The 71,575-nt window shown below is 45.7% G+C and overlaps 3 protein-coding genes and 1 pseudogene across 10 annotated transcripts; 1 reads left to right on the forward strand and 3 right to left on the reverse strand.

Moving 5' to 3' along the window:
* Positions 1 to 9,141: 9,141 nt before the first annotated feature.
* On the reverse strand, positions 9,142 to 11,556 carry LOC125513060 (annotated as a pseudogene).
* Positions 11,557 to 16,893: 5,337 nt separating this feature from the next.
* LOC125517054 lies at positions 16,894 to 18,696 on the reverse strand. Its single transcript, XM_048682273.1, has 3 exons — positions 18,661 to 18,696; positions 17,638 to 18,579; positions 16,894 to 17,531 (listed from the first exon to the last, which is right to left on the reverse strand). The coding sequence occupies exons 1-3, from the start codon at positions 18,694 to 18,696 to the stop codon at positions 17,013 to 17,015; spliced, it is 1,497 nt and encodes a 498-aa protein (XP_048538230.1). The 3' UTR covers positions 16,894 to 17,012.
* A 10,220-nt stretch (positions 18,697 to 28,916) lies between these two features.
* Positions 28,917 to 50,724, reverse strand: LOC125515501. 6 transcript variants are annotated; one of them, XM_048680991.1, is made up of 7 exons: positions 50,213 to 50,724; positions 48,630 to 48,946; positions 41,822 to 41,944; positions 38,175 to 38,230; positions 31,013 to 31,201; positions 29,886 to 30,929; positions 28,917 to 29,752 (listed from the first exon to the last, which is right to left on the reverse strand). In XM_048680991.1, exons 5-7 carry the CDS (start codon positions 31,046 to 31,048, stop codon positions 29,240 to 29,242), a joined length of 1,593 nt encoding a protein of 530 aa, XP_048536948.1. In that variant the 5' UTR covers positions 31,049 to 31,201; positions 38,175 to 38,230; positions 41,822 to 41,944; positions 48,630 to 48,946; positions 50,213 to 50,724; the 3' UTR covers positions 28,917 to 29,239. The 6 variants fall into 6 exon arrangements, with proteins under 6 accessions (XP_048536948.1, XP_048536946.1, XP_048536949.1 ...); XM_048680989.1 differs by having other exon boundaries at positions 48,536 to 48,946; XM_048680992.1 differs by lacking the exon at positions 48,630 to 48,946 and having other exon boundaries at positions 38,223 to 38,230.
* LOC125515502 lies at positions 34,358 to 36,673 on the forward strand. 3 transcript variants are annotated; one of them, XM_048680996.1, is made up of 3 exons: positions 34,358 to 35,233; positions 35,459 to 35,865; positions 36,010 to 36,673. In XM_048680996.1, the coding sequence occupies exons 1-3, from the start codon at positions 34,879 to 34,881 to the stop codon at positions 36,520 to 36,522; spliced, it is 1,275 nt and encodes a 424-aa protein (XP_048536953.1). In that variant the 5' UTR covers positions 34,358 to 34,878; the 3' UTR covers positions 36,523 to 36,673. The 3 variants fall into 3 exon arrangements, with proteins under 3 accessions (XP_048536953.1, XP_048536951.1, XP_048536952.1); XM_048680995.1 differs by having other exon boundaries at positions 34,360 to 34,864; positions 34,963 to 35,865; XM_048680994.1 differs by having other exon boundaries at positions 34,359 to 35,865.
* Positions 50,725 to 71,575: the final 20,851 nt, after the last annotated feature.

A 71,575-nucleotide genomic window follows, 5' to 3' on the forward strand; every position in this document is an offset into this window, starting at 1 on the left:
TGCACGTGCGCGGCGCGGGCGTGCGTGTGCGCGGCCGGTGGTGGTGAACACGAGCGCCCAGCGAGCTCTCAACGCGGTGGTGCGGCAAACTTTGGAGACGGAGAAACGGAAAGGAGGAGCAGGGGGATCGAGGGGGAGCCTCACATCGAGCCGCAGGGGAGGTCCGTGAGCTCGGGGGAGGCTGTGGCGGGTCGGAGAGGCGGTCGACGAGGTGTGGGTCGTCGGTGATGAGGCCGTCGGTCAGGGGCGATGACGGGCGGAGCAGATGGGCAGGCGCGGACATCAGGGGACGGAGGGAGGCCGGATCCGCGACGGGGCCTCCGGGGATCCATCCATCTCTGGCGAGGAGGCGGCTTGGCATGGCACGAACGCGGAAAACTAGGCGGCTGCGGCCATGGCAGGAGCTTCTGTGAGGCGGCGATGCGAGGACGGCGGTAGGCGGCGGCTCCAGGCGGCGTCGGGGCGGCGGGGATCGTTGTGGATGCAGCCGGATCCGTCCGGGAACGGGAAGGGGCGACGGAGGCTGGCCGGACCTGGTCACTGGGACGGAGGAGGTCGGGGATTTCGCCTCCCACTATAGGTGGCGGCGCACGGGAGGACGAGAGGGAGTGGGGGGGGATTCAGGAGCGAGGGTGGCTGCGGGCTAGGTTATGGGGGGAGTTGAGCTGGGCCTGGCGACGGGGTGGGCCGGCCAGTTCAGTGGCCAGCTGGGCCGAGGCGGCCCAGGGGAGTTTGTCCTTTTTCTTTTATATTTTCAGTCTACTAGTTTCTTTATTGCTTTACACTTTACTCCTATACTAATTTAAATTATCTGGCTATGAAATTTGGTCCAAAATTAATAGGCAAAGATTTAAGCTAGCGCACAGAGTTTCAGTTTATTTTGAAAAGTTTGCATATTTATTTATACCGAAAAGTTCCATTTAATTGTTGTTGGGCTAGTTTTAAGTGGCTTGGGGGCATTTAAGTTTTTGAAAAATGTTGATCCTCACATGAAAATTGGTTAGTGAATATTTGCAAACCATCGAACATTTTTATTTGACAATTCAAAGAAATAAGAATTTGACTTTATTTTAAAATTGAATTTGAATTCAGTTTGGATCAAAGTGAAGTTTTAGGAAATTAATTGCGATGACATGGCACATTAGGGTCAGGTTACTGTAGCTTAATTATCGGGGTGTTACAAATCTCCTCCACTACAAGAAATCTCGTCCCGAGATTTAAGAGGTAGAGTTAAGGGGAAAGAATTGGTTACGAAATTCTAACGGACCTTCTCGGTCTTGGTTGCTCTTCTCGAAGAGGTCAATCCACTATTTGGATGTCTTCATTAATCTGCTCCAGGTCATCATGATGAAGTCGGCGTCCTTTCTTCGGGAACTCCATCGTACTTACGAAAGAATACGGGGTGGGTATTCCGGGAGAACGAAACTCTACAAGGTTGCTTATCTAGTAGGTAACTCCAGGGATGTGGTAGAAAGTATCTCTCGAATTGAAACTCGAGAAAATCATCGAGAGAGATAAAAGAAGGCGTGAGAAGTTTTAAGCGGGTGGGTAATCATTTAACGCCCAACCGAGAGTGTGAATGGGGTTCAGAGCAACCGGGAATAAGCATTGTGTCTGATACCATTATTGATGATCTTTCGGGAGGTGGCTCGCGAATTATATAGGAGGCCGCACGCGAGGAATAACTTTGGAAACCGGGGGTGTACAGGAGAGTCAGGTTTCAATCCTGTGGAACTGTGGGTTATGGGCTCACCATGTGGGTTAAAAGTAGGAAAAGCGATGACGTCTTGCACAATCATGCAAGCAAGGCATGTCAGAGGATAGCCTATCAGTTATGTCGGCAACAATGTCGGTACCAAGGGCGAGGGACGAAGAGAACCATTTTCCTGCTCGTTGAACGAGGCGGGCCAATAGGCAAGGTTCTCGTCCATCAGTGGCTACCAAAATGTCATCAACAATAGTAACAGGGTCTTGCTGACAGTATTGTACACCGAGGTGTTTACATAAGCAGGGAATATTACTGCTTATATCATACAGATCACAATAAGGGTTAAAAAAACCCATGGGAGGGGAAAATGGTTATTAGTTTTAATCAGAACAACGGAAAGGGAATTGTGTTTAAACACATATTTCATGGGTATATCCTTCCCAAGGACAAGCAGATGATATCCATGACAGGATAGAAGGTAGAAAACCATTTAGGTAAGGGGAGAGAAATTTCATGACATTACCCATACAATGGTGTTTGGGTAATTGAGCAGGAAACATTTAGCACTAGGCTTCAAATGTTCTTGTTGAAAATCGTAGTACCACAGACAATCTTCGAGATATCATTGACAGGATACACAAGTTTTACAAATTACTCATGGAAGAATGACTAACCTTGCTAGAAAGGAAACTTTAACAATAGGCCCTCCGGGCAGGTGTGCTAGGATGAAATCACCTTATCGGTTCGTGTAAAGACCAATGTTATAACTCTTGGAAATATGTCCCAACCATCACATCTGACCGAGATTCAGATCTGATTGGTGTCAAACTACCTCAGACTCAGGATGCGTGAGAAGAAAAGGTGCAACACAATTTGACGAGATGACATTGTGAGATTCTCAGAAATGATCTATGGAAGCGAGCTCTGAAACAAGAGTTCATCAGTAAACCAAGGAGAGGATGAGGAGGTGGCTGATAGGCTCAGCAACAAATCATCGAGATTTCCAAAGGATTGATTTCCACAATTATGTGAACAATGAAATATCATTTGTCGGATCAAATGATATAATGATGTATGCTCGAGGGAAACATACACAACTGAACAATGATAGGAGGGTGCACCCAGGAATCTGGACTAGGTAGCACGATCAATGTTCGAATGATGATTCAATAAGCAATAGACTTAGAATGAAACTGTAGACCAATAACTTCAAAGCAATAGTGTTGCTAGAAGTTTAGAATTTACACATCACAGACCATTTGTCGGTATTCCGATTAGAAACAACACGGAGACCAAGAAATGATCGCAAAAGGCGGGAGATATTACTATATCAAGAATTCTCAAGAGGTGGTAAAATTACCACGACATTCTTGACATAAAAGGTGGTAACATTCCAAGGTAAAGAAGAACCAATGCTGGATAGCAAGGATCTCAAGGTATAACACAAAACACGAATAAGTTTGTGTTGAACGGAAGGCAATAAAGTGGTCGGTGATAACACAAACCATTGAGGGGCGAGGATGCTATTTCTCATCAAGAATTCGATATATATCTTGGAAGAGCTCAGGATGTTGCTGATGACCACGACACATTTGTCGAGAGATTTCATGAAGTTGTAATCGGTCGGCGATGACATCAAGCCAATGATGATGCAGCGAAAGTTAAATAATACTTGAAGAAGAACTCATAAGAAATTATGCAGTTCCGTGATAATCTCGAGATACCAGAGGGGGTAATACTCGATGACAGATCAAAGTAGAGGTTGGACTGGGGTATTGCTCTACAGAAGACAAGCGCTTAAACTTGCACGCGAAATGGTATTTAAAGGAGAACATGGTCGGAACCACGATTGCAAAAGGCCAGACCCCGGATATAAGATGAACCTATACCAAAGGAATAATTTAATTTAAGAGAAGCTTTAATGATAAGATCTACATCGTGTCCATGGGCATGAACACAAAGTTCAAGGTCGACTCCCACTTCTCCCATGCATAACCTTTCATTCACTTCTCACTTTCGAAGAAGTTGTAGTGTTGAAATTTTATCTGGTAAAATACCAGAAGTGTATGACTCGTGAAAACTTTCGAGTTCACACAGTTTAGAGAAGGCATATGTTCAACCCATAGGGGCTTCTTAGAAACATATACCACAAGTTTCAAGAGTAAATATCACAAGCTCAAAAGTAGAGCAAGGTTGAGAAAGTAGATGATACATTTTACCAAAGGCATTATGTATCCGAGGGTAGGATCACAAGGTTATTGAATATGAAGGACGCTGTCAGATAAAATTCATTAAAGGATCTGCCGGTCCATAACAGAGCTGACGTGAGCATCGGCACACAACCAGAGGAAGTAACAATGCAAAGGCATTGGATTATGGAAACAACTGACTAATCCAGAGCCCAAATGCAAAGGAATTATGATTTTCAAATCAAGGGATCAGAAGCAATGTTCTGATTAGGAATGGATAAGTTGAATAGCCTTAGGGGTACAATCGACGGCAATTGGATTTGTTGAGAACCAGCTCATGTTTAAAATGACGTCTGAGCCAGAAAGATAATTTAAAAGGATCAACTGATGATTGCGTGCATTCGCACTCATGTTGAATCAAAGGGATCAAAATGACGGTGCCTAAGGATACTAACGAATATTGCCAGACATATGGAAAGCATCCATCATGCAAGCAGACAAGTATTGCAGAGCAATAAGCTACTAAGGATTTTTGGAGGATCGAATAGTATTTCGATGACCATTGTGAAACACATGAACAACTAGGGGATGAGCGGATACTCGATAAGTGCGAGAATTATCCGTAGGGGTATTCAGGTGACAAAGAACAGCAAGGCAGTAAGCTCAAAGGATTACCGAAACAACGACGAGTATTTCGGGGTATCTTGTAATAATAAGACCAACTGGGAATAAAAGTAAGAACGACATGTGTAAGTATTTATCCATAGGGATTTTTCGGTGGTAGGGAATTGCAAAAGCAACGGGCACAAGGTATCAAGAAAATATCGGAGAGTATTGTCAGAATCTTCTGTTGAAGCAGTCGACCATCCGTAATGAAAGGGTTCTCTGGCAGGAAGTGGTAACGAGAACCTAGAGTTAGATTTTAGCAAAATCATTTAACCCGAATAGAAGAGAGATCAGAGTCCCAGAGTATAGATCGAGGAATAAAAGATCCTAATAACACCCGAAGGCGACGTGGGCCCAAGGGCCGCACAGCCAAGTTAGTAACACAATTTTCATCGACTAGACTCAACTTCGGCCAAGAAGTGTGGAAGGGGGATTCCTACAGGCAGTCGGCTCTGATACCAACTTGTGACGCCCCCGATTTAATCGTAAACTAATCATACACGCAAACGTGTACGATCAAGATCAGGGACTCACGGGAAGATATCACAACACAACTCTACAAATAAAATAAGTCATACAAGCATCATATTACAAGCCAGGGGCCTCGAGGGCTCGAATACAAGAGCTCGATCATAGACGAGTCAGCGGAAGCAACAATATCTGAGTACAGACATAAGTTAAACACGTTGCCATAAGATGGCTAGCACAAACTGGGATACAGATCGAAAGAGGCGCAGGCCTCCTGCCTGGGATCCTCCTAAACTACTCCTGGTCGCCGCCAGCGGGCAGCACGTAGTAGTAGGCACCTCCGGTGTAGTAGGAGTCGTCGTCGACGGTGGCGTCTGGATCCTGGGCTCAAACATCTGGTTGCGACAACCAGGTAGAAGGGATAGGTGGAAAAGAAGGAGAAAGCAACCGTGAGTACTCATCCAAAGTACTCGCAAGCAAGGAGCTACACTACATATGTATGCATTGGTATCAAATGGAATAAGGGTATCATATGAGGACTGAACTGCAGAATGCCGGAATAAGAGGGGGATAGCTAGTCTTGTCGAAGACTACGCTTCTGGCAGCCTCCGTCTTGCAGCATGTAGAAGAGAGTAGACTGAAGTCCTCCAAGTAGCATCGCATAGCATAACCCTAACCGATGATCATCCCCTCGTCGCCCTATGAGAGAGCGATCACCGGTTGTATCTGGCACTTGGAATGGTGTGTTTTATTAAGTATCTGGTTCTAGTTGTCATAAGGTCAAGGTACAACTCCAAGTCATCCTGTTACCGAAGATCATGGCTATTCGAATAGATTAACTTCCCTGCAGGGGTGCACCACATAACCCAACACGCTCGATCCCATTTGGCCGGACACACTTTCCTGGGTCATGCCCGGCCTCGGAAGATCAACACGTCGCAGCCCTACCTAGGCACAACAGAGAGGTCAGCACGCCGGTCTAAATCCTATGGCGCAGGGGTCTGGGCCCATCGCCCATTGCACACCTGCACGTTGCGTACGCGGCCGGTGAGCAGACCTAGCAACCTCCATTACAAAGGAAGTTGCGTTACGCGGTCCAACCCGGCGCGCGCCACTCAGTCGCTGACGTCACGAAGGCTTCGGCTGATACCACGACGTCGAGTGCCCATAACTGTCCCCGCGTAGATGGTTAGTGCGTATAGGCCAGTAGCCAGACTCAGATCAAATACCAAGATAACGTTAAACGTGTTAAGTATCCGCGAACGCCGACCAGGGCCAGGCCCACCTCTCTCCTAGGTGGTCTCAACCTGCCCTGTCGCTCCGCCACAAAGTAACAGTCGGGGGCCGTCGGGAACCCAGGCCCACGTCTACCGGGATGGAGCCACCTGCCCCATCAGCCCCCATCTCCGAACAGCATCACAGGTAATGTAACAGTGCAATGTATATAGTAAATGCCTGTGATCACCTCCCGAAGTGATCACGGCCCAGTAGTATAGCATGGCAGACGGACAAGAGTGTAGGGCCACTGATGGAACACTAGCATCCTATACTAAGCAGTAGGATAGCAGGTAATGGTAACAACAGTAGTAGCAAGGACAGGCTATGCATCAGGATAGGAATAACGGAAAGCAGTAACATGCTACACTACTCTAATGCAAGCAGTATAGAGAAGAGTAGGCGATATCTGGTGATCAAAGGGGGGGCTTGCCTGGATGCTCTGGCAAGGAGGGGTCATCTTCGATGTAGTCGAACACACGGACATCGACAGCGGTCTTGGAGTCTACCGGAAAGGAGTAACGAAGGGGGAACACAATAAATAACAGAGCAATCAAATGCAACACAAAGCAAGACGCGGCAATACGTTGTGCTAGGGGTGACCTAACGTAGGGATAGGCGATACCGGCGAAGGGGGGAAACATCCGGGAAAGTATTCCCATTGTTTCGCGTTTTCGGGCAGATGAACCGGAGAGGGAAAGTTGCGTGTTCGCTATGCTAGGGACGTGTGACGGACGAACGGATTGCGTATCCGAATTCGTCTCGTCATTCTGAGCAACTTTCATATACAAAGTTTTTTTATCCGAGATACTATTTATTTTATATTAATTTTCAAAGTTTTAAACATTTTTTCTAAATTATTCTAATTTTTTTAAAACAAATATTGTAAATGCAAATGCTAGGTATACCCAGGAAGGTACCCAGCAGAACAGCAAAGAGGCTGACTACTGGGGCCCTGGTCAACTGTCCAGTCCATGTTTGACTGGACCATTGACTGGTCAAATGGTGAATAGTGTATATGGGGCCCGCATGTCATTCTCTGGTAATTTTAACACCTGTTTAGCATTTAGAATTTAGTAGTGGGCCCCATCTGTCATTGTCTAATTGATTTTAGTTACTTAGTTAACTTACAGATGGATCCACGTGTCATACATTGTAATTACATTAACTTGTTTAAATGGATTAATTAGCCTAGGGGGCCTACCAGTCAGCGTCTCAAGGGCTAATCAACAGAGCCATTTAGTCCCCAATAGTCAGGGACGCGACAACTGGCCGGGGTTAACCGACGGCGACCTTTCGAGTAGCGGAGACACGCCGGAGGTCCACGGGAGCGACGGACGAGGGCAACAGAAGATACCCCACCGTCACACGCATCTAGGGGGCTTCGCAGCAGGCATTGGAGTTGCCGGAATCGTTGGGAACGACGAGTTCCGCGGTGGTGGAGCCACGGCCTACTCCGGGGTGGTGCACGTGCGCGGCGCAGGTGTGCGTGTGCGCGGCCGGTGGTGGTGAACACGAGCGCCCAACGAGCTCTCAACGCGGTGGTGCGGCAAACTTTGGAGACGGAGAAACGGAAAGGAGGAGCAGGGGGATCGAGGGGGAGCCTCACATCGAGCCGCAGGGGAGGTCCGTGAGCTCGGGGGAGGCTGTGGCGGGTCGGAGAGGCGGTCGACGAGGTGCGGGTCGTCGGTGATGAGGCCGTCGGTCAGGGGCGACGACGGGCGGAGCAGATGGGCAGGCGCGGACATCAGGGGACGGAGGGAGGACGGATCCACGATGGGGCCTCCGGGGATCCATCCATCTCTGGCGAGGAGGCGGCTTGGCGTGGCACGAACGCGGAAAACTAGGCGGCTGCGGCCATGGCAAGAGCTTCTGTGAGGCGGCGACGCGAGGACGGCGGTAGGCGGCGGTTCCAGGCGGCATCGGGGCGGCGGGGATCGGTGTGGATGCAGCCGGATCCGTCCGGGAACGGGAAGGGGCGACGGAGGCTAGCCGGACCTGGTCACTGGGACGGAGGAGGTCGGGAATTTCGCCTCCCACTGTAGGTGGCGGCGCACGGGAGGACGAGAGGGAGTGGGGGGGATTCAGGAGCGAGGGTGGCTGCGGGCTAGGTTATGGGGGGAGTTGAGCTGGGCCTGGCGACGGGGTGGGCCGGCCAGTTCAGTGGCCAGCTGGGCCGAGGCGGCCCTGGGGAGTTTGTCCTTTTTCTTTTATATTTTCAGTCTGCTAGTTTCTTTATTGCTTTACACTTTACTCCTATACTAATTTAAATTATCTGGCTATGAAATTTGGTCCAAAATTAATAGGCAAAGATTTAAGCTAGCGCACAGAGTTTCAATTTATTTTGAAAAGTTTGCATATTTATTTATACCGAAAAGTTCCATTTAATTGTTGTTGGGCTAGTTTTAAATGGCTTGGGGGCATTTTAAGTTTTTGAAAAATGTTGATCCTCACATGAAAATTGGTTAGTGAATATTCGCAAACCATCGAACATTTTTATTTGACAATTCAAAGAAATAAGAATTTGACTTTATTTTAAAATTGAATTTGAATTCAGTTTGGATCAAAGTGAAGTTTTAGGAAATTAATTGCGATGACATGGCACATTAGGGTCAGGTTACTGTAGCTTAATTATCGGGGTGTTACAACCTTGTTGAATTTATAGCTAAGCGACGACGTCTCCTTGAATGTCCATTCCTGAAGCATGTGCTTGCACCTCACACACACAGGACTCTTGTATAGTCTTATGTTCTCCAGATTCACAGCTGCTTCCACGACATCTCTGGCAAATCGCACGAGTTTGTCTGCTGCATGAAACCTTCCATAGATACTGAAGCTTGCAGTGCAAGAGCATTATTATTTTCAGAAGACTTGCCCCAAACTCGGAAAGTGAATCCGGACATGCGAGGGTATCTCCTTGCTAAATTCGTAGCTAAGCCAAGACGTCTCCTCAAATGTCCACTCCTTAAGCATGTGCTTGCACCTAACACACACTGGACTCTTGTATAGTCTTATATTCTCCAGATTCACAGCTGCTTCCACGACATCTCTGGCAAATCGCACTAGTTTGTCTGCTGCATGAAACCTCCCATAGATACCGAGCTCTGCCAGGTTGTGGTGCTTGAAATCAGATGCAGATGGTTCCCACTCTAGTCCCTTGTCCTTCTCCTTGCAAACCACAGGCAACTCCCTCCGCTTCCCTGTTACCATTTCACATTGATGATTCCGCACCTGCATTCGGTCAGGTAATTATTTTTCCTAACTGGTCACACAAAGTTTGAACATCGAAAATGAGAACTGAATAATCGGTACAAGAGTTCACCAAGATGTGTAGTTCCTTAAGGTTGGGTGCGCCATGGAGTAAGAACATTGTCCAAGTCAGATCACACTCTTCAGCAATGTTAATCCAATTCACAATCCTGAGTTTGTGGAACACCGGTAACAATTGTCTACGACCTTCCGGTTTGACCCAAATCTGCAAAAGATGTAGTAATGTAGGATCATGTTAACCAAAAAATAATGATTACAACCTCCCCACGACATGGCCAGCAAAACATATACACGTCGCTGACAACATTGAGGACCTTCACTAACCTTTTCGCTTTGGAAGTCCAAAGACAGCTTGCTTATGGCAGAGTTACCAAGCAACTCACTTAACTTGAGCATCTTGTGCCAAGTGAAAGCAACATTAATGATGGACACAGTCTGGAGCAGTGGGACATAGCCAAGACAGAAGGGGTCGTCCCGAGATCTAAACACATTAAATTTCAGCTTCGTGAGCTTTGGTGCCCACTTGAGATCAACCCTCTCAAGACGGCCACAGACAATCACTAGTTCACTGAAAATCTTGGGGAAGCAGAATTCTCTAGCGTGAGGCGTGCAAGACCACCAAATGCGTTTGGACACGAACCAAAGAATGACATGAACTGCTTTCCATATGTGAGCAGCTCATTCTTGGTACACTTTTTATGCACCTTCGTCAAGATTGTAAACTCAGCTGAATCAACCTTTTGTGTTGCTATGGTGTTGGCAACAGTCTGGCCAATTAAAATGGACTCATCTCCCAAGTAGAATTGCATGCGCAACAGGTGAATGGGGTACAGACTCTTGGTACACTTTTTATGCACCTTCGTCAAGATTGTAAACTCAGCTGAATCAACCTTTTGTGTTGCTATGGTGTTGGCAACAGTCTGGCCAATTAAAATGGACTCATCTCCCAAGTAGAATTGCATGCGCAACAGGTGAATGGGGTACAGACTTCCAGCTCTCCTTTCCAGTATGCTCCTGGTTGCTTCCAGCACGGTGGTGTTGGCCCGAACTATATCATCTGGGGTTAACTTGCTCCAGTCTTCGTGCTTCGGCTCAAAAGAACCAGCCAATATAACAACTTTCGAGAGTATAGCAGGGATCTGCTTCCAACGTCTGGAGAGGACGGTGGTTCGTGCGACGTCAACGATACCAAGTCGCTCGACAATGTTGAGCAGAACGTCATCAGGCAACTTGCTGAGCCGATCATCTTGACTGTCCTCCTACATTTGATAAGGAAACAAATCAGAGTTGATTTCTTATTAGCATTATCATCATAGATGCCTGCGAAGCACAGATACGGACAAATCTGCCATTTCCAGGTACATAAGGCCGCTTATAGAGAGGATGATCCAGCTAGAGCTCAAAGGGTGACAACACCAACAACCATACACTAATTGGTAAGTATAACAATTCGTATAGCAGTTTCGATATTATATAATTTGTATATTTCCCACATAAAAATGCAATATTGATTATATATTCCCACCAAAACTAAAAGAAATACCACGAGTTCTGAACTTCTGCTTATGGTTCCTACTTACTATTATTCACCACCATGTAGTTTTCTTTGGCGGGTGATGTTGTAAGAGGACCTAGGTAAGGAAAGAGGATCAGGAGGAGGAACTAACCACCATGTTCGCCATCACCGGAGAGGTTTTGCGATGTCTCGGGACTTGCTGGCCTCCGGCGAATTCTAGTGACTGCCAGGGAGACCACCGCTTGGCAGGGGCAGAGCTAGCAATTGACAACAGGATGGTCCGCCTCAAAAGAATTGACAACAAATATGACATGTAAAGATTGTAACTAATTGCAAATTACCACATAGAAATAGATTAATATGGTCTTACAAACACACTAATCAGAGGTTGGGGAACTGGAAAATGGTACCTCAAATCAGGCTGAGACGAGTGCCGGAGTGAAGACCGGGCGGTGGGCGGCTGCGGCCGGGGCAGGGCAATAGGGTTGCGGCCACGGGCGGTGGCGCGGCTGGCTCCGAGCGCCGGGCAGGCCGCGGGCGCGACGGAGAGGCAGGTGCGGAGGAGCCTCCTGGTAGGATGGGCGGCCGGCGACGGGCAAGGGCGGCGAGGCAAGCAGAGGCGGGGACGGGGCGGCCGCCGGCTGGGCGTGGGTGGGGCAGGGGCGTGGGTTGTTTTGGGTCAAATGTTAGGGCATCTCCAGCCGTTGGCCCCCCAGGACGCATAAAAATCGCCCCTGGGGGCGAGCCGGCGATACAATCGGCGCTGGGGGCGGTTTTGCGCCCAGTCGTCGCCCCCAGCTCGCCCCCAGGCGCCGAAATTGGCCCACTTTGCAGCCCAATTTCGGCGAATAAAGGGCCCATATGGGCGAGAATAGGCCCATATTCGGCGTGGTTTCGCCGTGTCTCGGCGTTCAATTATCAACACAATTATTTCTTATCACATATTTCATCACAGAAAAATCAAATACTTCAACAAAATAGTACAACAACAAATAGTTCAATACAAATTATATAGTTCAACAAATAAAAACTCGTATTTCATCACACGGCGTCCCCCTTGAGCCTCCATAGGTGCTCAATCAGATCTTTCTGCAGTTGATGATGCACCTGTGGGTCTCGGATCTCCTGACGCATACTGAGATAGGCAGTCCAAGTTGCCGGTAGCTGGTGATCAACTTCGGCTAGAGGACCCTGCCTGTAGTATGGTTCAGTGTCAAACACTGGGTCTTCTTGCTCGCTCTCGATGATCATGTTGTGCAAGATGACACAGCAAGTCATAATCTCCCACATTTGATCTTTGGACCAGGTCTGAGCGGGGTACCGAACAACAGCAAATCGAGATTGGAGCACACCAAATGCCCGCTCGACATCCTTCCTGCAAGCCTCCTGAAGCTTCGCAAACCAGGCGTTCTTGCCTCCTGCCACAGGGTTTGAGATCGTCTTCACAAATGTCGACCATCTCGGATAGATGCCGTCAGCTAGATAGTACCCCTTGTTGTATTGGTGCCCATTGATCTCGAAGTTCACCGGAGGAGAATGGCCCTCAACGAGCTTGGCAAAAACAGGAGAGCACTGCAGCACGTTGATGTCATTGTGAGTTCCTGGCATACCAAAGAAGGAGTGCCAAATCCAGAGGTCCTGTGTGGCTACCGCCTCAAGCACCACACTGCACTTTGGCGCCTTTGTACATCCCCTGCCAACCAAATGGGCAATTCTTCCATTTCCAATGCATGCAGTCGATGCTTCCAAGCATCCCAGGAAATCCTCTTGCTGCATTCTGGGCTAGGATCCGAGCAGTGTCTTCCGCATTGGGTGTTCTCAAGTATTGTGGCCCAAACACTGCCACCACTGCCCGACAGAACTTGTAGAAACACTCTATGCTGGTGGACTCGGCCATGCGCCCATAGTCGTCGAGTGAATCACTGGGAGCTCCATATGCAAGCATCCTCATCGCTGTCGTGCACTTCTGGATGGAGGTGAATCCAAGAGCGCCAGTGCAATCCATCTTGCACTTGAAGTAGTTGTCGAACTCCCGGATGGAATTCACAATCCTGAGGAAGAGCTTTCGGCTCATCCGATAACGGCGCCGAAATGTTCTCTCGCCATGAAGTGGAGCATCGGCGAAGTAGTCGGAGTAGAGCATGCAGTAGCCTTGGAGACGATGCCGGTTCTTTGCTTTCATCCGCCCCGGCGCCGAGCCACCTCGCCGCGGCTTTTCATTGCTCGCCAGCAGCTGGGCGAGGGCGGCGAGCACCATGAGATGCTCTTCTTCCTGGACGTCGGCCGCGGCTTCCTCCTCCAGCAGCGCGGCGAGCTCTTCCTCCTCATCCGAGTCCATCGCCGAGGCAGGCAAAACGCCGAACACCTTGCGCTCGGTGGCGTGTACCCGCTGCTAAACCGCGGCTCCGTGGCCGGAAACGGTGGCCGGAAACGCCCAGCTTCTGTGGGAGGGGCTGCCACGGCCAAGCGCTGCTATTTTCCAGCGGGGAATGGCTATCTAGCAGAGTAGGGCGGCGGCCGTCGCCGGGATATAGCTAGTGGTGGCCGAGGGCGCGGGGTGTGAGGCGAGTGGGGGAAGAAAATCTTGACTTTGCCCTGTCGGTGTGGGCCAGGCGTGCTTTTCCTAGCGCCAGGAGCGCCCAACTGCTCCCCAGCGCGCCGGGTTCGGCCTGTGACCGCCGGGCGGAAAAAAGGTCCGAATCGGCGATTTTCGGCGTCCTGGAGGCGCGACTGGGCCGTTTTTTCTGCGCCGGCGCCGAAAAAGTGGCCTGGGGGGCCCTGTTGGGGGCGCGGCTGGAGATGCCCTTACTGGGCCAAGATTTCTTTCTCCAGTCCATCGTATAGGCAGGAAAGTCGAAAGTCTTCTGATTTTTTTGTGATAAACATTGCTGAAAGTTTTAGCTTCCTACAAATTTTCCTGATGAAATAACATTGGTGGAGGTCTGGACAAAAAGATCAAAATTTATGCTCCAAAATGCTTCCAACAATAGTTTTCTCAGATATCGGTTTTTTCCAGACCTACATGAATGCCATGTCATCACAAAATTTGCAGCAAGCTAAAACTCATCAATGTTTATAAAAAAAACAGATTTTTTACTAATTTTTTGGATTTTATTGTTCATCAAGGAGCATGTGAAGCTGGGATTCAAATACTCCGCGTCCAAGAAAGTACCACTTTTTCCCCCTCAAATCCATATAGATGGATCAAATTCCCCCCAAAGTCTAAAACCGGTTAATCACCCCCAAACTCTGTAATACCAGATCAATAAAGCCTCTCGAGTGGTTTTGGGAAGGATTACAGGCCGGGTTGTCTATAGGTTGTTGACTTGTCATTTCACTTGTTCCCGGCACCATGTTCTTGATGAGCGAGCATCTCGTCGGTAAGTAATGGCTCTGACCATTCATCCATTGATGAGGTTGTTGGCGCTAGTGCTGCGGGGATTGTAGCCACGTGTGGTCCCCATGCAAAAAAGAAGTCGAGATCGCCGGCGAGGCAGCGTATAATTTTTTAAAACTTGAACAATTTTTTCAAACGTAAACAGCTTTTGAAATTGAGAACATTTTTTGAAATGTGAAAAGATATAAAGCATGAACTTTCTTAAAAAAATATGAAAAAAGTAATTGAATTGAGCACATTTTTTGAAAATTTTGAACAGTTTCTGGAAGTTCTTCTTTTTTTAAAAAAAAGAAAACAGTCTTTGAAATTCCAAAAAATTAACTTTTTTAAGAATGTGAACAAAACTTTGAAGCTTTTGAAAAAACAAACATCTTCTTAAATTTTGAACAATTTTTTTTGAAACATACATGATATTTTTTGCATGTTTTATAAAAGAAAAAAAGTAAAAAGAGAAAACTTGGGGAAAAGGCCCATCAAGAAAACAACAGGAAAAAAACAAAGAAGTTAAAAAAAATGAACCAGAACCTTCAGGAAGGTTCCCAAAGCCAGAACCTTCAAGAATTGGGATCTCTTGCACGTACCCTAGCTATTGAGCCGGCCCATATGGCTGTCACTCGCTCGCTCGCATGTGCAAAGCAGCGGCATTTTATCGGGGAGCTCCCAAGTGACACCTTAAGCGCCACTTGGATGAATGGGTGCCCACGCGACATGGAACAAATAAAAATTATAGGTATGTTTAAGAAGTATAATGCCCCCTCCCCTACCGCCATTGCCGAGGGATGTTGTGCCCCATCCTCCGTTGCCTCCAGGTGCTGCCGCTGCCATGGGAGAGAGGCGAAGAATCCTACAAATTTCTTTTCTTTTTTGAACTGTATCCTACAAATTTCTTGTCTGGAGATTCGAGCTAATGTAAATTTTTATATGAACATCATGAAAAGAAACGCTGAGAAAACTTATTATTGGATTCAGTCCTACAAATCAAACAATGAAAAATGAGACAGGATTTTCAGCACCCGGGTGCCCCTACACCCTCTATAAACAGTAAATTCAGAATAAATTTAAGAAAAATAAAAAAATCTGAAACTTTGGGACATCGAACATCATGAAACTTTTGATGATCTTGCAAAGTTTTAGCTAACATTCGAAGAGCACTCAAATAAAAAACAAAATCATTGTTCAAAGCTTATGTATATTTTTGAGCAGTGATTTTGTTTTTTTGTGAGGGCTCCACGAAGGTTATTTGTTGCTGAAACTTTGCAGGAACACCAAACCTTTGATAATCTTTGATTCCTGAAAGTTTCAGATTTTTTCGATTTGTTTTCATTTTTTTATGAATTTATTGTTCATGAGGGTGTAGGGGCACCCGGGAGCTGTTAGGCATTTCTCATGAAAAATCTACATGGAAAAATTCCTAAATAATCTAATCATGCAACTGCCTATGGAAATTCTTTGAATAAAAGGAAATGTCCTGTAATTCTGTGTTTTTCCTGCATAGCATCCAAATCCTTATTCTTGTAGGAACATGCCATGACTTTTCAGTCAAACATTTTCTACTCCAACGTTTTTGGAATCATGCGTTCCAAAGGGGCCCCTTAGCTTTTACCATTTCCAACAAGTAAGAAAAAAACATTCTACTTCTTGAAGAATGAATAGTAACACACTAATGTCTCATCCAAAATCAGGTCAGTCATTTTGTTGTTGATGCAAACAACAAAACCATAGCAATCATCGGAGGATATGAAAAATCCAATTAACCAACTGGAATCATGCTAGCTGTAGCTATAGCTGGCCAAATACACAAGCACTCAACTTTCTCTTGTGCCAGTTCAAAAAAAAAACACAAGAACTTCTTTCAGGCACAAATAGCCAACGTGCAAAGTCCCTAACCCGACATCACGTCAGATAAATCCTGTGTTCAAAACCCAAGTGCAGAGGTCGTTGATGAACTGATCGATCGTTCCAAATCTTCAGCAAAGTTGCAGAGCTGCTCCCGAATGCGTCGCGCTGGAGCTGGCCGCTGGGGACGGACAGGAACACTGCCGTTTCTTACGTGCATTTTCTTCTTGCAGCAAAGCTGTTGTCAGCAAAGTTTGTACTCCCTCCGTAAAGAAATAGAAGAGCGTTTAAATCACTATTTTAGTGATCTAAACACTCTTATATTTGTTTGAAATAGAAGAGCGTTTAGACCACTATTTTAGTAATCTAAACACTCTTATATTTTGTTTACAGAGGGAGTATTTCAGTGTCCATGAAAAATTAAGAGTGCCGTGGCTCTCATAAATACAAGATTGAAAAAAATAACAGATCATCATTCGAACTGAATATTGACTGTATTCAACATAAGCACGTTACTGCACGACCACAACATAGACGTGCTTATTTTATCCAATTCATTTGTCGAAAATAGCTAAATGAGTTGTTCCAACAAATTGGTAGACGAGATACATTTCTGCAGAATATGCAATAGCGCCGACGTAGTGGCTACTACTGGGGTCTTTGAAATAGAGGTTCATCTTCATCAACTCAACCTAATGAGCGGAAGTGAATAACAGGAGAAGCCGTAGCCGAAGCGGCTGTCATCTTCTCCCTCAACAAATCAAGCTCCTCGCTTGTCCGTGGATAACTCGAAGGACGAAGCGCCACCTGAGGAAACTTTTCGAAACACAATGGGCACACCTTCCTGGAGTGCAGGGATACCTCCCTGATGTTCACAGCAGCTTGAATGACGCGTCTAATGTATCCGATGAAATTGTCATCGGACTGGAAGCCGTAGATAGTCAGCCTTGCCAGATTCTTCTGCTTAAAATGAGGATCAGATGGTTCCCACTTTACATCAGTTTTTTTGGAGACGCTCTTTTGTGACTCGATCCGGCACTTATGGTCCCATACTGTGATGCAAAGCTCCTCTAGGTATGGTGCCGCTCCAAGAAGGAACAGTGTCCAGGAGATATCACATTCTTCGCGAAGATGATCCAGATTCACAAACCGTAGTTTGGCAAGCACAGGAGCAAGCACTTTGGGGCATTCTGGTTGAATCCAAATCTGTGAGAGATAAAACAAATTAGAAGTAATAATGCATGCAAGTTGTGCATAAATTGTGCATCATACAGTTAATGAGAATGGGATAGAAATGGTTACAGTGAGTTACCTTTTCACTTCGAAACTCCAGATACAAATCGCTTACAGTGGGGGCATTAGCAAGCAGCTTGCTTAAGTTGAGCGTCTTGCCTGATAAGTATGGACAAGCAAGACTGAGCTTCGAAAGCTGAGGGACAAAACCAAGAACCAAGGGATTATCATCATACTGCCAATCCCTATAGGACATCCGCTGGAGCTTTGGTAGACAGGCAAGCTCCACTGTTTCAAATTTCCCAAAGATGATAACAAGCTCAACTAGTTGAGCGTGTTCTACATGGAGCACCGAACGGACCCCCTCGTCACACTCGAAGAAAGACAAGAACTCCAACCGCTTGCAATGGCTAAGGATGTTGGATATATCTGATTTACCAAACCTCATATTCCGTAGATGCAGCCGCGTGAGACCAGCAAATGCATCCGGACAATCACGAACAAAATCATTGAATTTCTTAGCATAGAGCAGGCGATGGGCATCAGTGCAATGGCTGAAATCCTTCTGTGTCATGATCTCAAACTCAGCTGCATCCAATTTCTGGGTCACCATGGCGAGGCCGACAGATTTGCCGATGGAGAGACAGCGAGAGGGAACCAAGAAAAATTTGAGCTTCAGCTTGTGAACAGTGATGTGTGGAGACCTCGTACTAAGGATCTTGTCCGTCACTTCAGCCACAACACCATCCATTTCAAACAAATCACGAGGGCTGAGATCAATTACGATCTGCGAGAGCATAGTGGGCAGCTCCTGCAGTCGCTTCGAAAGGATGCAGGTTCTTATGGCATCAAGCGTACCCACCCTCTCGAGGATGTTGAGCAGCAAATCATTGGGCAGCTCGCTTAGCCTGTCCTCCGCATTACTCTTCCACTGTGTTTTCACCGTCCCAAGGACTTTGACCACAACATCACTTGGCAGCTCGCTTAGCCTTTCCTCTCCATAACAAGCTGCTATCTCCGACTGCGTTAAGGGGACGGATTAGTCATTGGTGATAGATCGATAATTTGTAAGAACAAATAAAGCAACAAAAAAACGACTTACATCACGGCTGCGGCGGCGACCTCTATTGAACTTCATGGCGATCCGATCTCAAAAGGAACAAAGCAGACAACTTGCGTCGACAAACAAAACGCCAGCAATTATTCTTGAAACGATCCTCCTTCGGTGTACGACAATCGTCGAAAATCAGGCTGAGCGCTTATAGTATAGCCTGCTCCGAACCGGATCCAATCTGGCGGACAATTAGTAATTCAGACTTCTCGATTTACTATGGTTTCACAAGAGGCGGGCATATTAAAACAGCACCTTTTTCTAATACAAACCGAAATTGATCCTTTCCTTCTTCGAATCATATTACAGAACGAGATTGCCACATGTGTTTCCTTATTACTTCTTCGAATGAATCCGACCTTGTTTTGTTTGCTTTCATAAGTGCACTAGCTAGCACTTCTTTAGCGACTAATCAAACCCCGGCATCTCTAGCCGATCCCTCGCGCTGGTGTATGCGCGCTGGTGCAGTGTGTATGCTTGCCGTGCGTCAATAAGAGCATCTCCAATAAGTGCCAGTGCCGCCGGCGTGTGTGCTTGCCTGCGTCAGTAATTGCCAGTGCGTGCGTGCCGCCGGGTGCCCGCGTAATCGTCAGAGAGGTCATACCTGCTTGTGCTCGGGGCGGTGGACGCTGGGGACGGGGGCGCGCTTGGAGAGGAACCACGGGAGCGACGAACGTCACGAACGGCGGCGACGGAAGGGCGCGTCCGCCGTCGGTGCCGGGAGCGAGCCGTCCAGCTTAGGGCGCGGCGAGGAGGACGACGGCGTCAGGCGGTGGCGAGAGCGGCGACGCGGCGCGGCACAAACCCTTAGCGGCGTCCGGGGAATTTGGGGAACAGAGATTTTCTTCTTTTTTTTTAGGACCGAGCGGAAACGGGCTCGACTCGGCTCGGTCGCAAAACGGGCCCAAATTTGCTGCTCGGCTCGGCCTATTTCCTTCTCAGGCCGAGCTGGAGTGAGTTTCGGGCTGAGCCGAAAAGCTCAGCTGGCGCCGCGACTATGGGGCTGTTTGGATCACACTTTGCAACATACTCCTATTTTTTTGTTAAGCTTGTCTAAGATTAATTTTATAAAAATGAGAGCCATAAATTGGCAAGTCTCAGGCAATCTTATCACACTTTTTATGTGTATCTACCACAACTTTTTTGGAATCATGGGCTTTTACCATTTTCAATGAGAGAAAAATATTCTACTTGAAAAAAATCAGTAACACAATGATATGCTCATCCAAAATCAGATCAGGCTTTTTTTTTGCTTTTGTTGATGCAAACACATAACCATAGCAATCATCGGAGGATATGAAAAATAATCTAATTAACCAACTGGAACCCGCCACCAAAAGCACTCACTCATCTACTAAAAACTCTAAGCTCCTTGGGAAAGAAGCCATGTGGTTGATTGAGGCTGTGATGGGCCCATGAGGTCACCCTGTCAGACATTATCTTATACTCCTAAGGCCTTGTTCGGTTCCACAGGGTTCCAAGGGGTTTGGAGCAGATTGGCAGGGATTAAATCCCTAGCAAATCAAAATCCACATCAAACCCCTCCAATCCTCTCCAATCCCCTTGTGGTGGGGATTAACCGAACAAGGCCTAAGGCCTCGTTTGACAGGGGAGGTTTTGCAGCCCCGGAGTGGAGGTGGATTTGAGAGGATTTGGTTAATCCCTCTCTTTCACCCAATCCTCTCAATTCCCCACTAATCCATCTCCCCTCATAAACCCCTCTATTTGGTTAAACCTCCTACAACAGCAGCAGCAAAGCAAGCGTCCAGTTCCATGGGTGCCTTGGAGGGTTTTCTGTATCACATGGATTGAGGGGGATTCGTGGGGAACGGAAAGGATTGGCCTTCTCAATCCCTACGTGTCAAATGGGCTGACAGGGATTTCTGGGGATTTTGAACCCTGCGAGGATATTCCCCTCCAAACCTCCCCAAACCTCCTCCACCAAACAAGGCCTAAAGGGGGGGGGGGGTTTGTACATCGTTCGTAGCTCCCCAATCCAATTGATCGATGCAACACCCCGCCCGATTTTTCTCAGCCCAACACCACCTCCTGTCCACCGGTTTTTTAAAACATTAACCACAAATACCAACCGGTTTTCTTCTGGTTTTTGAAGTCTCGCTTACCCAAATCATAATGATCCCTCCAAGTCTCAATACTTTCCTTGCAAAAGTTACAGTGAATCATAACTTTCCTCACATAACACAAATCACGGGAGAATCTTAACAAACTACAACACAAATCAGTGGATAATCGAAACTTTCCTAACGCGGGCGAATCTTAACAAATTACGATACAAATCATTTGCATCGTAACAAAATTAAAACTTCCCTTTGCATCCTAACATGATCCAAACATTCGTTTTCATCGTAACATAATCAAAACTTTCCTTAACTTCCCTTTGCATCCTAACATAATCGGAACTTTCCTAGGCGAGGGCGAGCCCTGGTTCGCTGCGGTTAGAACTGGTTGTCTCGCGTTGCTCTCCTAAGCTCAAGGTGCCACCAGAGGAGGTGCTACGACTAAAGCTACTTCCAAACCTTCAAAACGGCTTCGGCTATTGTCGTTCGACCGCCTTTATCATATGCATAGCCATCTTCCTCAAAGGCCAGCTTGTCCATAGCCATGGTCCTGTCAATTTCAACATATTCAAACCTTCAGATGTATGAACTTATGAACATGGGAGGGAGACATGGAGAGAGTATTGATTCGACTAAAGTGCACTAGAACTTTTGGCATGATTATCTCGGTGCGGAAAACCTAATTCTGTTGGAAACATGCCCTAGAGGCAATAATGTTGTATTATTATATTCCTATTTTCATGATTACGAGTATATTTCATGCTATAATTGATATGATACTGGAATATGCGATAATTTCGTCCTAAACTGTGTATAATCTAATCATGCAATTGCCTATGGAAATTGTTTGAATAAATGAAGATATCCTATAATTCGGCTTTTTTCCAAGCGTGGCACCCAAATCCTATAAATTGTGAATAGTTTGGATGAGTCCCTCCGCGGACATGATGCCCGAGGTACTCATCCAAAGTTATTCACAAATTAATCCTTATTTGTCCGGTTAGGAGGAGAGAGGGGAGAGGGGACCATGGATGTGCGGAGAGAGAAAAGAGAGAAGGATGCCCGTACTCCGGTAAAGCTCCCCCAAGTTTATCTTGGTTTTGAAGGAAATATGCCCTAGAGGCAATAATAAAGTCGTTATTTATATTTCCTTATATCATGTTAAATGTTTATTATTCATGCTAGAATTGTATTAACCGAAAACTTGATACATGTGTGAATATATAGACAAAACAGAGTGTCCCTAGTATGCCTCTACTTGACTAGCTTGTTAACCAAAGATGGTTAAGTTTCCTAGCCATAGACATGTGTCGTCATTTGATGAACGGGATCACATCATTAGAGAATGATGTGATGGACAAGACCCATCCGTTAGCTTAGCATAATGATCGTTTAGTTTATTGCTATTGCTTTCTTCATGACTTGTACATGTTCCTCTGACTATAAGATTATGCAACTCCGAATACCGGAGGAACACTTAGTGTGCTATCAAAGGTCACAACGTAACTGGGTGATTGCAAAGATGCTCTACAGGTGTCTCCGATGATGTTTGTTGAGTTGGCATAGATCGAGATTAGGATTTTCCACTCCGTGTATCGGAGAGGTATCTCTGGGCCCTCTCGGTAATGATCATCACTATAAGCCTTGCAAGCAATGTGACTAATGAGTTAGTTGCGGGATGATGCATTACGGAATGAGTAAATAGAATTTCCGGTAACGATATTGAACTAGGTATGATGATACCGACAATCGAATCTCGGGAAACTAACACACCGATGACAAAGGGAACAACGTATGTTGTTATGTGGTTTGACCGATAAAGATCTTCGTAGAATATGTAGGAACCAATATGAGCATCCAGGTTCCGCTATTGGTTATTGACCAGAGATGTGTCTCGGTCATGTCTACATAGTTCTTGAACCCGTAGGGTCCGCACGCTTAACGTTCGATGATGATTTGTATTATCAGTTATGTGATTTGATGACCTAAGTTTGTTCGGAGTCTCGGATGAGATCACGGACATGACGAGGAGTCTCGAAATGGTCGAGAGGTAAAGATTCATATATTGGAAGGTTGCATTCGGACATCGGAATGGTTCCGAGTGATTCGGGCATTTTTCAGGAGGGATACCGGAACCCCCTGGGGAAAGATATGGACCTTATTGTAACGCCCTCGATGCGGCTATATCTCCCACGTGTCGAGGCATGACTTAGAGGCATAACCGCATTAAAAGCAATGTCGCAAGTCAGGAAATCATCACACATCCCATGTACATAAATAATATAAAGGGGAGGTACATAGTTGGCTTACACTCGCCACGTCACATCAGAGTACATAAATAACATCCATCATACAAATCACTCATGGCCCGACTACGGTGCCAAAATAGAAAAGACCCCCAACATGCGACAAGGCCCTGAATCGATAACCCCAACTAGGCACCACTACTGATCATCCGGAAAAGACACGTAGTATCGCTGAGAGTCCTCGTCGAACTCCCACTTGAGCTCGTAATCGTCAACCGGAGCGGAATCACCTGGACCTGCATCTGGAGTTGTAGTATCGGTGAGCCACAGGGACTCAGCAATCTCACACCCACGCGATCAAGACTATTTAAGCTTATAGGACAGGATAAGGCAAATATATGTGGAGCTGCAGCAAGCGACTAGCATATATGGTGGCTAACTTATTCGCAAAGGAGGGCGAGAAGAGGAGGCAAAGCGCGAGCGAGAAACTAGAAGGAACAACCTGCGCAAGCATTACTCCAACACCGTGTCCACTTCCCGGACTTCGCCGAGAAGAGGCCATCACTCAGTTGATTCATTTTAATTAATTAAGGTTCAAGTTATCTACAACCGGACATTAACAAATTCCCATCTGCCCATAACCGCGGGCACGGCTTTCGAAAGTTCAATCCCTGCAGGGGGGTCCCAACTTAGCCCATGACAAGCTCTCACGGTCAACGAAGGAATAGACCTCCACCCGAGACATACCGATCAGACTCGGTAACCCGGTACAACAAGACAGTTCGACAGGTTAAAACAAGACCAGCAACACCGCCCGAATGTGCCGACAAATCCCGATAGGAGCTGCACATATCTCTTTCTCAGGGCACACTCAGATTGTCTTAGGTACGGGTAGGCCAGCCCAGAGTTGCCCCTGGTGGCCACCGGTAGCTGACAGGTGGACCAACACTCAGAGGAGCACTGGCCCGGGGGGGTTAAAATAAGATGACCCTTGAGTCTGCAGAACCCAAAGGAAAGAAAAGGCTAGGTGGAAAATGGTAAAACCAAGGTTGGGCATTGCTGGAAAAGTTTTAATCAAGGCGAAATATCAAGGGGTTCCCAATATAACCCAACCGCGTAAGGAACGCAAAATCCGGGAACATAACACCGATATGACGGAAACTAGGGCGGCAAGAGTGGAACAAAACACTAGGCGAGAGGCCGAGCCTTCCACCCTTTACCAAGTATATAGATGCGTTAAGATAACATAGCAATATAGTGATATACCAACAAGTAAATAAATGTTCCAACAAGGAACGGCTCCAACCTTCACCTGCAACTAACAACGCTATAAGAAGGGCTGAGCAAAGCGGTAACATAGCCAATCAACGGTTTGCTAGGACAATGGTAGGTTAGAGGTTCAATCATGCAATTGGGAGGCTGACAAGCAAGTGGTAGGCATCGTAGCAGTGGCAAAGCAAAAGAGCGAGCAAACTAGCATAGCAAAGATAGTAGTGATTTCGAGGGTATGATCATCTTGCCTGCACAGTTGTCAGAGTTGACTGGATCCTCACAAGCAAACTCAACGGGCTCCTCGGTAGTGAACTCGTCTCCCGGCTCTACCCAACAAGACAAACAAGCAACAAGGATACAATCAACCACGTGCAAGACCAAGCAATATGATGAAATGATGATATGCTATGCGGGATGCGATGCGGGATGCAAAATGCAAGATATGACAGGAAATGCATGAACCTGGCCTCAACTTGGAATTTCAAGGGTTCCACTGGATAGAGGGGATGAAATCGCTTGAAAACGATATAAAGATCATTGGAATCGGAGTTACGGTTTGGAAATGGCAAGCGTTTTAAGATATGACACCGGTTTGCGATTTACAGCAAATAGGCATCTAAACGCAACGAAATGAACATGCTACAGCCACCAAACATGACAACAAAATACATGGCAGGGATGCACACAAGATTGTTAACAAAACACTAGCACTGAGCCATAGGCAAATTCATCCATTAAGAGGTTCAAACAAGCATGGCAAAAATGAATATGCAAAACAGATTCCAGACTTGGTGAAATTAACACTAGCCTGAAATTTCAGATGATGAAGCCCTCTTCGGAGCAGCAAAACAACATGATACAAAACCTGAACATGACAAGTAAGAACATGGCATGGATCTACTCAACAAGCTTAACAAAACACCCAAAGTGACCTGGGGCCAAAAGGGTTCACAAAATATATTAACGGGCACACAAACATAGCATAAAACACAATCAGTTTTCAGACTTAGTGAAAACTAAGACATGCTGAAATATAACCCATGAAGGCATGTAAACGAGCTCGATGCACTCACTATGGTTCAAGTCATGGCAAGGAAAGCATATAACCAGCAATAAGGCACAATATGCTAGCTACACATGGCAAGAATAAAGGCATAGCATGCATGGAACACTAACGGTAGCATCGGCAAAATCGCAAACAAGTTGACGATCTGCCCAGATTAACAACGAATCAAAAGTTGAGCTCGATTGAGTCAACCTAGAGCACTCCACATATGCAAACAAAGACATGGATGGATAGAGCATAACATAAATATCAAAACTCCCTTACTGATCATCCTCAAAAGAGGCACGGATCACTAGGAAACAAGCTGGACATATAGCATCATGAACTAAAATATCCCAGACTTAGTGAAAATCACTAAGTCCCTGAAATCAGCAATCTCAGGTACCTCTCTTCGCAAGCTTGCATAAGACAACACACACATCCTAAAAATTCATGGGTGGCACCTCTGGAAATAAGACAAAATTCTTAACAATTCATCCCAAAGGGGCACAGGCATACCATGCACGAATTAAACATGGAAAAAATGACAAAAGTCTAAGATGAGCTAACGGATCTGACAATTAACTCACGAAGCCTCCTTCTGACAGCATTTTGGGCATCAAGAGGAGCTCAAATGAAAATGATGCAATGGAATGAAATGATGTACTCGTCGAGGCGAAGATTTTGATATATCATATGTCCAAAACGGAGCTACGGATGCAAAGTTACGGGCGGTCAAAGTTAGCACAAAAAATTAAGGGGGAGAGGGAAGAAAGTCAACCCTCAGTTTTAGATCTCAGATCTAGGGTTCGGGGCACGCGGCCCGAGACGGCGGCGGTACTGTTCACCGGCGACGACGGGGGAGGAGGCGGCGGCTTGCAGGAGAGCGAGGGAGGCCGGAGGATGGGGCGGCGGCGCCGGCCGGTTGAGGGGGGCGGCGGAGCCGGCCGGTGGCGGCGTGACGGCGGCGGCGGCGAGGCCCGGCCGTGGCGGGGTGCGGTGGCGCGGTTGCCGGAGCAGCAAGGTGGCGCGGCTCGCCGGCGGAGGCGGCGGCCGGCGAGAGGAGAGGCGGCGGCGCTCGGGCGGCCCGCGGGAGGCGGCAGGCGCGGCGGGCGCGGCCCGGATCGGTGGTGCGGGGGCCGGCTCTGGGCCTTCAGGCCCGGCGGCGGCCGGCTGGTGGCGGCGCCACGTGTCAACGCGTGGGAGGCTGGAGGCGGCGGGGCGGACACGTCCGGCCCGAATCGGACGTGTCCGTCGGCGGGAGGAGCGGCGGATCTGGAGATTAGGGTTTCGGAGAGGGAGAGAGATCCGAATTCGGGGGGGTGTATTTATAGGCATAAGTGAAGCTAGGAGAGTCCAAATGAGGTGCGGTTTTTGGCCACGCGATCGTGATCGAACGCTCTAGGACATGGAGCAGAGTTTGGTGGGTTTTTTGGGCCAAATTGGAGGGTGTTGGGCTGCAACACACACGAGGCCTTTTCGGTCCCTCGGTTAACCGTTGGAGTATCAAACGAAGTCCAAATGACCCGAAACTTGACGGGCGGTCTACCGGTAGTAAACCAAGGCCGCATGACAAGTCTCGGTCCAATCCGGAAATGTTTAATCCCCACACACGAAAGAAAGCTAGAAATGGCCACCGGAGGAGAACGAAGCGCCGGAATGCAAAACGGACAACGGAGAAAATGCTCGAATGCATGAGATGAACATGTATGCAAATGCAATGCACGAGATGACATGATAAGAGATGCACGAAAAAGAAAAACAACACACGGAGAAAAAGACCCGAACCAGAGAAATAAATATAACTTAACGCCGGAAACGGCAAGAGTTGAAGTACAAATTGGGAAAGTTACATCCGGGGTGTTACACTTATGGGCCATAGGAGGGAGGCTAACCAGCCCACAAGGGGCTGGTGCGCCCTCCACAAGGGAGGACGCCGAATTGGACTTGGGAAGGGGGCGCCACCCTCCTTTCCTTGTCCTACTCCCTCTCCTTCCTTTTCCCCCTCCGGTAGAAGGAAAAAAAGGTTGGGGCCGAATCCTACTAGGACTGGAGTCCTAGTAGGACTCCCCTCTCCCTGGCGCGCCCCTTGTTGGCCGGCCTCCTCCTCCCCTCCTTTATATACGGGGGCAGGGGGCACCCCAAAGGGACAACAGACAATCTCATAGCCGTGTGCGGTGCCCCCCTCCACAGTTTTACACCTCGGTCATACCGTCGTAGTGCTTAGGCGAAGCTCTGCGCCGGTAACTTCATCATCACCGTCACCACGCCATCGCTGACGGAACTCTTCATCGGCGTCAACTGGATCAAGAGTTCGAGGGACGTCATTGAGCTGAAGTGTGTAGATCGCGGAGGTGCCGTGCGTTCGGTACTTGATCGGTTGGATCGCGAAGACGTTCGACTACATCAACCGCGTTACTAAACGCTTCCGCTTTCGGTCTACGAGGGTACTTGATCGGTTAGGACGTTCGATGCTATGTTTCTCCTAGATAGATCTTGCGTGATCGTAGGAATTTTTTTTAAATTACTGCGTTCCTCTACAGGTTTTGCCGGAAAACGGACGTCCAAACCACTTTGCAGGCCGATGGGGTTCCTCATTAGATGACAAGATTTGCCATAAACATTCCGGACACCATAACCCAAACGTATATCGGAGCTTTGAGGATCTCCTTTGGAGATGCCCTAAGTGGCTAACCCACGTCACGTCAGATAAATCTTTGGTCAAAACCCAAGTGTAGAGGACACCCGACATATCTAACTCCTCAAACATACCAAGGCGATCCCTCTCATTTTCCTCCCCTAACCCTAGACTGCTAGAGTAAACTCTCCCCTCCAGACTTCATTGGTGAGTCCGTGGATTCGCCTCTCCTCTGCCTGCCGCTCCCGGCGGACGGTGGCGGGGAGGGGAATCCCGGTGCCTTCGCTCAAGTTACTAATTTAGGTTAGGATTTTTTTAGTCCTCGCAGGTGCGGCACTTCAGTGGATGGTGGCGCATCTTCTTTGAGTTTGTCTTCCAAACTCCAATCTTCCTCGAGTTTGTCTGTGTGATGTAGTCGACAGAGTTTCGACGTAGATTCCTTGCATCTCTTTTAGGGAGGTGAGGTTAGGGTTTCTCGTCAGGTGCTTCAGATCTATGTAAGGGTCGCGGCTCCAGGGCACTGGCCCTTATGGGCACGTGCACCAAGACTTCACGGATGTCATCGACAAGATCAAGCCGGCTCCAATCAGGGAGTGACGACAGCGTCGCGCGGCTAGTTCTGACGGCAGTAGTGGTTATTCGGCGGTTTCAAAATATCAATGTAATTATTATTATGTTTGAGAAATTTTGTATTTTCGGTGAATCTTCATAATAGATTTGATGCTTTTTGTAATTAAAAAAACAAGTAAAGAGGATGATGATGAACAGATCGATCGTTGCAAATTTTCCGCAAATCTAGAGCCGCTCCCCAATGGAGCTCAGCAAGGGTGCATCATTGCGCCGGAGCTGGCCGCTCGGGACGGAACACTACTCTCACGTCGAGCTCCTTGCCGCTACCGCGGACAGGGACGCTGCCGTTGTTTGTCAGCTGGAAAACAGAGTGCCGTGGCTCCCGTAAATACAAGATAGAAAAAATAACAGAGCATCATTCATAGTACTGTACTGAATATTGACTGAATTCAACATAAGCATGAACTGCACAACCACAACATAGATGTGCTTATGCTAGACATTTCATTGTCTAAAATAGCTAAATGAGTTGTTCCAACAAATTGGTAGCCAAGATACATTTTTGCAGAAAAGCAATAGCGCTGACGTTGTCTTTGAGATCAGGTAGTCCTTCCAACCACATCCAAGATTGATCGTTGACGTAGTAAGCAACCAATTGGGTCTTTGAGATAGGGGAGTCCTTCCAACCACATTGAGATTCATCTTCAACTCGACCTTATCCTTATGAGCGGAAGTGGATATCAGGAGAAGCCGTCGCTGACCCTGCTGTCATCTTCTTCCTCAACAAATCCACCTCCTCGCTGGTCCGTGGATAACTCGAAGGACGAACCTCCATGTGAGGGAACTTCTCGGCACAAAATTCGCACACCTTCCTGTCGTGTAGGGATACCTCCCTGATGTTCACCGCAGCTTGAATTACACGCATGACATATCCCGTGAAATTGTCATCGGACTGGAAGCCATAGATAATTAGCCTCGCCAGATTCTTGTGCTTAAAATGAGGATCAGATGGCTCCCACTTCACATCCGATATTTCGGACAAACTCTTTTGTGACTCCATTCGGCACTTATGGTCCCATACTGTAATGCAGAGCTCCTCTACGTGTGGTGCAGCTTCAAGAACGAACATTGTCCAAGAGATATCACATTCTTCGGGGTGGTGATCCAGCTTCAGAAATCGGAGTTTGGCAAGCACAGGAGCAAGGACTTTTGGGCATTCTGGTTGAACCCAAATCTGTGAGAGATAAAACAAATTAGAAGTAATAATGCATGCAATTTGTGCATAAATTGCATCATCAAGTGATGCATATGTTACTACCATCAGATATAAACATCATACATGAATGGGAAAGAGATGATTAGAGTACCTTTTCGCTTACAAAGTCCAGATACAAATCGCTTACTGTGGGTGCACTGGCAAGCAGCTTGCTTAAGTTGAGGATCTTGCCTGAAAGGTTTGCATTAGCAAGACTGAGCTTCCAAAGCTGAGGGACAAAACCAAGAACCAAGGGATTTTCATCACAGGGCCAATGATTGTAGGTCATCCGCTGGAGCTTTGGTAGACAGTCAAGCACCACTGTTTTAAATTCCCCAAAGGTGATAACAAGCTCAACGAGTCGAGCGTGTTCTACATGCAGCACCGAGCGGAACCCCCCATCACACTCGAAGAAAGACAGGGACTCGAGCTGCTTGCAGGTGCTAAGAATGTTGGGTATGTTCGATTCACCAAACCTCAAAAACCGTAGATCCAGCCGCGTGAGACCAGCAAATGCATCCTGGCAATCACGAACAAAATCATTGAACTGCTGACCAAAGAGCAGGCGATGGGCATCAGTGCAACATCCGTTATCCCTCAGTGGCATGATCTCAAACTCAGCTGCATCCAACTTCTGGGTCGCCATGGCGAGGCCGACCGATTTTCCGATGGAGAGACAGCGAGAGGGAACCAAGAAAAATTTGAGCTTCAGCTTGCGAACGGTGATCTGTGGAGACCTCGTACTAAGGATCTTGTCCGTCACGTCAGCCACAACACCATCCATTTGAACCAAATCACGAGGGCTAAGATCAATTACAATTTGCGAGAGCATAGTTGGCAGCTTCTGCATTTTCTTCGAAAGGATGCAGGTTCTTACAGCATCAAGGGTACCAACTCTCTCGAGGATGTTGATCAGCAAATCATTGGGCAGCTTGCTTAGCCTGTCCTCCGCATTACCAGCTGTTTTGGCAGACTGTGTTTCCACCGTCTCGAGGATGTTGTTGACCAGCACATCATTGGGCAGCTTGCGTAACCTTTCCTCCCTATTACCAGCTGCTTTCTTCGACTGTGTTTTCACCGTCTCACGGACTTTGACCACAACATCACTTGGCAGCTCGCTTAGCCTTTCCTCCCCATAACAAGCTGCTTTCTTCGACTGCGTTAAGGGGACGGATTAGTCATCAGTGATAGATTGATAATTTGTAAGAACAAATAAAGCACACAAAAAAAATGACTTACATCACGGCTGCGGCGGCGATCTCTATTGAACTTCATGGCGATCCGATCTCAAAAGGAACAAAACAGACAACTTGCGTCGACAAACAAAACGCCAGCAGTTATTCTTGAAACGATGCTCCTTTGGTGTGTGACAATCGTCGAAAATCAGGATTGAGTGCTTATTATAGCCTCCTCTGAATCCGATCCAACCTGGCATACAATTCGTAAGTCAGACTGATTTACCATCGTTTCACAAGAGGCGGGCATATTAAAACAGCACTTTTTTCTAATACAAACCGAAATTGGTCCTTTTCTTCTTCGAATCCGATTACAGAACGAGATTGCCACATGTGTTTCCTTATTACTACTTCTTCGAATGAATCCGACCACAGAACAAACTTGTACTAGTTTTGTTTTTCATGATTGCACTTCTTTAGCGGTTAATCAGCGCATCTCTAGCCGGTCCCTCGCGCTGGTGCGTCAATAAGAGCATCTCCAATAAGTGCAAGAGCATGCTAGCCTAGCCGCCGGCGTGTGTGCTTGCCTGCGTCAGTAATTGCCAGTGCGTGCGTGCCGCCGGGTGCCAGAAGAGGAGGGCGAGAACGGAAGGGAGCCAGGGAGGCCATACCTGCGCTCGGGGCGGCGGACGCTGGGGACAGGGGCGCGTTTGGAGAGGAACCACGAGAGCGACGGAAGGGCGCGTCCGCCTTCAGTGCCGAGAGCGAGCCGTCCAGCGTCGGGTGCGGCAAGGAGGACGACGGCGTCAGGCGGCGGCGAGCGGCGCGGCACGAACCGTGGCGGCGTCCGGGGAATTTGCGAACAGAGAAGCCGAGGACCGAGCGGAAACAGGCTCGGCTCGGCCTCGTCGCAAAACGGGCCCAAATTTGCTGCTCGGCTCGGCCTATTTCCTTCTCAACCTGAGCTGGAGTGGGTTTCGGGCTGTTCTCGGGTGAACATTAAAATCAGAAAAAAAAAAACCACTAGAAAGCCCGAATCCCTCTAGCCCTCTTTCAATCGGCTGTCGCTGCCCCTGCCACCACGAATGACTGGATCTAGCTGTCGGGGTCGCCGACGAATTGACGTCAGGGGGCACCGCCGAGTCAATGTGAGAGGGGCCACTACTGTTGGGTCGATGTTACGGCCAGAACGGGGCCGCATAGCTACTCCCAGCACCCACTTTTTTTTAAACCATGCAGGAGAACTGGGACCGCATAGCTACTCCCAGCACCCACTGGCGCACCAAGCTCTAGATCCATGCCCGGCCTGCCACCACCGAGAAAGAAGAAGTACCACATCATGCAATAGCGGCCATGAGGGACGTGTGTGTCGGAGATTAAGGCTCATGACAGTGAAAGTAGCACTGGATCAGCTCCTTCCAGTCATCGGAGCACGCTGGTTGTGCCTACGACGTGACGGTGGTACACCTCCATGGAAGCCGAGCAAGGATAAATTTGCCCCTCAACAGCGTCGCCGTCCCGAAGTTCGTCATCGTTCCCCTAACGGTTTCCTTCCGATGGGTATGGGAGAATCGGAAGACCTTTGAGAGGATCAAGGCAGTGCACGCCGACGAGGCCTACCACTCCTAAAGAACTGAATAGCATTGACCAGCCAATTCATATCATCACAGGCGCGCGAGTGGCCTATCTGTGACTCGGGGTCAGTGATGAAAGATTTATCACCGATGATGAGTCCCTTTAGTTATCCGGTAACGGGTAGCAGAAAGATTCTCTGCCTCTTTCCTCAAAGTGTGACCCTGAGTTATCAAAGCCATGAGAGGACGTGCACCGTGACAAGGGTTCCTACGAAGCTTTTTTGAAAGTATTAAATTCTAGTTTTTGGACCGGATCGTTATCACCTTTTCTACTGAAGACTTATAATAAAAATAGGAATGAGTATGAGGTCTTGATTCTTACAACCATATGTTTATGGTCGGGATCACCATGATATTAATTTGGGCTCTAGAAGACACCCGTTAAAAATGTGCTTGCAACGAGACAAAGTTGGGGTGTGCCCAAATTACGTTTTGACCGAAACGCGCCATGCATCAAGAGTTAGTTGTCCAACCGTATGCCCTATCCGTCACGCAGGGTTACCTCAAAGATAAATCTGACATGAACATTGGACGCCTAATGACTGCACCACATGTATCCCAAAGGATTGACTTCACGCTACCATACTAAACCAAGTTCAGGCACGCCATGGCAAGAGTTCCAATAAAATTCATTGAATTTCGGCATGATCATCGACTGAAGTTGAGACCAAATTTTTTGAAAGAAGGCAACCGAAAGGCCATCAGGGCAGACGCCGAACCCGCCATCATGGCGACGATTGCCCCCCTCCCTGCACCCCACCTCTTCTGGAAAGAATGACAGTGCCAGCTCCCCATTCTCAAGGTCAGGTACCTTGGCCGCCACTGGCCAAAAGTCAACTGCCAAGGAAATCCCATCACGGGGTTCCTCAAAATGTCCATGTCTGCATTATTTTAGAGATAATCTTTTTTCCTTTTTTCTGGTTGTCTGGACTAATTTGAAGTTGGGATCATACATTAAGGTTGTGAAGGCCCACCTATTACTTATTTTAGGTACAAGTTCCCCTTTTCTGGTTGTCTGGACTAATTCTAGAAATGCTCATTTTCCCCTTTTCTGGCCTCTAGTACTTATTTTAGGTACAAGTTCAAGATTGGTGTCCCACGCGTTACAAGATTCCCATGTCTTTGCACCACAATATTAGACTAGGGGTACGATGCTTGGGTTGAAGTACTTGGTGGTAAAACTTGGTAAAACTTGTATGAGATCAGCTTAATTGCACGAATATGGCTGACAGTTTATTCTCCAAAAACATCATGTGCATATTTCGTTTGCTACTTTATCATGCCCAAAAGGCGCAAGTGCTAATTTACTTCACTACTCCCAAAATGAAATAAATTATGATCTTCCAAAGTGGTGCCATATATTAGGGGATTGTTTTACCTTTTCTATAAGTAAACATGCTCACTTTATTGATTAACAATACTCATCGGGGTACAGTGTAGATCTTATTATTTTTTAACACATGTAGTTTCTTTTTTTGCATGGCAATACGTGCTTCATTTATATATCATACAATGTAGATTGGGGGACTGATGGAGCCATAGATGACGGCCTTCAGGAATACCTAAGAGCGTATTTAGCAAGGCTATGTGCCTCGAAATTGGAAGATCTTTAGTGGGCCGCATATGAGTGTTCTTCATAACCTTACTGTTGTGTTGAAGTGGGCCTATTGGCTCAATTTTGTAGATTAGCCCAAGCCCAATCTTAATAGGTCCACCACAAGAGAGACATACACATATCTACATCGTCTGCCCTAACGCTGTCCCCTCCCTACCCACCCTCCGCACCATCCGCCGGCGGCGGCCACCGATCTCCTCGCCGGACTTGTCCCCTAAACCAGCTCCGCTCCAGATGCTACCTTCCAGATGAAGAAGGAAGATCTAATCCATTCAGCAGTCGGATTCGAAGAAGGAAGGGACAGGTGCCAATTTCGTTCTGTCCCAAGATTCCAAGAGGAAAGGGATCAATTTCGGTTTGTATTAGAAAAAGGAGCTGTTTTTCTATGTCTGCGTCGCGTGAGATAATAGTAAATCGGCCGGTCTACGGATTCCATACCGGCTTGAAGAGGATTCAGAAACCTCCTCCGTCTCCGTCTCTTCTTTTGGGATTGGGATCCGAGGAGGCTATATAACAAGATCAGGCTGGGCGCCGGCGATTGTCGCACACAGAGGGGTCATCCTTTCAAGATTCTTTTTTGTTTGTGTTCTGTTTATCCTCGCAAGTTGGTCTCTTTTGTCATCGCATCAACATGAAGTTTAATAGGGGTCGCCGCCACCGACGGAACGTAAGTCGGTGCTTATGTTTTGTTTCATTCATTCATTTTATGAAAGTCAATTTATCGATCTATCACCGATGACTAATCTTCCACCTCGCAAAATGCAGTCGAAGGCAGAAGTTGGTAGTGGAGGCATGCTAAGCAAGCTGCCTGGCGATATACAAGCTTGTAATTGGGACAGGCTAAGTGAGCTGCCCGCCGATGTGCTGCTCAACATTCTCGAGAGGGTGGGCACACTTGATGTTGTAAGAACCTGCATCCTTTCGAAGCAGATGCAGAAGCTGCCAGCTATGCTCTCGCAGATCGTCATTGATCTCAGCCCTCGTGATTTGTTTCAAAAAAGTGATGTCGTGGCTGATGTGACCAACAAGATTCTTAGTAAGAGGCCTCCACACATCACCATTCGCAAGCTGAAGCTCAAATTTGTCTTGAGTCCTTCTCGTTGTCTTTCCATCGGCAAATCCGTTGGCCTCGCCATGACAACTCAGAAATTTGATGCAGCTGAGTTTGAGATCATGACGCCGCTGGATTTCCATCTTTGCACTGATGCCTATTGCCTGCTCTTTGCTAAGCAGTTCAATAATTTTGTTCATGATTGTCCAGATGCATTTGCTGGTCTCACGCGGCTGCATCTACGAAATATGAGGTTTGGTGAATCAGACATACCCAACATCCTAAGCAATTGCAAGCGGCTGGAGTCACTGTCTTTCTTCATGTGTGGCGTGGGGATCGGTTCGGTTCTGCATGTGGAACACACTCAACTCGTCGAGCTTGTTATGTCCTATTGTGTATTCAAAACAGTGGACCTCAGCTCTCTACCAAAGCTCCAAAGGATGACCTTTGGTGATTGGCCCTGTGATGAAAATCCGTTGGTTCTTGGTTTTGTCCCTCAGCTTTCCAAGATCAGTCTTGCTAATCCAAACTTTTCAGGCAAGACCCACAACTTAAGCAAGCTGCTTGCTAATGCCCCTACTGTAAATGATTTGTTTCTGGAGTTTCGAAGTGAAAAGGTACTCACTCTAATCATCTCTATCCCATTCTTGTTTATTGTATGATGTTTATATCTGACGGTAGTAACTTATGCATCACTTGATGATGCAATTTACTCACAACTTGCACGCATTAATACTTCTAATTTGTTTTATCTCTCCCAGATATGGGTTCAACCAGAATGCCCGAGAGTGCTTGCTCCTGTTCTCGCCAGATTACGGTTTGTGAATCTGGATCACCTTCCTGAAGAATGTGATATATCTTGGACAATGTTCCTTCTTGAAGCTGCACCGTCGGTAGAGGACCTTTGCATCATAGTATGGGATCATAAGTGCCGAAAGAAGTCACATGAGAGTTACTCCAAGAAAACAGAAGTGAAGTGGGAGGCATCTGATCCTGATTTTAAGCACAAGAATCTGGCGAGGCTAACTATTTACGGCTTCCAGTCCGATGGCAATTTCACAAGATATGTCAGGCGTGTTATTCAAGCTGCGGTGAATATCAGGAAGGTATCTCTGCACGACAGGAAGGCATGCCAGCTCTGTGCTGAAAAGTTTCCTCATGCTGAGGTTCGTCCTTCGGGTTATCCACGGACCAGCAAGGAGATGGATTCGTCGAGGAAGAAGATGGCAGCGGCGTCGGCGGCGGCTTGTCCTGATATTCACTTTTGCTCATAAACGGTTGATTTGAACATGAATGTGGTTGGAAGGAGCAATGTTGGTTTTCTGCAGTAATGTGCTCCCTCTTGTCCATAAAAGTAGACGTTTTAGACCGACCATACAAGTCTCTGAAACGTCTTATATTTATGAACAGAGGGAGTATCTCGTCTACCAATTTGTTGGAAGAACTCATTTAAATTCCCGACAAGTGAACAGATAAAATAAGCACATCTATGTTGAGGCCGCCCGTGCTTATGTTGAATATACAGTCAATATTCTGTTAATTTTTTTCTATCTTTTATTTTTGAGAGCCACTGCACTCGCTGTTTTTCATGGAAATGCAAACGCAAGCTTTGCTGCACAGTGGTCTGTTCCCAGCGGCCAGCAAGAGCAGTTCCTTGGGAAATGCTTTGCTGAAGATTTGCAGCTCTCGATCAGTTCATCATCGATCTTTACACTTGTTTTTTTTTACCACGAGATGTACATGACCTGATGTGGGGTTAGCGTCTTCGCACGTTGGCTATTTGTCCAGAAAAGAAAGCTCCTGTTTGTGTGCACAGAAGAGATTTTAGTGCTTATTTACTTCACCGGCTATAGCTAGCACGGCTGTCCTGGTTCGTTAATTGTACTCAAACGACAGACGTTTCTGATCAAGGTGCTTGCAGGAATATATTTTTAGGAGAAAGGTATTTGGTGAACGTCCTGAAAATAGAGATATACTTCCTCTATTTTTAAATATAAGTTTTTTCATAGATTTGAATATGGACTACATACGCTTGAATATAGACGTGTTTTAGAATGTAGATTTACTTAGTTTATATTAAAATCTCTAGAAAAACTTATATTTAAAAACGGAGGGAGTAGAACCAAATGATTAGAATCGCTCGGCCATGATCAATTCCCTCCCCACGTGTGGCCTGTTTTCTTTTTCTTTTTTTTTGCGTGCTTTGCAAGCCACGTCTTCGCTTCTCTTGCAAGTCCAAGGTAAAAAGCCAAAAAAACAAAATGCTATGAACCATTTAGTCTAGCACACATTTTTTCATTACACACAACACACGTTCTTTTCTTAGTCGCACACAACACCACATGCTATATGTATCTTTGTACTATTAGTTGTAACTCAAACAAATAGCGATCAGACTGATTATTCTACCGTTTCCCTTTACATTACACACTACTTCCTCCGTTCCTAAATGCAAGTCTTTGTAGAGATTTCATTATGAACCACATACGGATGTATCTAGATGCATTTTAGAGTGTCAATTCGCTTATTTTGCTCCGTATATAGGCCATAGTAAAATCTCTACAAAGACTTATATTTAGAAACGAGGAAGTAGTTCACGTGGCTTCACGATGTTTCTCCACATTCTCCATCGGGTCACATTTTTCTTTTACTTTTTACACTGGTTCATGAATACTCAACTTAAAGATATTGGGTATTCTCATGCGATAGTTATCAGACGGCTTGTACTATGGTTACTAGCCTGCTCCTGTCATAGTTATCAGTCAGCTCATGTCATAGATATAAACATCATGGTAACTTTCATTCGGGAAAAAAGTGGTTTAAACATACCCCAATAATTTTTGTGTAAATATCATGATAATATACGCATCACAGACCTGATAACTTATGTAACTTTGACACAAAAATATATCGTTGAAAAACATACCTCCGATAACTTATGTGTAAATAATATGATAATATACGCATCACAAACCTGATAACCTACAAACAAACACCATGGTTAACTTTTTGACCAGGGGGAGGGGTGAAAACTTATCACCGGTAACTAATGTGTAAATACTAAATTATATAACAATATATACACCGCATACATGATAACACACCGCTGTAAATTTTTGACCCCAGGTTTTTTTTATTAAAAACATACCCTGATAACTTTTGTGTAAATAACATGGTAATATGTGGAGGCAGGCGTTTGGTCTATAGGTGTGCATACACCCAATATGGAAAATAGTAATTAAATAAAAAATCTAAAATCTAAAAATATTTTGGAAATAAACTGAACCTTCCATTGTACTTGTGGAAAAATTCCCAAAAAGGAACAAAAAGAACTTTGATAATCAGATCCACCATCACCTGCTAACGCAGCACAGCCACCCCTCCTAATAATCCCTGATTTGCAAACACTTATGAAACAGTGAATCTCTCTTTCACGCAGGGAAAAAATGCATATAGTTACCCCATGCTATATAAGAATCCAAGCAAAAATGACCCTTTTTTGCGAGAGAATTTTTCAATCTATTCATAATCATAACCAAGTCTATGGACCACCTAGCGACGGCTGCAAACACTGGAGTGAGCCGAATGCATGCCGTCATCATCGGCCCTACCTCACCGGAGTCGAGCAAACCTTATTGTAGTAGACAGTCGGGGAAAACGCCATGGTAAGGCCCCAAAGAACCAGTGCAACAGAGCGGCAACCATCGCCGATGAAGAGAGTCTCAGATCAGAAAGATCAAACCTCTAAGCACATGAAAGAAGACGAAAACTGGATCCGAATAGATCCACTGAAGACCAGCACCAATCCCATGAGATTTGACAGTGACACACCTCCACACGACCTCCGACGATGCTAGACGTACCATCATGGGACAAGAATCAGACATGAAAGACATTATTACTACTGAGGGACATCGTCACTGCCACACAGCCCCAATCAAGAAGCGGATATTAGTGATCTAAAAAGCAGATATTCAATTCTTTAGTTACACTAGTCAATGTGTACATTCAATGCATGTTAATTTAAAAGTATATTAAGTGGATGCGGATACTAATTAGAATATTATTTGCGTGTTATTATGTGATTAGCACTATATTTGGCATGAAATTAACTGCAAACGTCTTGAGCGCTCGATATTAAGATAGTCTAGGTCGTTGGATTGACATGATTTGATGGCCGAGATTAATTAGATCTCTCCTTTAGGTCTTTTTATATTGGTATAGATTAATACTAATGTAACTAAAGGTAGTACTAATGTAATTAAGCAGATATTTCCTTACAGTAATCTAGTTTAGTTATATGAATCTTTAGATCACTAAATTAGTGATCTAAAAAGCAGATATTTGATTGTGAGCTCGGGCTCAGCTGATCTCGAAATCATCACCACACCCTAGCATGTGGATGTGTGTCGGTCTTTGTATTTCTGTCAGGTATAGCACATGCAACTAACAGACCGTATAATTCGACTTATTTACTGATGATGATGCCACTGCTACAACACGTAGTTTCATTTTTTCTTTGATCTACGGGCATCGATAGTAAGACAAGAAATGAAGATGAGAGGTCAACTAATTACGATGTGTACGCGCTGGGTGTTTTATGAATCAGCTGCAGTTGCATGCAAAATTGTCGTCTAAAGTCGTGATAGTAATCTACTGGAGAGAGAACGGATCTGGATGTGGGGAGGGGGAGGCGGCGGCGCGGAGCGGAGGGGAGGGGAGAAGAAAGGGCAGGGCGCTTATATATGGTGCTAACCCTAACGCCCGGCGCAATTTTGGTTTTCCTTCACTTTTCTTTAATTTCACCAGTGTGTTTTTTATCTCGCTGCAGCTCTCGTTTTTGTGGCTATTGGGTCTTAAATTTCACCGGTGTGATTTTCCTTCACTTTTCTTAAATTTCACCAGTGCTGCCCAGTTTTTTCTTAACCCTCTACTATCATTTTTTTGGTGGGCGCGTGTCGGGCTTTCACGTGTTTTCTGCTCAGTTTTTTTGAGCACTGAGGAGGGGAGTCATCCCCGTCGGCAAGCGCTCGCCGACAAGGGGCTGGCGGGAGGTCAGGGTCTCATGGAGCGAGGGCAGCTGCTGCCGAGCAGCTCTGAGTAGAGGGAGGCTAGCTGTTGTGGAGCAGCGGGAGGAGGGAGGGAAGGTGGTACCGGGAGGAGGATGACGGAACTTTTCGTCAGGGGCGTCAGTAGCAAGTGCTCGTTGAAGAGGTCGAAATCAGTCATCATCGATGGTCAAGCAGAAGGCAAAAGGAGTTATTACTCCTACCCCGGCTCTCATCTCCTTGAGTTAATTTTGAGATGGCAATGGGCACCCATCACATACGTATCTGATTTCATGGTTGACCAAAAGATTTCGTTGAGCCGGTCGAAGTTCGTCCACCTCGCCCGCGACCAGCGCTCGCCATCGGGGCCGGATTTTTTTGGCTGTGCGCACGTCGAACGACAACCGGAGGGATCTCAATTTTTTTGCCGGAGGGTGCTAGATTGCAGCGAGGGAAAACGGGTTTTGTCGGATGCGAACCTTAAAAGGGATTTGTATGATACTCCCATTTTTTTGTAAATGATACACTTAATTAGGCTGCTCCCAATGGACCGGTACTTAGATGAGATGCTAAGCATATTAAATAGCTTAGCAACGAAAGTCCCCAATGCATAGGTGCTTAGCTTCTTGTAGCTAAGCTCCCTTCATTTAATGATTTAGCTACTAAACTCTCTCATGCATTGGTGAGTTTGCTTCATTTAAATGTTTTGCCTAAGTTCACGCGTTTAGCATTGGTTCTTCATGGGGTCACCAAACCCATCTCTCTTCTCTTAATTGCCTTGCCACATCAGATTTTTCGTCTACATGACATGCTTAGCATCCGTACAAGATGGAGCATTGGGAGGGGTCTTAGACACATCATGTAATAAATATAAGCATCGATGCTTTCAAAACTTGATTTATTTTATTATGCACATTTCTAAGCACCTTGTATTATACAAGGTCTTACATACTTCGCTAAGGCTGATTGTAATGGGTATAAGTTAGTATGATATACTACCTCTCTAATGCATAGTATCATATATTAGTATTATAAATGACTTTATTTATTACCATGCATGACACATAATGGCATAATATTTATTATGATACGGTATCATGATATGATATACTTAACCAGCTCTCTCTTCATTTAATTATGTGTCACCTCATAAAATTGCCTAATTGGTATGCATAATACTAACTACAATATTACCATTACGACTAGCCTAAGAAAGAAATAGGAGCTCTCATAACTAGGAATCCCTAGTAAAAACAAATTACTCTTTCCCAGAAATTGAGTGGATCGAGCTTTTTATGAACTGCGCTGCTAATGGATCCCTAGTAAATTTCTATACAGGTAAACCATCAAATCCGTCAATCGTAATGACCATGATTGTCTTCATGTGCTTTAAAAACTCGCATTAAAAAGAACATCTAAAATAATTAGACTATGATCTGCAATGCTAAAAAATTGTTGAAATAAGTGAATAGAAGAATCATAGCCAATCTTTTTTGCATGGTAATCACAATCAATTCTTACTAACCTCTATATGAAGCGCAAGTGAACGACGGCGAGACCAAGCTAGTTTGGAACATGACGACGACGTCCTTCTTTTAGATCCGACAACCGGAGAAGCTAAAGCATCCACCCACACCATTAGCCACACCTGCAAAATAGAGCAATCAATTTTGCGTCAATGGGATCCTCGTACGTGCTTCCAGTTCATGTATTCCAAACATAGATTGCAGAATACGTTGTATGGTAAAAGCTTGCTGACATGGAGAAAGAGAAAGCAAAGTTTTCTTAAGAAAGTACTCCATACATTTCTAAATATTTATCTTTTTAGATATTTCAAATGGACTATCACATATGGATGTATATAGACATATTTTAGAATGTAGATTCACTCATTTTATTTGGTATGTAGTCACTTATTGAAATCTTCACAAAGACAAATATTTATGAACAGAGAAAGTAGAACGAAGATAAAGAAAGGCAAAAGGAGCGGGCAGCCTAGTGGTATGGACCCCGTGGACACAAAATCTGTCCTCTCAAACTGGTCACGTCTAAAAATTTGTTTTGCACAACCGGATATCTAAATGAGCAAACATCAAATCAACACAAACACATGCAACGCAAATTATCTCTATGATTCAACAATAATTGTTCGGCTACTACATCAGCACATGTCATTGGACTACCAAAAATCGACATGCTGTACCTACATCATAGCTATGGGCAGAGATCATGGACGGCTGCCCTTGCACTTCCTTGCGCCCTTGCCGTCTTTCTCGCGGTAGTAGCACTCGAAAACACAAAATGGATCTGGCTGGATCTACTCATCACCGGAGTTGTCTGGCATGTCGTTGTCCTCCTTCTCTTGCTTGAGGAGTAGTCCAGCCATGGTGCGGACCGCCCTATTTTGCTCCCGGACGAGGGCGCACGTGTTCCTCCTCTGTCGCTTTTGTAGGATGTGAGCATGAATGACCTCTTCCTATGCGGCGACGTGCACGGTCGCACCCGTCGCCTCTATCTATGTCGACGGCAAGACGGACATCGACCACCCTCATCCCCTTCTTCCCACGGCGGGCGCACTTGTCTCTTTAGCATTCAAACTCTGACGCACCGGAGATGGGAGGCTAATGGACCGCGATACCCCAGCCCCGACGGATCCGAGCGCCCATTGCCCTACAACAATGGATTTGCGTTGGATAAATCCCGACGTTGGTCGGGGGCACCTCGCGGGAGAGGTAGAGGTAGAGGGCAATGCCGACGGCTATTTCCTCCTCCACCTCGAATGGTACGACATCCCAGTCAATGAATCCAGAGTGGTCGAAGTCAGATCCGCTACTCGTCATGCCGAAGAAGGCCGGAGATCGCCGAAAGGGAGCTTGGGAACGGAGCAGAGCGAAGTGGAGTGGCTAGGGTATTGTCCGGAGAGCGAATGAGGATGAATATACATGAGGTCGAGACCATATTTAGACTGGATACCATTGGTACCGATCAGGTCGGATGTTTTGGGGCTGGTTTGAGGCACCCGTCTCTAACTTGGGTGCTGAGAACGTCTTCCCATGCAAAATAACCCCATGTGGCAAACTAGCAGCGGAGAGGAAGCCTTCAAGAGAGCCCCGTTTGCAAAGAGGAGTATGTTGCAATGCAGAAAGAAAATGCTGAACTGTGGTGGAGATATGTTGTCATGGGGGAGAAACCGAAAAACAAAAAGAGGAAGCAAGGAGAAAACCAAAGGGAGTGTGGCTATTTGTGAACAAGAGGATCGCGACAGTTTCCAAAAATCAACGAAAATGTTAACGCCACACATGTGGCATTTAGAAACCCGCCCACACACATTCGATGCCGTTCGATCCATCTGCACGAATTTTATAGAAATTGCAATCGGGGTCAAAAGCCACGTAAGCAAACGGTGTTGCGTGGGCGAAACACTCCTCGCCCGAACGCGTGCGGCAGTTCACAATTCAGCCCGAACGCTTAGATGTTGAATCTTCAAGCATCTGCCGAAGGACCAGCGCACCTTATCCTCTCGCCTCAGGCCCCCACCCCCACTCCACTCGCTAGAGCGGCTGTGGCGGAGCCTTCCCCCTGCATCGACGGCGGCCTCCGCGTCAACAGCGGCGGGCATGGAGGAGTGCAGCTACGCGACGAGGAGCTCCGCTGCTCCCATGGAAGCCTTGCGCCGAGGAGCTCCCCTCCACCCACCCCGCATCGACGGAGGCCCCTGCTTCGACGGCTGCGGCCTCCCATGACGGCCTGACATGGAGGAGTGCGGCGGCGGCGCTCTCCCTTCGTCTCCGTGCGCGGCGGCGGCGCTCTCCCTTCGTCTCCGTGCGTGGCGGCGGCGGCGGAGGTGTGCATGCGCATAGCAGAAGGATGGTACCGCGAGCAGTTTTGGCGGCGGGTTCGATTCCGGCGAGGACAAGAAGGCCTCCGCGCTTGGGGCTGCACGGTCCGACGATGTTTCTGCTATGCAGGCGATTTGGGCTCGGCTCCACCCCCTGCAGAGGCCGGTGCCCCCGACGACTATCGCCTCCTGCCGTGAGCCCGAGCTGCCAGTGCTACCGCCGCGCTCTTGGTACTGCTCGTCGCAACCCCAGAGCAACCTCCTCCCACTCCTCCAGCTGGCGCCACTGCCCTCCATGGTGAGTCCATCCCCTGCTAGATACATCCGGGGGGCTAGCCGCTGGATGCTCTGCTTCATCAGTGTCGCACTGCCCCCAAAATTTGGCGCTCTGCATTTTGCTAACTGTTGCTGCTAACTGCTATTTTGGTCCATGTTCTGTAGCGTTGTTGCTGACTAATGTGTGCTAGTAGCTAACTCATGGAGATGATAGGGGGAATGGAACGATGTGCATTGGTCAGTAGAGATTCCCATGGCTTCCTCCTAGCCTTGCTTTTTTCTGTAGCAACTTCATCATGTGAGAGGAAGCCAAGGGGATCACGAAGTTATGTAGTGGAGTTGCCATGAAACTTTGTTGCCATGGGCATAATATGTTACGAGTAGTTGCCATGGCTTTGATAAAAAAAATTCATGGCAAATTTTGAACATACATTTGCCATGGCAATTTTTCATCATTTTCCTTATCATTTCATATTCGTGGCAAATTATTCTATGAAACCATGGTAAATTTGAAAAAAAATCCAACTACAATTTTTGATTATGCATTTTTTCCATGGCAAATTTGATCATTTTTTGCGTTGTTTCACCTACACAACAATTTAATCATACTAACAGATGGCAAATATTGGTAAAATACCATGGCAAATTTGAACATGCATTTTTGCCATGGCAAATTTGATCATACATTTGCCATGGCAAATTTAAAATATGCATTTTTTGCCATGGCAAATTTGAAATATTCATTTTTTCTGCCATGGCAAATTTGAATATGCATTTTGCCATGGCAAATGTGAAGTATGGCAGTTTTTGCCATGTCAAATCTGAATATGCAGTTTTGCCATGGAAAATTTAATCATTTTTTGTGTTGTTTTCTCATACATGGCAATTTTAATCACATAAAATACGGCAAGTTTTGGTAAATACCATGGCAAATTTGAACATGCTTTTGCCATGGCAATTTTCTCTTTCTTTTTAACATGGAAAAATTGCTTCATATTTTTTGACCATGGCAATTTACTTTCATGGAGCATGGGCAACTGTAGTTACGGAGCATGGCAATTTCTTTTGTTTGCAACATGTCCAAAAATCACTTTTGTTTGGACCACAGATTTTAGTTTAATAGATCGTGGCAAATATAGTTTATGGAACATGGCAATTTTATTATATGGACCATGGCAAATGTCTTCTCTTTTTTTTGCAGCATGGCATTTTTCTTTTTGAACGGGCCCATGGAAAATTTAGTGAATGCATCATGGGACTTATAGTTTATGGATCATGGCATTTTTTAGTCTATGCCTCATACAAATTTTCTATTTTTTGAACAGGACCATGGCAAATTTTCTTTCATGGCAGTTCGTGGAGCGTGGCAATTTTTCGTCCTTCTTTGCAACACGGCAAATTTTCTTTTTGAATGGGACCATGGCAAATGTAGTTTACGGGGCATGGTAAATTTTTAATTATATGAACCATGGCAAATTTTCTTTCTTTATTGCAACATGGCAAATTTTCTGTTTTCAATGGGACCATGGCAATCTCAGTGCATCTTTCATGGCAACGGTAGTTTATGGAGCATGGCAGATTTTCTTCCTTCTTTTACAAGCTTGCAAATTTTGTTTTCGAACAGGACCATGGCAAACTTAGTGTGTGTATCATGGCAAATGCAATTTTCGGAGCATGGCAATTTCCAATTTTAAGGACCATGGTAAATTTTCTTTCCTTTTTTGCAACATGGCAAATTTTCTTCTTTGAAGGGACCATGGCAAATTTAATGGGACCATGGCAACATTAGATTTACTCATGTTTCAAAAATAGATACCATCGCAATTTTATTTGCCCCATGGCAAATTAAGTTCAAGCATGGCAAATGTAGTTTAAGGGTCATGGCAATGTTCTTTTCCTTTAGCAACACGGCAAAATCTACTTTCCATTTGACAATGGCAATGTAACTCCTCCCCCGGCCTAGACGTCGACTAAGATGCCGACCAGGAGGTCGTCCTCCATGATGACGACCATGATTTTTTTGTTTTGTTTTTTGAAAACATGGCATTTGTTTGAATTTTTATGTGATGGCAAGTTGATATGCACCCCCGCTGCAAAACTTGCCATGTTTTTAGCTTGGGAAACAACAATATTTTCCATGGCAAATTCATACAATTTGCCATCATATAGCAGTAGAGATGTCATGGCAAATTTTCAACCAATTTTTTTCCTTGGGTATAATCAATATGCAGTTTTTGCGTTGGCATTGTTTACTGCTTAGACCATGGTAATTCCAATACTTTTAGACCATATTTTTTCATAACCAGATCAATAACAGCAATTTTAATAGAAATCATTCGTATACAGCAACTCTATCAAACTTGTTGCGCCATGGCATTACATATATATGTATATATATCATTTTATACAATACTTTTCCATGTACACTTTGCAAACTTGTTGCCATGGCAAAAAAATTCTGACACAAGTCAAATTGTTTTTGTTGGCACGTATGTACTATACGCAACTGTATTGTTTTTAATTTTTATAAACACATGTTCCTGGTGCTGTTTTTTGGCTTGTTTTAGTGAAGCAATAGGTAACTGGGCTGCATGTGCTTTTTTCGCTGCCAGCGTCATGTTGTGCCAACAGGAAATCATTCGGTCTGGGTTTGATCCCGCACGAAACATGTATGTTGATACAGGGGTGTGTGGTAGGGTATTCCTCCTGCCACACGTGTGGACGGTTCTAATATTCGCCCACACATGGCACATGTGGGCTGTCTTCTGCTCACACCACACACGGTGTGTGGACGGGTATTGCTTCCACCACACGTGTGGCAGTTATCGTTTCCAAAATCAATACTCCTTATGCTAATCTTTGGGTCCACGTTGTCTTGTATCGTGACGGAGCACATATTTTACCTACTCCAACTTGTAGTTTCCCACGACCACACGATAGGAGAATTGCTAGCCACAGATCAGGTTCCAAAAAAGGCCATTGCAGCCTTGCCGCGTTACCTGTAAACTTGTGAACCTTTGAGTATGCTCAATCGTTATAACAACTACTCCCTCCGTTTCTAAATATCTGTCTTTGTAGCGATTTTAATAAGTGACTACATACGGAGTAAAATAAGTGAATCTACACTTTAAAATATGTCTATATACATTCATAGACGATAGTCTATTTGAAATCTCTAAAAAACAAATATTTAGAAACGGAGGAAGTATATTATTATTATGGTCATTTTGCTCAAAAAATACACTGTAGCAGAATCTCTACTCCTAAGGGAGCAGTTGGTAGTCTCGCTTCCAGGTTTTTTCTAGTCCCACCTTCCATGGTTTTTTTTCGTCCTAAAAAAATCTACGAAATTTCGTAGGTTAACCAGGGACAACTCCCACCTCCCAGGTTTCTTTTCGTCCCACCTCCCATGGTTTTTTTGGTACCTCGTCCCACCTCACACTAAGCCGCCACGAATCGCAAAAACCACCTACCTTAGCCAAATCAACAAATCTCTCTCATTAATGCAATTTTCTTTAGGAAATAAATAATAGATTCTTTCCTACCTTAGCCAAATCAACGGATCTCTTCTATTAATACAATTTGCTTTAGCAAACAAATAATAGATTCTTTCCTACCTTAACCAAATCAACGGATCTCTCCCATTAATGTAATTTGCTTTAGCAAACAAATAATAGATTCTTTCCTACCTTAGCCAAATCTACGAAATCTCTCTCATTAATGCAATTTGCTTTAGGAAACAAATAATAAATTTTCAGAAAACAAATAATCTCTAATCTCTAATAATTTCTACTCCTAATGAAACAGTTGGTAGTCTCCTCCCACCTTCCACGGTTTTTTTGGTACCTCCTCCCACCTCCGCTGGTTTTTTTTCGTAGATTTTTTTCGTCCCCTCCCCTCACTTCATCGGTTTATTTTCGCGTCATCCTCTCACACAACGAAAGAAATCTAAACAGATCAGAACTTTCCATACTGGCGCAAGTTATTTAGTAATGTAGAATCAATCACGAACAATCTCTAAAGATAAAATATAAATTAATTAACCTTACCTTAAATCACTCAATTACATTAATTAGAAAACAAATAATTGATTTTCAAAAAATCGCTCAATCACGTAAACCTTACCTTAACTCACGGATGGTAATCAATCTCCAAACAAAGGAAACAATACATCGAGGGAGCAGTAAATAAACTCCCTTTCTTATGACATGTATATGACCTTTCCTTCCCTCTACATTGTCGAGCGTTCTTGATTCTCGAGGCCGATGCTTGGGCTGCGTCACTGGGTCGTGACAGTGCTGGAGGACGAGGACGACGAGGCCGGGTGCCGCGGCCGGTGAAGGGGGCAAAGAAGGGCGGCTTCCCTGGCCCTGGCCATGGCCGTGACCCTGGGAGTTGGTGCGGTGGAAGTGGCACTTGAAGGACACGGCGTGAGTGGCCGACGCGCAGACGCGCTTGGAAGCGGGCCCGTGGCCCGTGCCGGACGGCGCCGACGCCGACCCGGGCCACCTCCTCCGCGTATTCTTGGAGCTGTGGCTGGCCGATTTACATGAAATTAATTCCCTCAGTTGTGGTAGCAAATATAATACACATAATCTATATTGTTATGTACTAGCGTGTGTGTGTGAAATAGATGGATTATGGTCCCGTACCCAATAAGATGGATATGTGTGTGCTAGAGAGAGAGAGGGAGAGGGGGAGAGAGTGAGGAAGAGGGAGGCAGAGAGTGTGTGTGAGGAATTGATGGTAAAAAGGTCGCCAATGTCACTTGATATATATGAGAATATTAATATTGAACTTTTAAAATTAATATGGCCCCGTTGCAACGCGCGGGTGTTCTTCTAGTCACCAAATTTACATAGTATCCTTCTTATTTGGCCTTCCGGTCGCCATGTATGGTGCATCGGGACCTTTTGGAGCATGCTCCACATGTCATATGTTAGTAATGTGTAGTTTTCATGTGACGGGAAGAAAACATTGGGTGCGCTACCCACCAACTTGGACGCACATGAACCCTCACATCGAAACCGGTCAACATTCTTCCTGCCCTCTGCCGGTGACATCGCGGCGTCATGGATTGGCAGCGTCACCCCAAATTCAGTCGCTTACCCATAAATTGCGAGTAAAGTCCAACTAATATATGTCAACTCCAATGGGATTCTCATGTCTTGTTAGTTCATACTACTCCACGAAGAATAACCGTGTACCAGAAGGGTTGGGCGCTCTTTGCTGGGTCATTCGTGTTGTTGGTTTTCATAATTTTTATAGTTCCCCTATTTCAAAATACAAGGTGCAATAATTTTTATAAAATCCGTACCTCTTTAAGTTTGACCAAATTTATAGATAAATTTTGTATCAATATTCATAATATCAAATCGGTCTCATTAGATTCATCATAAAATAAAATTTCATATTTTATTTATTTATTTATTGCGAGGAGCATATTTTATTTATTTAGAATCGTGCATGTCGATGTCAAAATTATGAACCAAATCCAAAATTAAATACCTCAATCTGTGATAACTCCAAAACTAAAGAGCATAATGTATTTATAGATAGTAAATGGTTAAAAGGGTAAATCCTAGTTAATGGCACATAATCCCGAGGATCTTGACGCCTCATTAATTAGTACTCCCTACGTATAAAAAATATAAGACGGTTTTTCGCACTATGATAGGGTCAAGCGAAAAAGTCTTATATCGGTAAAAATCGGAAACAAAAGGAACAAACGAAGTATTCAACCTCATTAATAGTGGAAGAATAAGTCGACAATAAAAAAACTTAAGTTTCAATAGTAATTACCTATGTGGTAGTCGGACTTTGCAGCGCCAAGATCCATGACAAAATCAGCACACATGGCGTGAATCTCCGTAGCCTGATTTAGAAGGCGTCGAATTCCTTTAGGCCTTGCTCAACCTTGCACACATGGGTGGAGGGAGATTAAGGCCACGGCTCCTAGGATCTGCGGAGCGGCAGTTTGCTGGCTCCTAGATTTTGCACTATAACTCCATCCGTCCCCGGAGCGGAGTGACGCCGAACAGGGCCTAGGTCGCGCTGCAGGCCAAAATCCCCTCGATGCTCAAGAACAGGTCCTCAGCTGGACCCGTTCCGTTTGACGGAGAATCGACCACCGCCCCATCGGCGCGGCGCACCTGGTAGGATTGAATCGTGGTAGAGATGGCATGGTTGCGATGCAGGAGCGACGAAAATAAAGGAGATCTGAAAGAGAGAGAGAGGCAGGGCCGAACGGGGAGTCTGCCTAGTTTATTTTATGGATGGGCGAGAGGCTACAGCCCCGACCACGCAACGTTGCCTCCTAGCGACCCAGTAGATCTCGTATCGTGGCAAAGTACTGACTTTATTACACGAGTACTACGTGTTTTACGTGGCCGAACTAGTGCCAAGTCACTGGATGCTGGGGCCGTCTGATATTTGGCCCAGGAGTCGGTGAGATTGGTGATCAAGGAGTTCTTAACCGTGCTTTCCACGATTTGCAGACAATGGCCCGGTCCCATCGATTGTACAGACTGCTCGCCACCACCCCGCATGGGCCGCGAAAAAATGTACTCATGGACGCCATGTCACTGATCCACGAGAAACGATTTCAGCCGTTTGTTTTGATTGGTTTGTGCTTTCTCGACAGCTATATGTGCGTGTTTCCTGTTCGTGAACCTTGTCATAAAGGACGCATCTAGCGGACAATCGTTTGCCCACTAGCACCACCTGGCAGCCTCCCATTTTTGGTATGTTTTGGTCTCCCTCGTTTCAGAATTGGAAAGAAAGGGGCCACCGTCTCCTGCGTCCCTTTGCCTGCCCCACCCACCCTGCAAGACGCAAACGTGCTGCACTTCTCACACTTCTTTTCTCCCGATCGCAAAGAGTAGGACGGGCAGCGAAATCTTTTCCGTGGTTCCATCTCCTGTAACTCCTTCCTACAATAGTATGCGACAAACAAGTTAGAAATGCATCACGTGTATTTAATTTCATTCCAAAGCAAATTCAAAAAGCTACAACTTTTAAACCGAGCGTCAAAACTAATTTCTGTTTTCACCATTAGGTTTCTCGCAGCAAGATCTTCAAAATAAGATCTCGTATGGATATGTTTCGATGAACATTTTTTTCAAGCAACTTTGCTGCCATCTGGGACAACTTTGGTGCTACAGAAAGCAACTTTGTAGTAAATTGCCTATCGCGATTACATATTTGTCTCATGCCTTCTAAGTTGGCTACTAGTTCTATAGGAAGCAATTCAGGTGGTATATGGGGCAACTTTTAATGGCGATTTAGGCAAGTAATGTTTATATGCAGACAACATATCCTATTGTAAATAGAAACTTTGGTTCCAATTATAAATGAATTTGTTTCTAAAATGTATCTTTGGGGCACTCATGCCAGCCTCTCTAGCAACTAACTAGCATGGTTTGAGCATGTTTTGGGCGAAATAAACCATGTACTCTCGGGAGAGGATCTTTGGGCAACTCGCGCTGGTATCTCTAGCAACTAACCATCATGCGTTGGGTAAGTTTTGGACACTTTCTTCTCAAATTATCGAAGATTCTAGCCCCCGCATCCCCATGCCGCAAACCACCCCCGCATTAAAAAACATCAATTCGCCCAAGAAACCTAAGACCCCACACACCCCTCTTCAACCTCTCTATCCCGCCTCTATCGCATATAGCGGGTTTAGTGAGCAACTATAGCGGATTTTTAAGCAAATCAAGTATTGACAAAAAGCTAGTCCTGATAGTACATGAAAATTGTTTCCTTTTCCTTTCTCCAGCTACTAGTTGTTGTACATCCGGAGAAACCCCCTGATACTTTTCTTAGCTCACGTTTTGTACTAGGAATGTGTTGAGAAAACAAAAAAGAGGAGACAAGTTCTAGGGTTTGTTTAAGCACAATCAGTGTTGGCAGTAAGCAAATCTTGTGTGTTCGTGCGTGCTAGAACTTGATGTGTAGGGGAAAAAGTGTGAATAATTGTAGTAGTTTTATAAGCAAATCAAAATTGACAATAGGCAAGTCATGTCAGTACATGAAAACTGTTTCATTTTTCTTTGTCCAACTACTGGCTGTTGTACATCCAGAGAAACCCCGATGTTTTTCTTAGGTTGCTTTTCTGTACTAGAAGTGTGTTGAAAAACAAAAAGGAGCAACAATTTTTAAAGTTTGTTTAAGAAAAATCAGTGTTTGCCAGTAAGCAATTCATGTGTGCTCATGCGTGCTAGAATTTGATGTGTATCGGTCTTTGACTAGTTTTTTTATTAACTAGTCAATTATCTTCTTATTGAAAAGGCAGAGCTCCTAAAAAAAGACTTAATGTGCGAAAAGAAAAGGATGTGAGCAACTTGTAGCAACCTGTAGGCTTCGTTTAAGCAAAAACAGTGTTACCAGTGAGCAATTCTTGTGTTCTCTAGGGTGCTCGAGACTTAATGTGCAATAAAAAAGTGTGAACAACTACTTGAGCACTTGTAAGCAAAAAAAAGTGGGTTGAATTGAGCAAATCATGTATCCCCTAAAAAACTGTAGGAAAGTCATGAGGTTGTTTAGGCAACTTATTGCCACTGTATAAGCAAGTTGTGTCCTTTTCGTGATGTGGGAGAAATAAAAACTAAGTAACCTTGCATATGGATCTAAAACAAACTTGTTTGGAATCTTTTAGGCAAGTTACTGCCACTATGTAAGCAAGTTGTGTCATTTTGTGACATGTGGAAAAATTAAACTAAGGAACCTTGTATATGGATCTGAAACAATTTGATGGTTATCTTTTAGGCAACTTACTGCCACGGTGTAAGCAAGTTGTGTCCTTTTTGTGATGTGAGAGAAATAAAAACTAAGGAACCTTCCATATGGATCTAAAAAACTTGTTTGTGCCTTTTAGGCAAGTTATTACCACTGTGTAAGCAAGTCGTGTCATTTTGTGACGTGGGGAAAAACTAAACTAAGGAACCCTGTATATGGATCTAAAACAACTTGACGGGTATCTTTTAGGCAATTTACTACCACTATGTAAGCAAGTTGTGTCCTTTTTGTGACGTGGAAGAAACAAAAACTAACGAATATTGCATATGGATCTAAAACAACTTGTTGGGTATCTTTTAGGCAACTTACTACCACTGTATAAGCAAGTCAAACCCTAGCAATAAATCCCCGAATGAACTGCTCTCCTTGTAACTGAAATCCATTTCTACTAGCGCTAGATTGTGTTGAACTCTGAACCTTACACCACTTTACCAAGAATCTAAAGAAGCATCACCACCTTCTTTGAGTCTAGTGGCAATTTTTGCATTATATACTCAGTGCCAACTTCGACAACATGGGATAAGAGAAAACTATTCTCTTCATTGAGTTTACAAGCTCCCTTGCAGTAATATAGCAGCCACAATAGTCAATTACATGACAAGAAGATCAAAAGAATGGCTGACCTTTTTGTCATATGAGTCTGGGAGTCTTGTCGCCACCAATTTCATGGCATGGTCCATGCTGCTGAACAAACTATCATCCGCACACCCGGAAAACTCCTTCTTGAGCTGTTATTTGTTGGACAACACCGAAAAAACCATTTATTACTAAGAAAATGAATAGAAATGAAAAGGTAGTTTCTGTTTGATCCCGCTATGAGTACCAAAGATCAGGATTTGCTTGACACCCTGTATGGGACTTGCTTCAGTTTTATGTGTCAATTGCCTGGTTTAGCTGTGTGAAGTTGCCTAGCCCCTTATCTGTGTGTGTTTTCTAAACTATCAGGGGACTACATTTTGACAACAAAGTTTTGCATCATTTTGAGGCAAATAATACACTCACAAAAATGGTTAGGCAAGTTTAAAACACATGATCAATGTTCAAGTAAAACCTAGCGACACGTTTGTATAAGAAAAAACAAGCATGGATTGGCTATCATTTTCTGAAGAAAAAAATACTTTGGGCAACTCGCACCAGCATATGTAGCAACTGTCTACTCTGTGTTGGGAATTTTTTGGCAGTTTCCCGGGGCACTCCAACTCATGTACTTTGCTTATCAGTTTCTCACATTACATATACATGAGCAGGCAACTCATGCCCCTCTGCTAGACAACTTCCACCTCGAGCCCTCCCAAAAATTGTCTGTTGCCAAAAATCAGAGATACAATGCCGCCTTTGCTCGATGAATCCGATGAAACGACAACTACAAACAATCAGGCATTACATACAGGATCCATCTTGTCTATGAGAAAATGGAACAAAGCAAACACTGGCTAGGTAGACTATCGGGACAGCTACTCCTTGGAACTGTGGATTCATCTGTTTTTTTTCTTTTAAATTGGTTTCTGTTTCATACAATTGGTGTTTGTATCATCATTCAGGCAACAACAAAATAGGCACGATCCTTCTCCCCATTTGAAGAGGATAGCAAAGTAAACGTTCATTAATTTGGATATTACACACACTGCCTTAATTCTGCAGTACAAGTAGACAAGAGGGATGCATACCTGTGTATTACGATTCTCAGCAGGTGGAGGAGGACAGAAAATCTTGACATCCTTCCTTGTCTCCCACTGGACACACTAGCAGAGCTCCGCCGGGTTCGCCTTCCTCGCCAAGGCCATGACTCTAGTGCCGACGTCTCCCAATGACGTTTCCAACTCTGTTGACCAAAAATAGGGAAAACGAATGTCCCTAAGTGCATGAAGAAAACAACTAAACCAAGCAAGAGGGGTCAGACCAGGAAGGCTGCGCAATGCATGTGTACCTGTGAACAGTGGCGAATCTTGGATGAAAATGAAGGGCTGGCTCAACTTCTCAGTACAAGGGTTGGAACGGGTAAACAGCAGGCTAGACACTAGACAGTGGGCTGAGATGGGCTAGGAACTAGTAGTAAATTTTCGTTTTTCAATTTCAGAGGGCAGGCTTGAGCCTGTTGAAGCATGCCCAGTAGAATCGCCACTGCCTGTGAAGGTTCTCACCGACGCCATGGCCTTGTCGACCTCGCTGACACAACCCATGCACCAGCACTGCATGTTGACTTGTGGATTCACAGGTCCACGGGTCCACGATGAGCAGGTGGTCATCGCTGGATAGAATCTATGGGGGTGGGGGGGGGGGGGCGGCCGGAGCAACCGCTGCCTTCCGCCCGGATCTGACTGGGATTGAAGGTCCTGGCCGCGGGATGCATCGATCCGGCGAGAGATTGACGCGGTGGGGCGTAGGATGACGCCGAGGGGGAGAAGCTGGCCGTCGGTGCCGGTCTGCGGGCGGGGAGCTCGTCCGCTCTTGCGGGATGCTTCGTTGCCGTTCGGGGTGTGAGTGCGTCAGCGGAGAAGAAGGCTCGGGAAGGAGGACCTCCGGTGCAGGATTGGCTCGGTGGAGGCGGGCCAGCGCGAGGGCCAGGTCGATGGAGGTGGGGCGCATCGGATCTCGCCGGCGCAGGGGGGAGAGAAAGTGAGCTCGTGAGGTGTGAGAGAAGAATGGGACTTGGGGCACGGCCCCGACCACCCAGCACCTGGATTGAGCGATTTTGATCGGACGACGGGGAAGGGTGTGTGCTCGGGATGTCTAAATAGCAAAGCTTTGCTTTTAAGAATTTAGGTGTCATAAAATCTTGGGTTTCGTCTTCCAACAAAACTCCACCTCTAGTCGGACTTGACAAATCCGGCCCCTTATACGCCCGGCAGGCGCGTCCGGCCACATTCGCTGATAACACCGGACCATATATCTACACACCTCTAATTTGAAATCTCAAATTCATCCAATTCACGCACGTCGATCATAGGATACAGATTGTTTCAATTCAACAGATCAAAATAAACCAAAACAAACCATAGTTCAACAAAGCAAAGCAACCGGACATGCCAAAATGAAATCAATGTACGAGCATCGGATCATTCGCCGGACGCCATCCATGCCGCCTACTCCAAGGCCATCCTTGCGTCCTGCTCCGCCTGCATCTATGACCGATGCGTGTCGGGCTTTTCACGTGTTTTCTGCTCAGTTCTTTTGAGCACGGAGGAGGGAGTCATCCCCGTCGGCGAGCGCTCGCCGACAAGGGGCTGGCGGGAGGTCAGGGTCTCATGGAGCGAGGGCAGCTGCTGCCGAGCAGCTCTGAGTAGAGGCTAGCTGTTGTGGAGCGGCGGGAGGAGGAGGGAAGGTGGTACCAGGAGGAAGGCGACAGAACTTTTCGTCAGGGGCGCCAATAGCAAGTGCTCATCGAAGATGTCGGAATCAGTCATCATCGATGGTCAGGCAGAAGGCAAAAGGAGTTATTACTCCTACCCCAGCTCTCATCTCCTTGAGTTAATTTTGGGATGGCAATGGGTACCCATTACATATGTATCTGATTTCGTGGTTGACCAAAAGATTTCATTGAGCTGGTCGAAGTTCGTCCACCTCGCCCGCGACCAGCGCTTGCCATCGGGGCCGGATTTTTTGGCTGTGCGCGCGTCGAACGACAACCAGAGGGATCTCAACTTTTTCGCCGAAGGGTGCTAGATTGCAGCGAGGGAAAACGGGTTTTGTCGGATGCAAACCCTAAAAGGTATTTGTATGATACTCCCATTTTTTTGTAAATGATACACTTAATTAGACACCTCATGTAATAAAGATAAGCATCGATGCTTTGAAAACTTGATTTATTTTATTATGCACATTTCTAAGCACCTTGTATTATACAAGGTCTTAGGGCATCTCCAGCCGTTGGCCCCCCCAGGACGCATAAAAATCGCCCCCTGGGGGTGAGCTGGCGATACAATCGGCGCTGGGGGCGGTTTTGCGCCTAGTCGTCGCCCCAGCTCGCCCCCAGGCGCCGAAATTGGCCCACTTTGCAGCCGAATTTCGGCGAATAAAGGGCCCATATGGGCGAGAATAGACCCATATTCGGTGTGGTTTCGCCGTGTCTCAGCGTTCAATTATCAACACAATTATTTCTTATCACATATTTCATCACAGAAAAATCAAATACTTCAACAAAATAGTACAACAACAAATAGTTCAATACAAATTATATGGTTCAACAAATAAAAACTCGTATTTCATCACACGGCGTCCCCCTTGAGCCTCCATAGGTGCTCAATCAGATCTTTCTGCAGTTGATGATGCACCTGTGGGTCTCGGATCTCCTGACGCATACTGAGATAGGCAGTCCAAGTTGCCGGTAGATGGTGATCAACTTCGGCTAGAGGACCCTACCTGTAGTATGGTTCAGTGTCAAACACTGGGTCTTCTTGCTCGCTCTCGATGATCATGTTGTGCAAGATGACACAGTAAGTCATAATCTCCCACATTTGATCTTTGGACCAGGTCTGAGCGGGGTACCGAACAATAGTGAATCGAGATTGGAGCACACCAAATGCCCGCTCGACATCCTTCCTGCAAGCCTCCCGAACTTTCGCAAACCAGGCGTTCTTGCCTCCTGCCGCAGGGTTTGAGATCGTCTTCACAAATGTCGACCATCTCGGATAGATGCCATCTGCTAGGTAGTACCCCTTGTTGTATTGGTGCCCATTGATCTCGAAGTTCACTGGAGGAGAATGGCCCTCAACGAGCTTGGCAAAAACAGGAGAGCACTGCAGCATGTTGATGTCATTGTGAGTTCCTGGCATACCAAAGAAGGAGTGCCAAATCCAGAGGTCCTGTGTGGCTACCGCCTCAAGCACCACACTGCAACCGCCTTTGGCGCCTTTGTACATCCCATGCCAACCAAATGGGCAATTCTTCCATTTCCAATGCATGCAGTCGATGCTTCCAAGCATCCCAGGAAATCCTCTTGCTGCATTCTGGGCTAGGATCCGAGCAGTGTCTTCCGCATTGGGTGTTCTCAAGTATTGTGGCCCAAACACTGCCACCACTGCCCGACAGAACTTGTAGAAACACTCTATGCTGGTGGACTCGGCCATGCGTCCATAGTCGTCGAGTGAATCACTGGGAGCTCCATATGCAAGCATCCTCATCGCTTTCGTGCACTTCTGGATGGAGGTGAATCCAAGAGCGCCAGTGCAATCCATCTTGCACTTGAAGTAGTTGTCGAACTCCCGGATGGAATTCACAATCCTGAGGAAGAGCTTTCGGCTCATCCGATAACGGCGCCGAAATGTTTTCTCGCCATGAAGTGGAGCATCGGCGAAGTAGTCGGAGTAGAACATGCAGTAGCCTTCGAGACGATGCCGGTTCTTTGCTTTCACCCGCCCCGGCGCCGAGCCACCTCGCCGCGGCTTTTCATTGCTCGCCAGCAGCTGGGCGAGGGCGGCGAGCACCATGAGATGCTCTTCTTCCTGGACGTCGGCCACGGCTTCCCCTCCAGCAGCGCGGCGAGCTCTTCCTCGTCATCCGAGTCCATCGCCGAGACAGGCAAAACGCCGAACACCTTGCGCTCGGTGGGCGTGTACCCGCCGCTAAACCGCGCCTCCGCGGCCGGAAACGGCGGCCGGAAACGCCCAACTGCTGTGGGAGGGGCTGTCGCGGCGAAGCGCTGCTATTTTCCGGCGGGGAATGGCTATCTAGCGGAGTAGGGCGGCGGCCGTCGCCGGGATATACCTAGTGGTGGCCGAGGGCGCGGGGGGTGCGAGGCGAGTCGGGGAAAGAAAACCTTGACTTTTCCCCTGTCGGTGTGGGCCAGGCGTGCTTTTCCCTAGCGCCGGAGCCCCCAACTGCTCCCCAGCGTGCCGGGTTCGGCCTGTGACCGCCGGGCGGAAAAAAGGTCCGAACCGGCGATTTTCGGCGTCCTGGGGGCGCGACTGGGCCGTTTTTTTGGCGCTGGCGCCGAAAAAGTGGCCTGGGGGGGCCTGTTGGGGGCGCGGCTGGAGATGCCCTTACATACTTCGCTAAGGCTGATTGTAATGGGTATAAGTTAGTATGATATACTACCTCTCTAATGCATAGTATCACATATTAGTATTATAAATGACTTTATTTATTACCATGCATGACACATAGTGGCATAATATTTATTATGATACGGTATCATGATATGATATACTTAACCAGCTCTCTCTTCATTTAATTATGTGTCACCTCATCAAAATTGCCTAATGTGGTATGTATGATACTAACTACGATATTACCATTACGACCAGCCTAAGAAGGAAATAGGAGCTCTAATAACTAGGAATCCCTAGTAAAAACAAATTACTCTTTCCCAGAAATTGAGTGGATCGAGCTTTTTATGAACTGCGCTGCTAATGGATCCCTAGTAAATTTCTATACAGGTAAACCATCAAATCCGTCAATCGTAATGACCATGATTGTCTTCATGTGCTTTAAAAAACTCGCATTAAAAAGAACATCTAAAATAATTAAACTATGATCTGCAATGCTAAAAAATTGTTGAAATGAGTGAATAGAAGAATCACAATAATCTTTTTTGCGCAGTAATCACAATCATTTCTTACTAACCTCTATATGAAGCGCAAGTGAACCACAACGAGACCAAACTTTGGAACATGATGAGACGACATCCTTCTCTTAGATCCGACAACCGGAGAAGCTAAAGCAGGCACCCCACTGAAGGAAATATGCCCTAGAGGCAATAATAAAGTTATTATTTATTTTCTTATATCATGATAAATGTTTATTATTCATGCTAGAATTGTATTAACCGGAAACATAATACTTGTGTGAATACATAGACAAACAAAGTGTCACTAGTATGCCTCTACTTGACTAGCTCATTGATCAAAGATGTTTATGTTTCCTAGCCATTGACATGAGTTGTCATTTGATTAACGGGATCACATCATTAGGAGAATGATGTGATTGACTTGACCCATTCTGTTAGCTTAGCACTCAATCGTTTAGTATGTTGCTATTGCTTTCTTCATGACTTATACATGTTCCTATGACTATGAGATTATGCAACTCCCGTTTACCGGAGGAACACTTTGTGTGCTACCAAACGTCACAACGTAACTGGGTGATTATAAAGGTGCTCTACAGGTGTCTCCGAAGGTACTTGTTGGGTTGGCGTATTTCGAGATTAGGATTTGTCACTCTGATTGTCGGAGAGGTATCTCTGTACCCACTCGGTAATGCACATCACTTAAGCCTTGCAAGCATTGCAACTAATGAGTTAGTTGCGGGATGATGCATTGCGGAACGAGTAAAGAGACTTGCCGGTAACAAGATTGAACTAGGTATTGAGATACCGACGATCGAATCTCGGGCAAGTAACATACTGATGACAAAGGGAACAATGTATGTTGTTATGCGGTCTGACCGATAAAGATCTTCGTAGAATATGTGGGAGCCAATATGAGCATCCATGTTTCGCTATTGGTTATTGACCGGAGATGTGTGTCGGTCATGTCTACATAGTTCTCGAACCCGTAGGGTCCGCACGCTTAAAGTTTTGATGACAGTTATATGAGTTTTGATGTATCGAAGGTTGTTCGGAGTCCCGGATGTGATCACGGACATGACGAGGAGTCTCGAAACGGTCGAGACATGAAGATTGATATATTCGAAGCCTATATTTGGATATCGGAAGTGTTTCGGGTGAAATCGGGATTTTACTGGAGTACCGAGGGGTTACCGGAACCCCCCGGGGGCTTAATGGGCCATAGTGGGCCTTAGTGGAGAAGAGGGGAGGCGACCAGGGCAGGGCCGCGCGCCCCTCCCCCTAGTCCGAATAGGACAAGGAGAGGGGGCCACGCCCCCCTTTCCTTTCTCTCTTCCTCCTCTTTCCCCCTTCTCCTATTGCAACAAGGAAGGGAGGGAGTCCTACTCCCGGTGGGAGTAGGACTCCTCCTGGCGCGCCCCCTCCTGGCCGGCCGCACCTCCCCCCTTGCTCCTTTATATACGGGGGCAAGGGGGCACCCTAGAGACACAACAATTGATCGTTTGATCTTTTAGCCGTGTGCGGTGCCCCCCTCCACCATAGTCCTCCTCGATAATACTGTAGCGGTGCTTAGGCGAAGCCCTGCGTCGGTAGAACATCATCATCGTCACCACGCCATCGTGCTGACGAAACTCTCCCTCAACACTCGGCTGGATTGGAGTTCGAGGGATGTCATCGGGCTGAACGTGTGCTGAACTCGGAGGTGCCGTGCGTTCGATACTTGATCGGTTGGATCGTGAAGACGTACGACTACATCAACCGTGTTGTGCTAACGCTTCCGCTTTCAGTCTATGAGGGTACGTGGACAACACTCTCCCCTCTCGTTTCTATGCATCACCATGATCTTGCGTGTGCGTAGGAATTTTTTTGAAATTACTACGTTCCCCAACAGTGGCATCCGAGCCTGGTTTTATGCGTAGATGTCATATGCACGAGTAGAACACAAGTGAGTTGTGGGTGATATAAGTCATACTGCTTACCAGCATGTCATACTTTGTTTCGCCGGTATTGTTGGATGAAGCGGCCCGGAACGACATTACGCGTACGCTTACGCGAGACTGGTTCTACCGACGTGCTTTGCACACAGGTGGCTGGCGGGTGTCAGTTTCTCCAACTTTAGTTGAACCGAATGTGGCTACGCTCGGTCCTTGCAAAGGTTAAAACAGCATCAACTTGACAAACTATCGTTGTGGTTTTGATGCGTAGGTAAGAACGGTTCTTGTTAAGCCCAGTAGCAGCCACGTAAAACTTGCAACAACAAAGTAGAGGACGTCTAAATTATTTTTGCAGGGCATGTTGTGATGTGATATGCTCAAGACATAATGCTAAATTTTATTGTATGAGATGATCATGTTTTGTAATCGAGTTATCGGCAACTGGCAGGAGCCATATGGTTGTCACTTTATTGTATGCAATGCAATCACCCTGTAATGCTTTACTTTATCACTAAGCGGTAGCGATAGTCGTAGAAGCATAAGATTGGCGAGACGACAACGATGCTACGATGGAGATCAAGGTGTCGCGCCGGTGATGATGGTGATCATGACAGTGCTTCAGAGATGGAGATCACAAGCACAAGATGATGATGGCCATATCATATCACTTATATTGATTGCATGTGATGTTTATCTTTTATGCATCTTATCTTGCTTTGATTGACGGTTGTAGGATCGAAAGTATGTCTAGATGGGGGGGGGGGTGATTAGACTACTTGACCAAATAAAAATCTAGCCTTTTCCAATTTTTAGTTCTTGGCAGATTTTAGCTATCTTAGCACAAGTCAAGCAATCTCCACACAATTCAAGCAAGCATGCAAAAGAGTATATGAGCAGTGGAAAGTAAAGCATGCAACTTGCAAGAATGTAAAGGGAAGGGTTTGGAGGATTCAAACGCAATTGGAGACATAGATGTTTTTGTCATGGTTCCGATAGGTGGTGCTATTGTACATCCACGTTGATGGAGACTTCAACCCACGGAGGGTAACAGTTGCGCGAGTCCACGAAGGGCTCCACCCACGAAGGGTCCACGAAGAAGCAACCTTGTCTATTCCATCACGGCCGTCGCCCACGAAGGACTTGCCTCACTAGCGGTAGATCTTCATGAAGTAGGCAATCTCCTTGCCCTTACAAACTCCTTGGTTCAACTCCACAATCTTGTCGGAGACTCCCAAGTGACACCTAGCCAATCTAGGAGACACCACTCTCCAAGAAGTAACAAATGGTGTGTTGATGATGAACTCCTTGCTCTTGTGCTTCAAATGATAGTCTCCCCAACACTCAACTCTCTCTCACAGGATTTGGATTTGGTGGAAAGAATATTTGAGTGGAGAACAACTTGGGAAAGGCTAGAGATCAAGATTCATGTGGTAGGAATGGAATATCTTGACCTCAACACAAGTGTAGGTGGTTCTCTCTCAGAACATGTGTATTGGAAGTGTAGATGTGTTCTGATGGCTTTCTCCACGAATGAAGAGTGGGTGGATGGGTATATATAGCCTTCACACAAAATCTAACCGTTACACACAATTTGCCAAACTCGGTGGGACCGAATGGTTAAACTCGGTCGGACCGATTCAGCAAACCTAGTGACCGTTAGGATTTTCGGTGAGACTGAGATGCAGCTCGGTAGGACCGATATGGTTAGGGTTCGGGCATAACGTAATCTCGGTGTGACCGATTACACAAACTCGGTGGGACCGATTTTGGTAATAAGCTAACCAGAGAGTTGGTCAGGTAAACTCGGTGGGACCGGTTCGCTCTTTTCAGTGAGACCGAAATGTTACGAAAGGAATCAGAGAGTTTACATTGCAATCTCGGTGGGACCGATCGCTCACTTTGGTTAGACCGAAACGTTACAAAGGGAAATAGAGAGATTACAATCCCATCTCGGTGAGACCGAGATCCCTATCGGTTAGACCGATTTGCCTAGGGTTTGTGGCAGTGGCTATGACATTTGAAACTCGGTGGCTCCGGATAGAAAGAATCGGTGGGGCTGAGTTTGACTTTTGGTTTAGGTCATATGAGGATGTGGGAAGGTAGTTGAGGGTTTTGGAGCATATCACTAAGCACATGAAGCAAGAGGCTCATTAAGCAACACCTCATCCCTCCTTGATAGTATTGGCTTTTCCTATGGACTCAATGTGATCTTGGATCCATAAAAATGTAAAATGTAGAGTCTTGAGCTTTTGAGCTTGAGCCAATCCTTTGTCCTTAGAATTTTGAGGGATCCACTTTCCTCATCCATGCCATGCCATTCATTGAGCTTTTCCTGAAATATTAATCTTGGAATAATGTTAGCTCAATGAGCTATATGTTGTTAGAAATTACCAAAACCACCCAGGGATAGTTGCACTTTCAATCTCCCCCTTTTTGGTAATTGATGACAACATATAGATCAAAGCTTCGACAAATGATAATAAGAGTGAAAGATATTGTCGCTTTGAGAAGTATGTGAAAAGCAAGAGCTCCCCCTAAATTTGTGCATATCTTAAGATTTGCTTTGGACTGCAAATGCACAATGAGTTAGGATCATGGGTTACTCTTCCATGTCACATACATCTTGGTGGAGCGCTCAAAATGATAAGAATTAAATACATGCACTCATCACCAAGCAAAGTGAATGATCAAATAGGGATAAATGATAGTATCATCAACAAGCATAAGTGTAGCTTATGATCAACCACATGATCATCAAAGTCTCACAAATAAGCATAGTATCTCAAGCAATCAAAAGCAAACAAAGTTCAACCAAGAAGACAAGAGAGAACAAAAGCAAACAAACTCTCTCTCTCGAAGCCTATGATCTATACATTTTCTCCCCCTTTGGCAACAAGTTACCAAAAAGTTCATAGAAAATGCATAGTACTAAAACGACTCTCAGGCTTGGTCTTCAGGTGGTGGAGTCCGGATAACGCCGAGGACGAAGGCTTCAGTTGAAGTAGATGGAGCTGGAGCTGGTGGCACTGAAGTTGTAGCTGGTGCAGATGCAGTGCCTCTGGTGTCAGAAACTGGCACTGCAGATGATCTCTGAGCTCTAGGCACTCTGGCAAATGCATCAGTTGTTGTTCTGCCCTTCCTCTCCTGCATGTCATCCTGTAATTGCTCCACAGCAGACTGAATCTTAGTTACTTTCACATCTAAGTCATAGAACTTTTGTTCCATGATCCTTTCCAAGCTCTCTTGGTTTCGAGTTAGGGTGGCCAGTCCTTTCTCAATCCTCAGAGTTGATGCTATCAGATAACCGAGCTGCTCCTGCTTGTTCTTTAGAAAGTACTCAGATGCCTCTTCTTGAGTTGGCATCTTGGGAGCTTTCTCCATCTTTGCCTTCTCCTTCTTTGCTTGAGCTTGTACTGATGATGGTTCATTCTCATTCATCACAACTTGATTATCCTCAAAATCTGGATGGACGGGCAAGTGTTCCTTATCTAATAGGTATGTGCCTGTGCCCATCTTCGAGTTAATCAACTCCTGAATATGTGGGGCATATCCACAACTTCTCTTTTGATCAGCTCCTGTCCTCTTGATAGTCTCAACTATAAGGCTCATGACCTTGAATTTCCGTGGCACATCAAATATGTGTAGCAAGTTAATTGCATGCCCTCTGATCATGTTGTGGTCACCTGAATTGGGAAAAAGAGTGTGCCTTAGGATCTAGTTGATTGTAGACAGCCCTGACAGAAGAAAATGGACTGATCCAAACTTGAAAGTCTCAAGAGCTTTGTCTGGGATCTCCTTATACATGTTTGACATAGAATTGTGATCCATCTTCTTCTTGGCATAAACATCCAAGCCATCTTCTTGCTCTTCTGGGGCATTGATCAACTGAGCCCATTCCTCAATGGTTGATTGGTACCTTGTACCTTCAGACATCCATACTATCCTGCCATCTGGATAGAAATGTGCTGTGGAGTAGAATTGCATTACGAGCTCCTCATTCCACTTTGTGAGCTTCTGCCCAACAAAGTCTGCAACTCCACAAGCATTGAAACTGTCATACACACCAGGATAGTGTGCCTCATTTTCTTTGATATAGGTCCAGTCGACCCACCTCATATCACACACTATTGGTTTCTTGTCCAGCAGCACTGTCTCATAGAAATCTTGTTGTTCCTTTGTGTGGAACCTGTAATCAACAGCAGTCCTTCTCCTTGTAGCATATGGATCTGTCTCTCTCCATTTCCTCAACCCTGAATCTCTCCTGATCTTCATGTTCTCAGCCACAGGATGAGCATCATTATGGTCTGGAATCTTGGTTTTGAGCTTCCTGAGGACTTGTCCTTCATCGTCTTCATCAGCAGCAACATCAGGCATTGGAGCCTTGTTCTTCTCAGCAGCAGATATGTTCCTGGTATTCCTCTTAGGTGCACTCTTGGGCTTGGAGGCAGCTTTGGGTGCTTCTTTGGGCTTTGATGATGCAGCCCCTGACCTTATAGCATCACCCATCAGCTTTTGTGCCTTAGGTACTGGTGCAGCAACCTCTTCCTCTTCTTCTTCTGAATCTCTCCTCATAGAGGGTTTGCCAAGAACTCTAGCAGTAGTAGTTCTGACTCTCCTTTTCTTTTTATCTTGGCCAATAGCTTCCTCTTCTGACTCAATGGTAAACTTCATGGTTTCTCCAGTGGCAACCTTCCTAGGTTTGAAAGTGGGAACTCTCCGTGCAGGTGCCTTCTTCTGCATACCTGGCTTTGTGGCTGCAACTGAGCCATATTCCTTCTTGAGCACTTTCTTCTTTGAAGTTGCTTCCTCTTCCTCTGCAACATAATCTTCATCTTCAGACTCTGAAGTCCTTTTCTTGCTTGCTCTAGTGGCAGCCTTTGGCAAGTTGCTTGGGGTGCTTCTGCTACCCTCATCTGAGCTGCTAGAGGGACTAGTGCCCTCACTCAAGTGAACCCGCTCCTCTGACTTGTTCTGGCTGTCACTTTGGTCAGACATGTTGCAAACACTGACTTCAGACCCTGTGAATAGATTGTAGATGAGATAGAGTGGATGAGCATCACAAAATACAGAGATTTTTGCAAAAGAATGAGTCAAAAACTTAGTTTTAGTTTTCCACAGAAAGCATTTCGGATCAACCGATTTGCAAACTCGGTGATACCGAAGCAGCTGTTGGAACCAAAACTAGTGAACTCGGTCAGACCGAGTCATAGTTCGGTGGCATCGAGACTGCTAGGGTTTCACAAAGTCCTGAACTCGGTCACACCGATTTGCAATTCTTGGTCATACCGAGAACCACATGTGCAATGGCCTTGGCAGAATCAGTGGAACCGAGTTCTGCAACCCGATGGGTCCGAGATGGTTTCGGTGGAAACCTAACCCTAAATTTTCGATTCAACTCTAATCTACGGAGTGTTTTGACTGGATAGAGGCGTTTCAAATGTGGCAAGAATCATAATGAACACAATGTGCTAGGAACCGGACGGGGATAGCACTGTGATCGGGTCCATACCCTAGTTCGGCGATGAACTCTCTACGGCGGCAACGGCGGAGGAGAATTCCGTTGACGGCGGCAGAGACCAGCGATAGGAGGCGGCTGGCGACGAGGAGGACGATCCGGAGACCCAGGAGGCAGAGCGAGCTATGCGCGGGCGAAGAGGTTTCGGAGAAATTTCCAAAATTTTGCCCGTGAGTATATATAGCCCGACCCTGTCGATGTGACCGAGTGGAACAACTCGGTGGCACCGAGATGCATAACTGTTGACAGTTACAGCAACTCGGTGTGACCGAAAAGTTCAAATCGGTTGAACCGAGATTGAAAACCTAGATCAACTTAGTGATCTCGGTATGACCGAAATGGAGGAATCGGTGAGACCGAAACACACAAAGAAGTTTTGGAAGTTTAAGTCTATGACGAATCGTGGACTCCGAGTGCTCCTCACACAGAGTGGTTCGAATCTGACTTGATCAAATTTTGTGATGTAGCATGAATAGAGTCTGAGACGAGAAAAGCATAGATAGCTAGAGAAGGTTCTTAGGCCTTCTTGTCCATCCACTTGGCCAAAGAAAAAGAAACCAACCAATCAAAACAACAAGTGGACGTCCTTGAATGAGTGAAATATGCAACCAACATGCTCACACAATAAAATGGCAATAGAAATATGTGGCAAAGCATGCACAATCAATTCTAGCATCTATCAAGCAATTTGCGATGACTAGGTCATCTATATATGAGTATATTGACTTAGGAGTCAAATGAGAACATTTGATCATAGGTCATACTCATCGTTTAAGCGCAAGTGGGGTTACCACTTTTACATAAAGCATTGTTGTGTTCACATCATTAGAGTTGCTTTAGGTCAATTCTTAGAGTAAAGCTCCCCCTAGATGTGAGATCCCCTTTAAGAGGGATGAACTAACCTTAGGTTTTGTCGATGATGACTTCATGTAGATGTTGAAGATGTGGATGCTCAATGTTGATGTAGATCATTTGGAGCTATCCATTGGAGTGAGTTGCACTTTCAATACCTACACGGGTTAGTCCCACAAGGAACAAACAAGGATATCCATAGACATAGAGTGATTCACACACAAGATGATGTCTATGAAAGCTTTCAGGTTAGCTTGTCCCTTGTCTTACCAACAAGAGGGTTTGTGACTCCTTGAACTAGTGCAAGATGTGGAAGTTGATTGCACTTCTTCTTGCCAAGATGATAAGAGTGAAATATGTTGGCGGAGTCACCCTCAAGAACTCTCTAGTTCTTCTTCTTCTGGATCCACACCATCTTGATGGGAATCCTCGGAGTTGTAGTTGTACTTGATGAAGTGGAACTTGAAGTAGTCTTGGGAACCCATTTGACCAAGGCCTTAGGAGCTTCTTCATATGTATCAATTTCCTCTTGAAGCTTGTCCTTGCCTTTTTGCTTGTGGTCTTGTGGTGGAAGATCATCTTGAGCTTGTGTCCCTTTGAAAGAAGTAGGATCATACTTCTCTTGTTGAGGAACAAACTTTGTCTTGGAGTATTGATCTTCTTCCCACTCAACTCCATTGGCATTGAACTTTCGTTCAAAACCAACACCTTGATTCTTCCAGTGCCTTCCTTGCTTGCGTACAATTTCTTTGAATTGCTTACTTCCGGCAAGCTCTTGTAAATACCTTTCTCTATAATCCCCTTCAATAAGCTATTTTCTTGCTCAAGTGTAACTTGGCTAAGAGAATCATTAGTGGAATCAAGAGAACTACTAGAAGCAACAATATTGGATTTAGCATGATTATTGTTACTACTAGAGGAAGAATCATTCTTGTTCTTGTTACTAGACTTGACTTGAGGCATGTAAGTGGATAAGAGTAACCGCTTGGCAATGTAAGAAGAACTTTTCTTACTAAGATCATCATTGATTGCTTTTAAGAACTCATGTTCTTGCTCAAGGTTGAGCTTTTCAAAGCGTAATTTCTCATGAGCCCTTAATAGTTCTCGATGATCTCCTAAGATAGTTTCATGAGCTAACTTAAGAGTGTTTAGTTCTTTAGTTAGAGACTCAATCTTCTCCTTATCATTGTCATTCATTTTATCTTGATTAGCATGATCAATTGACGTTTCATCATAGTATTCATCACTAGAGTTGTCAACAAGTAAATCATCATCACCTAACAAGTCATCTTCATCACTATTGAAATCAACATACTCGGGGTGTGATACCTTTGGGCCTTTAGCCATGAAGCATGTTCCAACTCCTTCATTTGGTGAGTCAAATATGTCGTAGGAGTTGGTTGTCACAAGTGCTAGACCGGCAACACCTTCATCTTGAGTATATTCAGAGTCGGAGTGATAGCTTCTCTCGGAGTGGTTGTCGGAGTCAGAGCCGGATACCCATTCACCAACATGAGCTTGATGTCTTTGTTTTGTGTAGCTCCTTGATGACTTGTCCTTTCTTTCCAAATCCTTGCTTCTCCGTGAGGGTCTTCGTTCATAACGATCATCTCTACTCCTTCTTTCTCTAGATGGTGATTCTTCTCTTCTACTTCTTCTCTTAGGAGAATCTTCTCTTCTTTTGTAGGGGGCCATACACTTATTGGAATAGTGTCCGGGCCTTCCACAATTGTAGCAGTTTTGCTCTCGACTAGAAGATCTTTTGTCATTGTAGGAACTTGACTTGGAGCTTTTCTCTTTGCTTCTACTCTTGTAGAACTTGTTGAAGTTCTTTACCATTAAGCTCAATTCTTCATTGAAGGTTTGTTTCTCACTTGATGATGTGGGGGTTTCACAGGAGGCTTTGTAAGCACCACTTGATTTGTTGTGAAGTTCCTCTTTATCCTTGAGTGACATCTCATGAGCAACAATTCTTCCGATGACTTCCGTAGGCTTGATATCTTTGTAATTGGGCATCATTTGGATCAATGTGCACACGGTATCATATCTTCCATCCAAGGCTCTTAGGATCTTCTTGATGATGAATCTATCGGTCATCTCTTCACTCCCTAAGCCGGCAATCTCATTTGTGATAAGAGCAAGCCTAGAGTACATTTCAGCGACACCTTCACCATCCTTCATTTTGAACTTGTCAAGTTGACTTTGAAGCACATCCAATTTGGATTCCTTGACGGAGTCGGTACCTTCGTGCATATCAATCAAAGTATCCCAAATTTCCTTTGCATTCTCAAGACGACTGATTTTGTTGAATTCTTCGGGGCACAATCCGTTGAAGAGGATATCACAAGCTTGAGCGTTGTATTGCAGCATCTTCAACTCTTCCGCGGTAGCTTCACGGTTCGGTTCTTTCCCATCAAAGAAGTCACCTTGCAAGCCAACACACACAATAGCCCAAACGGCGGGGTTATGTCCAAGAATATGCATTTTCATCTTATGCTTCCAACTAGCAAAATTAGTACCATCAAAGTAAGGACCTCTACGGTGATAATTTCCCTCGCTAGACGCCATACTCTCCTAGGTTGTGAAACCAAGGCTATGACCACCAAAATCTATGAAAATCAAAGCAAATGGAGACCAAAGCTCTCATACCACTTGTAGGATCAAAAGTATGTCTAGAGGGGGGGGGTGATTGGACTACTTGACCAAATAAAAATCTAGCCTTTTCCAATTTTTAGTTCTTGGCAGATTTTAGCTATCTTAGCACAAGTCAAGCAATCTCCACACAATTCAAGCAAGCATGCAAAAGAGTATATGAGCAGCGGAAAGTAAAGCCTGCAACTTGCAAGAATGTAAAGGGAAGGGTTTGGAGGATTCAAACGCAATTGGAGACACAGATGTTTTTGTTGTGGTTTCGATAGGTGGTGCTATCGTACATCCACGTTGATGGAGACTTCAACCCACGGAGGGTAACGGTTGCGCGAGTCCACGGAGGGCTCCACCCACGAAGGGTCCATGAAGAAGCAACCTTGTCTATTCCATCACGACCGTCGCCCACGAAGGACTTGCCTCACTAGCGGTAGATCTTCATGAAGTAGGCGATCTCCTTGCCCTTACAAACTCCTTGGTTCAGCTCCACAATCTTGTCGGAGGCTCCCAAGTGACACCTAGCCAATCTAGGAGACACCACTCTCCAAGAAGTAACAAATGGTGTGTTGATGATGAACTCCTTGCTCTTGTGCTTCAAATGATAGTCTCCCCAACACTCAACTCTCTCTCACAGGATTTGGATTTGGTGGAAAGAAGATTTGAGTGGAAAGCAACTTGGGAAAGGCTAGAGATCAAGATTCATGTGGTAGGAATGGAATATCTTGACCTCAACACAAGTGTAGGTGGTTCTCTCTCAGAACATGTGTATTGGAAGTGTAGATGTGTTCTGATGGCTTTCTCCACGAATGAAGAGTGGGTGGATGGGTATATATAGCCTTCACACAAAATCTAACTGTTACACACAATTTGCTAAACTCGGTGGGACCGAATGGTTAAACTCGGTCGGACCGATTCAG

Source organism: Triticum urartu, chromosome 6, assembly GCF_003073215.2.
Source record: "Triticum urartu cultivar G1812 chromosome 6, Tu2.1, whole genome shotgun sequence".
Taxonomy (NCBI): Eukaryota; Viridiplantae; Streptophyta; class Magnoliopsida; order Poales; family Poaceae; genus Triticum; species Triticum urartu.

What these genes read in the sequence shown, in the direction of transcription:
- LOC125517054 (XM_048682273.1), bottom strand. Translation starts at nt 18,696, where the DNA reads ATGAAGTTCAATAGAGGTCGCCGCCGCAGCCGTGAT. An exon ending in GTCGCCGCCGCAGCCGTGAT is followed by an intron (nt 18,580 to 18,660) that starts GTAAGTCGTTTT and finishes CCCTTAACGCAG; the next exon opens with TCGGAGATAGCAGCTTGTTA. An exon ending in TGGAGTTTCGAAGTGAAAAG is followed by an intron (nt 17,532 to 17,637) that starts GTAACTCACTGT and finishes TATCTCTCACAG; the next exon opens with ATTTGGATTCAACCAGAATG.
- LOC125515501 (XM_048680990.1), bottom strand. Translation starts at nt 31,048, where the DNA reads ATGAAGTTCAATAGAGATCGCCGCCGCAGCCGTGAT. An exon ending in ATCGCCGCCGCAGCCGTGAT is followed by an intron (nt 30,930 to 31,012) that starts GTAAGTCATTTT and finishes CCCTTAACGCAG; the next exon opens with TCGAAGAAAGCAGCTTGTTA. An exon ending in TGGACTTTGTAAGCGAAAAG is followed by an intron (nt 29,753 to 29,885) that starts GTACTCTAATCA and finishes TATCTCTCACAG; the next exon opens with ATTTGGGTTCAACCAGAATG.
- LOC125515502 (XM_048680994.1), top strand. Translation starts at nt 34,879, where the DNA reads ATGTTTTGTTTCATTCATTCATTTTATGAAAGTCAATTTATCGATCTA. An exon ending in TGGAGTTTCGAAGTGAAAAG is followed by an intron (nt 35,866 to 36,009) that starts GTACTCACTCTA and finishes TATCTCTCCCAG; the next exon opens with ATATGGGTTCAACCAGAATG.